We start from the raw sequence: 72,089 nt of genomic DNA, 5'->3' as shown, positions 1-72,089 counted from the left end.
GCGAACAATACCGAAACGACATCAATATAGTCGATTATAAGCCATAATAGTCGAATTCTTGCAATTTCAGCTTCCTAGGTGAACTTCTTGCTTACCTCAGGTTAGAACACCTTCTAAACCAGCTTCCTAGGTCACCAAAAAAAACCCCACGTGGTTCAGAAACCTGCTGCGAAGATTCAAGTCCCAAACTGCATCAATTTGATAGAATAACCCGCATATAGTCCGAAAAACTTCATAAATAGCGAAACATCTCTAATAAGCTTCTAGGTAGCTTATCCCTGATCTACGAAGGTTAGTTCACAGCTAAATTCACTCATCTTTATTGCTGAAACCTCAGTCAAAACAATTGGAAGCAAAACTTTGAAATCTAAGCTCAATTTGTCTAATAGAACGTTGATAACGGAAGAAAATTGAGTCGATTACCTCCTCAGGCTTCTAACCAGCACCCTGCTGGTTCAGGACAGCAAGAAGCCTTCCAACACACTCTCTCACACGTCCTCGGAGGCTCCGCGACGCTCGCAAACAGCGAAGAACAAGCGCGGCGACGAAAACGAGCAAAATCGACGCTTTTTTTGTAGAGAGAGAGAGAAAGAGAGAAGGAAGAGCACTTCTCTGAGCTCAAACATGCATATCTGAACATCCCTGGTCGAGCTGGGGTCTAATAGATAGGGATCAAATGTGAAATTACCAAACTAACCTTGCTGCCCCGAATCTGCCAGCTTGTACCGGTACAAGGTAAGGGCTGTACCGGTACAGCAAGCAGAAAATGCTGATTTTCATCAGTTCAACGCACTTTCTTGCTTTAAGCATTCCAATCACTCTCTAACTTATTCAAAAACTTGTTCTAACCTTTTAGAACATGTTGGATTGATCCACACATCAATCCACACACTCGAACTCCGCAATTTTGCAAAAGTCCAGTGTATTACAGAGGGAAAGTGCTACAAGTGTGGCCAAGCGGGCCCCATATGGCCCGGGAGTGCCCGAGTTGGGCGTCATCTGCAGCGACGAGGGCATCAATTCCTTCTACCCCAAGGCAGCTTGCGGGGTTGCCACCGGCTATGTCGACTGGACGCGCATCAGCACCGCGTCAACCGGAGGGATCTCGAGCACCTAGTGGGCAGGTTTTTGCCACTCAGGTGGAGGAGCCTGCAGTACCAGATGATGTCGTGGCAAGTATTATCTTTATCAATGGCACCCCTAATTTCGGCAGCCCACAAGGAAATGAACGAGTTGAAGGTCTTGGGATGGACAGGGGAGCGATTTGGAGCGTGTATAAGCGATTGAGAGGCGACCTCCTACCAATGGAGAGAGGCGAGAGAGAGCTCTGAGAAGGTTGGAGCAGGATTTTCTATAGAGCACAAGAACGTATGGAACGAAAGCACTGCGGCGTGAGAGGCAAGCTCCTGCCCGATGGAGAGACGCAAGAGCGAGAGAGAGGTGAGAGCGCGAGAGCAAGAGAGCGAGAGAGAGACAAGATCGCGAGAGAGGGGCAAGAGCATGAGAGAGAGGCGAAAGCGCGAGAGGAAGGTGAGTGCGAGAGACAGAGAAAAAGAGACAAAGAGAGATAGAGAGTGCTTGGAACATGAAAAAAAGGGTGAGATTATACCAGTCTTTAGTGAACATTTAATCTCAACCACCCTGTAATATACCGAGAATTCAAAAAATAAATATCGAACTTTAGTCAAATTGACCAAAGTGCGAGGATGGTACACTTCGGAAAGTCCGAGGGTGTTAAAATGATCAAAAGTGCATTGTGGGAGGTTTTCGAGATCTAAAGAATCAAAAATCTGCATTCTACAGGTTTTGTGCTCTCGAGAACCGGTCCCTGAAGGAGAGACCGGTCCCCATACGCGTGAAAGATGATGAGAAAAGGGGGAAATCGGCTAAGTCCCAGAGATCAGGCTCTCGAGAACCGGTCCGTACTGGAGAGACCGGTCCCCGAGAGACCGGTCCCCCAAAGTGAGACCGATCACATTGCGCGCGGGAACCCTGCTGGCCGCGGGGAGAAGTTACGGGAACCGGTCCCTGAAGGAGAGATCGGTCCCCCCAGCCCGAAAATGCCCAGTCTAGGCAGTGTGAATAGAGTCAAAGTTGAGAGGCTTATTTGCATTTTTGCACTTAATAGTGCTACGTATGGGAGAAAGAGGGCTCTTTCTCTCATTTTCTTTCCCTCTCACACTCTTTTCTCTCTTTCTCTCTCTAAACATAAGGAGGAGAAGACAAAGAAGAAAAGAAAGAAAAAAATAAAAGAAAGGAAGGAAAGGAAAAAAGAAGAAGAAGGAGAAAGAGTAGAAGGTGAAGAAGAAGCTAAGGAGTAAAGCCACTTCCTTTTCTTCCTCTTTGGAGCAACCTAGGAGCAAGCTTAGAGGTAAGCTTGAACCCTATTCATGGTAGAACCCAAATTAGGGATTTGATTAACCTAGGAATGGTTTTAATAGAGTCTCTAGAGTGTTTGAAGCTACCGTTTGCTTCCTTAAGAGATCAAAACCATGGATGGGTAAATGTGGTGAAGCTTAGAGGAGTGCTTCAACCTCTCTCATGGTAAAATCCAAACTAGGGTTTGAATTGAGATAAGAATGGTTTTTATGTAACCTTTAGATGATTTGAAGCTTGCTTTTGCTTCTCTAAGAGATCAAAACCCTAGTTTTGATATGCTATGAGATAGGGCATCCAAATTTTGGGCTTTTACTCGGAAGGATTTTAAAGTGAAATTGATCCTCTAGAAACCTAATTCGGGGTATTTTCGATGCGTTGGTGCGCTCGGATTGACGTTACAAAAAGCCAATGTAAAGATATGAGCAAAATGGCCTAATAAGGCTTCGTTTTGCCGCAGGTAGCAAACTAAGAGGCTAAAAATCCCAAGAAAATCACCGTAGCATCCTAGTACGCCTACGAGGTAGGTGGTGCTATCCAAACTTGTTGGAATTTCCTCTATGCCTAATGTGTCATTCAATTAAGCATATATTTATATTGTTGCATGCATTATAGGGTAGATGTGATGATATACATGAGAATGTTGCATGATGTGAGTACACGTGCTATTTGAAATGTTTGAGAGCCTATTTAACCCTATATGTATGCATGAGATATAATGTGAGCACCCAATGAGATGAAAGAACAAAGTCACACAATAAAACATAGATCGAGTGGCATTTGATAATGTAAAGAAAAGTGACACTAGAGTTAGTGTGTGTGGCATCAAAAAGAAATGTGACGCAAAGAACAATGATAATGATTAGAGACAAGTAAAGAAAATTAAAGTGGCATAAAGAACGAGTAAAGTTAAAGAACAATGATTGCTAGAGTTAGCAAAATAAAGTGATGAAAAGAACACTAGAGTTAGTGTAAAGACAATGATTGAACTATATATCCTTAGAGTTAAGGATCGATCATACTTGCTATGAGTTCCGTGCTCGAGGGCGGTCGCTCCCCCTCGAGCGATGCGCTCCGGAGTTTTGCATCACGAGTTGGAGTAAACCCGAGGACGGTCGTAGCGGGAGGCAGCTGAGGGCCGGCGATGATGGACTTAATGTGGGCAAGTTAATGTGGCGAAACCCCCAGGTTAGCCGTGAGATTAAAGAACAAGAACAAAGATTAAAGAATAAAGAGTAAAGTACAAAGAACTTGCATACTTGCATGATTTACGTTGAGCATATTTCTTGCTTTATTGTTCAGGCATATTAGCATCATGATTATAGTTTTGTTACTATTCTGCTTATCCTTTCTATTATGCCTGAGTTAGTTCTAGTGGGAAAGTCGGTGAGATTGGGGCCGAACCCACTGGGAACTTTGTTTTAGTTCTCACCCCACTATTTTCACAGAGCGGGGATCGAGCGAGCCGGCAAGCGACCGCGGTAAAGGTATCGCACCCTAGGCGGTGGCCACAAGAGTCGGGCTTTACATTTGGTTAGTAGTATACCCTTTTATCTTCTTTTGTATTTGATGATTTAAGACGTTGATGTATAAAGGAAAGAAAGAAAATATTGCAAAGTTTATTTTGAAGCATTGTGATGTCAAAAGAAATGATGCAAGTGATGTATGAAAGGTAAAGAATCTTGAATATGAAGGTTAAATGCAATGTATGTGATCAAAAGAGAATCATAATACTTGTGTAGATGTTTAGTTCCCTTTCTTTCACTCATGGCTAATGCTTACCCTCGTGTAAGCCGTTTGTGTATGTGTCCATGTCACGCCCCGGGACCCAGCGGAAGCCCGCCCGGCACGTGCCCAGACCCGCCATACGTCTAAAACATATAAGGCGTCTACTAACAACAATAATAAAAGCAATAACAAAAGACATCTAGAAGTATCAGAGCATAGTAAGTGTCTAAATGCTACAACAAGGGATAAGGATAAAACAGTGAGTTCACTNCGACACACAGATCAAACACTCGAACCTCGCGATTTGCACAGGTCCAGTGTGTTACAGTCCGCTAGTGCTTTTCTCTACTTGAAAATGTACAAGTGATGAGCCTTGGACGGACAGGAAAAACTCTGTCCGTTCGGCATCTGTTTGACGTGCTCGGGCCGGCCCAAATTGGTATCGGTTCTGGGGCGTGACAGATATTGTGGTATCAGAGCCTAGAGTGAAAGAATAGGAATGGACCTAGAGACCCTTAGGATTGGAAGGCCTTAAGGATTTAGGAAACGTGAGTGGCATGGAATCAAAGTTAGCGAAAGCATGTGATTGGGTTAAGTTGGGACGTCTCTAATGTGATTAGAGGGTAAGTTTAATTTTCATTTGTCCTCTACTTTTAGTGTTGTGTCGGGCGGCCGACGACATGACGCTTAAGGCAAGGATGAATGTGTATGTTGCTTTCACCGAATTGGGTATTGATGAGTAATGTTGGTTATGTAGCTAACGTGAGTTGCTTCTTTTCAGGAAGCAATGGCACCTCGTGGACGACCACAGACAAGGTCAATGCCTGAGGAGCCGAGTGCGGAGCCCGAGCGATCCGGAGTGAGTGGCGACGGAGAGCTTAGGGATCAAGTGGCAGCGCTTATTGGAGTAGTGCGGCAGCAAGCAGAGTCTGTATGAAGCCAAGGGGAGCAAATCCAAAGGCTCCAAGAGGCTATTGAGCGACAACAGGCGGCGGCGACACAGGCGGGTGCCGGACCTACTGCGCCCCCTGTCGCGGTCGAGGGTTTAGCGGCGGAGCCGGTTGCGGCTGTGCCAGTTATGGTAGTACCAGCCGGATCGGGAACCTCAAATCCCGATAGTGCGGCAGTAGAGGCAGAGCGGGAGCGCACGTTTGTGGCTCTCATCCAGTTTAAGAAGTTCAACCCACCTACCTTCGAAGGCGGTTTTGGTGGAGCCAGCGGTTGTGGAGTCGTGGATCAACTTAATGGAGACGCTCTTCGAGGATCTCAATACCTTAAAGAAGGATAAAGTGTACCTTGCCATCCATTGTCTTGAGAAGGCGGCGATGGTGTGGTGGAAGCAAGTCAAGCGGGATCGACCTGCCGATCTTCCGCTTATGCTTTGGGAGGAGTTCAAGAGAGCAGTCTTCGCGAACTACTTCCCCGACACGGTGAAGCGGAGGTTGCAAGAAAAGTTCCGCAAGTTGCGACAGGGCGACCGTTCGGTGGGAGAATATGAGCAAGAGTTCTCCCATATTATCGACTGCGTTCCCGATGTTGTTAGAGATGATCGTGATCGGGCTAATTGGTTCTTGCGATGACTTCAGCCGAGGATTTACGAAAAGGTGCAAATTCTGAAGTTGACGATGTGACACACTGGACCTTTGCAAATTGCGAGATTCGAGTGATTGGATGTGTTTTGAGCTTTTCCACACTTGGTGGAGGGTCGTAGAATGTTTTCCGACCTAAAAAGTTCGAAAACCCGAGTTTTGGAAGAGTCCTCAGAGTTTTCACTCTCGGGGACTGGTCCCTGATAGGAGAGACCAGTCCCCCAGTGAGCAGTGTTGCGCTGTCGGTGAGGCAACCGGTCCCTGGCGGGCGAAACCGGTCCCCGAGTGCGTCTTCGCAGTGAGAGACCGGTCCCGCGCAGGGAGAGACCGGTTCCCGAACAATGGTTTCTCGGGTGCGACACGAGAGACCGGTCCCTGCTGGGGAGAGACCGGTCCCTCTGGGCGAAAACTGCCCAGTCCGGGCTGTTGCAATTTTGAGTTTTTGAGGGGCCTCTCTGGATTTTGTTGCTCTCAATGGTCTATTTAGCCATTACACTCTCTTCCCTCCTCATTTCTCACCCTCTCCCCACACCTTTTAGAGAGAGAAGAAGAAGAAGGAGGAGAAGAAGAAGAGAAGCTTGCTTGAGGGAGCTTGGAGCTCAACCCCTTTCTTTCCTTTCCACCCTTGCAAGGCTTGGAGCTTGCTTGTAGGGCTTGGTGGTGGACCAATCTTCAACCCTAGAAGATTTGGAGCTTGTTTGGAGGCATCTTGAGAGGTTAGTACTATGATTCTACCCTTCGATCCTTGTTTTGGTAGATTTTACCATATGGAACCCTAGAATGGGATTTTAGGGTCGATTTTGGGGCTTTTTGATCTAGGGCTTTTGAGGCTAGATTTCTTGGATTAGAACCTCCCTTTTGGTTGGATTGGAATGGATTTAGCCTTCTCTTGGAGCTTGAGAAGGATTTTATACTCTCTAGGTGAGTTTTTGCCCTATTCTTGTGATTGTTAATGTTTGAGCCTAAAGTTGCTCGTAACGCTTGTGTATCTCTTCGCTGATCACTTTTATGGTATTTTGAGACTCGTGGACAATTTTGTTCGGCGAAGCAAAGCACTACGCGACGGTTCGGTGGGTTTGACCTAGCCACACAATGAGAAAATCTCATTTGTGATGTTTTGAGTAACGTTAATTGAAAAAGCATGCATAATCATGTTAGATATATTTATTATGAATTTTAGAATGCTTAACATGCATATATTATGTATAGTGAATTTTTGGACCCCTATGTGGTAGGATGCATGCACGTGGGACATAACATTCTAGTTGGAACTTGGAACCTTGATTCCTATGATGAAAACGAACATTACTTTCATGCATTTAACCTTTAAGCCTAATTGTGATATTAGGGACTTTGGAAGCCTAGAGAGGCTTTGGGACTTAGACCATTTGAGATTTTGGGCCAATGTCATAAAGAGACATTGGGCCCTGGGCTATAATGAACGTTGGTATAATGTCGTATTGAAACATAGAACATGAATTGAGCTTGATTGGGTGTGAAGCTTAAGTGTCATAAAGAGGCACTAAGCAAGTGAGAGTTGAGCTATCACATTGTGACATAGACCTAGACTACTAGTAGCTTTTGCCATATTTGAGACATGAGGGTTGGATACTTGAGCCTTGACTATGATTGCTTGTCATTTGTGCTTTTCGCACATGCTTGTGTGGGTCGCTCCCTACAAGCCGGCACTCCGGAGTTAGCCTACGCGACTTACGTTCGCTCGTGCGGTATTGAGAAGCCTACGGGGTCGAGTGGGACAGACACATTCCAAGAGTAGGGATGTTGGGCTACCACAGGCACTTAGGCGGCACAAGCTGGACTACCTTTGGTAGGTCCTTAATTGGAAATGGAAATCGACACAGTGTTGAGAATGAATAATCACTACTAGATAGGCTTAGTAGTTGGATTACTTGACATGCTCATGACATAGTATTGGAATATATAGTATACTTGCCTGTTTCATTCATTGCATCATAGTATACTGGGTTGCTTTGATAGAGCTTACTCCTTATGTATTGACATATTGCATCATGAGGTTTACTTGTTCCTTATGTTAAGACATATTAGTATGCATTGGACATATTATCTTATAATAGTGTAGATGTACATCACCATGACATCATGCTTACTTGAGACATAGTGGTATAGCATTTCATTTATGCTTTCTTTCAGCAGTTCTTATACTCGCTCTTTATTGTTTATTATTATTGTCGTTACTTACCCTTTTCTTTTGGGGCCTAGTGGTGCATTGAGCTGAGGTCAGTAATTGCCCACTGGGAACTATAAATTATAGTTCTCACGCCCTCTGTTTTATGTTTTCTTTCAGAGCCTTCCACGCCGGGAGAGGCTAGGGACCGAGGGAAGGGCGTGGCTTCGAGCTAGCTCTTCAGCGAGTGATGAGTCGCTAGGTGGTCTACCTCTCGATGTTTTTATTTTGGAGAGGTTGAGAGCTGTACCAGTGTACTAGAGACCACCCCTTTTGTGTACCTTTTTGGACAGATATTGTATATCTTTATGTTTCACTCTTTTGACTTTAGTATACCTCTTTTACCTTGTTATAGACTATAGATCTATCTGTGCTCTGATATCTCTAGATGTAGATTACTTTTAGTTTTATTTTCCGCTGTTGTTGTAGACGCCTTATATGTGCTGACATATGGCGGGTCTGGGCACGCTACCGGGAGGGCCCCTGCCGGTCCCGGGGCGTGACAGATTAATTTGGTATCAGAGCCTAGGGTTGAGTTTTAGAGGACCTAGCAAACCTTAGGCTAGTTGGACTATAGGAAATAGGCTCGTGAGAGACGAGGTCTATTCGACTTGTGAGCGAAAGTATTATAATTGGGTTTTATGACAACTCTAAAAAGTTAGAGCTTGACCGGAGTGTATGGCTTCTAACTTCGCGGAGGGTTACGTTGGCGGCCGACAATGTAACATCGGGAGTTAGTTATGGATAACACTTCCTTACTTTCGCGTGATTTGGGTTTTGTTAATTGAACGGGGATTCGATAGTGCGGGTTACTAACTTGCACTTTTATGTTCTGTAGTGACATGCCGATTACTCGCTCCCAATCTGCCGGAGCGGACGATGCGGCACCCCTCGAGGAGGTCGAAACCTCTGCGACTTCCGGATCCAGTGAGATCCGCGACTTGAGGTCCCAGCTTGCAGTACTCACTGACCTTGTAGCGCAGCAGGCGGCGGCCGCTCAACGACAGGCCGAGATGGCACAGCGGCAGGAGGCGCGGATGAAGCATCTGGAGGATCTCTTGCTACAGCAAGCAACAGCTTCTAGGGAGACTCAGGTCCCCACACCGCCAGCACCCGTAGTGGACGTCGCGCCGAGGGTGCAATCCCCCGCACCCAGTTCTTCGCATGCGGCACCAGCAACCGCACCTCGGGAGGAAGTGGTCGCAGCACCACCGGTTCAGATACCCGCGGCGAGGGCAGCTTTCCCTGTGATGGCCGAGGGAGCCGAGCGGGATCGGCTCATGAATCGCCTCAGTGAGTTCAGGAGGTGCAGCCCGAGGATCTTCGATGGCGAGAACGTCGACCACTGGATTGTTGAGAAGTGGTTGATGCATATGGAGAATGCTACTTCGAGATACCTTCGTTGAGGAGAGGGACAGGGTTTGGCTCGCCACTCACTTTCTGGACGGCGAGGCCTATCGTTGGTGGTTGGATATCCAGGACAACTCCAGCACCGACTTGACAGCGATTACTTAGACGAGGTTCAAGGAGCTCCTTCTGGCGCACTACTTTCCGACCAGCGCCAAGAGGAAGATGGAGCAGGATTTGCGCAGCTTGCACCAGGACAAGCGGTCAATGGCCGAGTACGAGAGAGAGTTTTCTCGGCTACTCCACTGTGTACCTTTTGTGGTCCGGGACGATGAGGACAAGGCCCGCATCTTTGAGCGTGGATTGCGGCCTTCGATCTTCCGGTTGGTGCAGTCCTCCAACCTCTAAACCTACCGGGAGGTTGTGGACCGTGCACTCATTGTGGAGGCTGGAGCGGCAGACCTTCAGGAGCGACGCGAGGCCCTAGACAAGGGCAAGGGCAAGAGGCCAGCGGCTGAGGGTGCGAGTCAGACGCACTCACGGAGGCCGCCAAGGCACCCCCGGAGCCGGAGCCAGTCGCGAGGACGTGGCTCGTCTACTCAGCGAGGAAGACCCGATCATCGCCAGGCTCCCCGCTGCGTGATCTGTGGTGGTCCCTACTACCCGCGACAGTGTTCACGCAGCCGGGGCAGGTGTTTCTTGTGTGACCAGGAGGGCCACTTCCAGTCGGACTGCCCGAGAGGTTCAACGCTAGCGCCATCTTCGGCATCTGCACCAGCATCGCCAAGTCCCAGTCAGGGGACATCTTCTGCGCATCATCAGGCTGGACGGCCACCAGTTCAGCAGCAGGTGGAGGGGTCCCGACAGGCCTCGAGCGGGCGCATGTATGACGCCCAGACGGAAGAGGCGGCGGCAGCCGAGAATGTGGTCGCAGGTATCATTTTACTTTATGGTATTCGAGTTAGAGCATTATTTGATACCGGTGCATCGCATTCATTTATAAACCGGCTGTTTGCCGAGCTGCATGACATCCCATTTGTATCTTTGTTGTATCCGGGACGAGTCATTGTACCCGATCATTCTTTGAACATTCGGGAGTTTTGCCCCAGTTGCCCTGTTCGGGTTGGAGATTGGATCATGCCCGTAAACCTTTTAGTGGTGCATAAACTCGGGGAGTTTGATGTTGTCTTGGGCATGGACTGGTTGACTAAGTACTACGCCACTATCGATTGCAAGGATCGAACGGTGACTTTTAGAGAGCCGGTGTCACGCCCCGCCCCGAATCCACTACCAATTTGGCACGGTTCGGCCGCGGCGGCGGGCCGCCGAACGGACAGCACCACCCCTGTCCGCCCAAGGCTCAACAACAGGAATGTGTACAAGAATCTACCCAGGAAATTAAATTCTAAGTATACACATTTAGGAGGGCGCAAACAATGCCAACAATACAAAGAGCAAGCGATCCACAAGATAAAACTAGTGAAATAAAGAGAGTACTTTACTGACTATTACAATAGTTCCAACATTCTCATTTACATCATTTCCTTTAAATGAATACATTTGTCATCCAAAATACATAGCTCTCCAAATCCTCACCTATAATGAATCTCTCTCTCAATACATAGGTGACTAATGCAAAAAAGGAAAGCTACTATACAATCACGGTCTCACTGGTCGGGCGCGATGCCCTTGCCGCGGTCCTCTCTCTGCAGCCCTGTACCTACCACTGGAAATAGAGTGGGGTGAGAACTATCTTCCATAGTTCCCAGTGGGCTCGGCCGCCGACTCTGCCGATCTCCCCACTAGGTCCAAGTGGGCACAAGCAACAACAGATAGATAGATAGATAGATCTGTATCTGAAAGCTGTAAATACGATAGTAGGAAAACTATGCTACTATGCCCATAATCATGAATATGAATGCATGTATCATATAATAAAGGTTCGCTACCATGCTAACAAATTCGATCCATGTTCGAATAGCTATGTTCAATGACATTGTTAAACCTTTAACCTTTCCATTTACCCAATCTGTGGCGAGGCCCTAGGAGCCCATAACTCACCTTTCAATCCCAAAGTGGGGAGGGAGCTACAAGTGCACCCAAGCCCGGGACCGTCTGCGGACCTCCATGTGGTCCGGACCTCCAAGTGGTCCTAGTCGCACGACACTCCGGAGTACTCGACGACAATCCCCTCCATGTGGGGATTGGATGGCTATACCATCCCAAACGCAGACTGTGAGCTAGATCTATCCTCTCCAAGTGAGGATGCCCTACATCTAGGGTCAATACCCAATCGAATCCTCTCCAAGTGAGGAAGCACTATCACTAGGGTCTACAACCCAATCAAATCCTCTCCATGTGAGGATGCCCTACAAATAGGGTCAACATCTCTCGCGGATCATTGTTCCCGACATTCATGCAATGCTATTTAGCATTTCTAAATTCATTGTTCACAAGGCATTTTCTAAGGGATCCACCTATCCCTAGGTCCATCGACCTCTAGTGTTATTTACACTACATTAATGCCACTCGTTATCATTCAATGTTTGGATGCCACTCGTTTGTTCTTTAACAATAACACTACTTTCTATGTCATCAATACCCCCATCGGGTTCATCTCTATCTTTAGCATCATAGGATCCACGTTCCGACCCAATCCTCACCTATCTAGTTACCAAGCGTTCCAAGTACACTAGGTTATCATTTAGAAAGCATAAGGAATGGAGCTACTATGCAATCCTACAATGCAACATGAAGAGATGAGATTAAATGCAATCTAAGACATAGAAAGGAGTTCGAAAGCTTCGGGATGGCACCCCCCACCTTTAATCGATGTAGAGGCTTGAAAAATGCTCCTCGGCGAACTTTACGAAAAGGCTTCAGCCTTCCTTGCCCAATTCCGCACTATCCCGACCCTATTTTGCCGAGAACTTCACGTCGGTTCGCCAAATGCTAAAACCGACCTCGCCCCCACGTTTTGTGACCTAACAATAGGGTTTCCAAGGCTTCAAATGAGATCAATCTCATACTTTAACAAAAACCCCATTTTGGAGCCCTAGGTTTGCACCTATAGCAAACCACCCAATAAATCCCTAGATTTCTTGGGATTGATCTATTTAGAAGCTTGTTTAGGGTCCATTTGACCCATTCCTAAGCATCAAAACCCAAAACTCCAAGGTTTAGAAGCTAGGGTTCAAGACCCTACCTCTTGTGCTACGCCGAAGAGAAGAGGAGAGGAAGATGAAGTTGCCCAAAGCCTTCTTCTTGATCTCCTTCTTCTTCTCCTTCCTTTCCTTCTCCTTCTTTTCCTTCCTCTCCTTCTTGTTCTTCTCCTTCTCCTTTCCTTTCTAGAGAGAGAGAGCAATGAGAGAGAATGAGAGGGAGAAAATGAGAGTGTGAGGGAGAGAGAGGGCTCAGCCCACTCTAATAAAGGCCATTTTGCATAAAAACCCCTCAACTTTCCATCCACTGCACAGCCCTTACTAGGCAGTTTTCGCGCGGAGGGACCGGTCTCCCCGACTTGGGACCGGTCCCCGAGAGCTTCCCTCGGGCGCATGCGTTCGGGAACCGGTCTCTCCCCAAGAGACCGGTCCTCGGGAGACCGGTCCTCGCCTGAGAAACCGGTCCCCGAGAGCTCGATTTTCAGGACTTAGCCAAATTTCGGCATTTCTCGCTAGGACAACGTTCGGGAACCGGTCCCTCCCTGCCAGGGACCGGTTGCATCATGCAACCCCGCAACACCCAGCCAAGGGAACCGATCTCTCATTCCCAGAGACCGGTCCCCGAGAGCAACATCAGCCCAAAAGTGCAGTTTTCACCATTTACTCCCGCGGACTCAACTCCAAAGCACTTTTTGTGTTTTGGACATTTCCAACTCCCGCCAAGGGTACACTCTCGACAGTTAGTCGATCCTGGATGAAGTACAATCCTCGGATTTCGAGAATTCACTTCCTTACAGCCGGGACAGGCGGAGGTTGTGTACCGAGGATGCCAGAGTTCGCTTTTTGCGATGACGATTAGCTCTTCTCGAGCTCGGCAGTTGATCAGCAGAGGCTGCGTAGCCTATTTGGCTACTATTATGTTGCGGGATGATGCAAGACTTCCCTAGGATGAGGATATCCCCGTAGTGCGGGGTTTGGAGACTATTTCATGCGAGCTACCAGGCATTTGCCACCTGATAGGGAGATTGAGTTGTGTAGATTCGTTCCTGGGACACTCCAATCTCAAAGGCCTACCTAGAGGATGGCCACCAGCCAGGAATGAATGGCTGAAGCAACAGTTGTCAATTGATTCTTCCTGGACAAGGGTTTCGTGGGACGAAAGAGTGTGTCAACCTTGGGGAAGCACCGTTCTGTTTTGTGAAGAAAAAGATGGATCACTTCGTTTGTGCGTGGACTATTTGTAACTTAAAAAGTCAGACGAATTAAGAACAATAACTCCATTATCGAGGATTGATGATCTTTGGATCAGCTTCCGGGATCTTGTTGTGTTTTCCGAGATTGACTTGCCGTGGATAATCACGTTGGGAATCAGACCTGAGGGGGGAACGTATTTTTGGGGAGGACGGCTTATTGACACGGTAATTGGAATTACGAGTTACCGTTTATGCCGTTTGTGCTTATAATGCCCCGGAGCTGTTTATGGATTAACTGAAACCAGTGTTTCAAAGCCTTCCTAGGACAGAGTTGTGTAAGTATTCTCGACGATCATTATTGGTCTATTCCGAAGTGGATGCGAATCATGACGAACACTTGAAATGTACTTCAGAGTGCTTTGGGAAAAGAGCTCTATGCCAAGTTGAAAAAATGTGAAGTTTTGGTTAGAGAGGTGAGCGTTTTTAGGCCCTTTGATCTCCGGATCAGGTATAGCTGTGGACCAAGCGAAAATAGAAGCTATAAGGATGCCAAGGCCGACGAGGGTGACCGAGAATAAGGAGCTCATTGGGTTTGGCAGGCTACTACCGCGGTTTGTTGAGGGTGTTTGCAAATGTTATCTATCCCTCCCGAGGCTCACGCAATAAGGGCGAACTAGTCTTTGGAATGACGCGGTGTGAAAGAACAGATCCAAGAGTTGAAGCCAGGAGGTTGTGACCGCCCCGATCCTACCATGCGCATGCTGGAGGGTGGTATGTGATTATAGTGATACTTGCTTTTAATGCATTGGGTTGTGTCTATGATGCAGGACGGGGGAAGGTGATCGGTATGCTCTCGCCAGTTGAAGGATTATGAGAAGAAACTACCCTACTCATGATTCTAGAGTTGGCGCGCGGTGGTCTTTGCATTTGAAGCTATTGGCGCATCTATTCTGACGGCGAGCGATGCCAGTTATATACAGTCACAAGAGTTTAAAGTATCTATACCACTCAGAAGGAGTTGAATTTGAGGCAGCGCAGATGGTTGGAGCTACTCAAGGATTATGATTTGACTATACTTTACCACCCGGGCAAGGCTAACGTGGTGGCGGATGCGCTAAGTAGGAAATCGACGGAAAACTTAGCGATGCTTATGGTTACTCAACCGCCGTTGATCGAGCAGATGAAGCGGTTAGAGTTGGAGGTGGTGGCTCCTGATACACCTTTAAGACTGATGACTTTGGTGGTGCAACCTACACTTGTGGAAAGGATTAAAGAAAAGCAAGCTTCCTACTCGGAGCTGCAAAGGATTCGAACTAAGATGGTTAATGGTTGCACTGGTGATTTCACTACGGACAGTGATGGATTGATGCGTTTTCACGGACGACTTTGTGTACCGGCGGACTTGGGCGTTAAAGAGGATATTCTTCAAGAAGCGCACCGAGCACCGTATGTTATACATCCGGGAGGCACCAAGATGTACAAGGATTTAAAATTACTTTATTGGTGGCCTGGGATGAAAAAGGATGTTGGTGAGTTTGTTGCTAGATGTTTAACTTGCAAACAGGTGAAGGCTGAGCACCGAGTTCCTGCGGGAAAGCTGCAGAGCCTACCGATTCCAGTGTGGAAGTGGGAGAAGATCACTATGGATTTCGTGATGGGATTGCCTCGCTCACAGGCCGGGCATGATGCTATTTGAGTGATCGTGGATAGATTGCCGAAATCTGCACATTTCATACCTATCCACACTACTTGGACTGGTGAGAGACTCGCACAGGTTTATTTGGATGAGATTGTGCGATTGCACGGGGTACCTACTTCTATAGTATCGGATCGAGACCCCCGTTTTGTATCCCATTTTTGGAGGAGCCTATAGGACGCTTTGGATACGCGCTTGGATTTCAGCGCTGCTTTCCATCTCCAGAGTGATGGGCAGTCAGAGAGTACTATACAGACTCTCGAGGACATGCTTCGAGCTTGTGTGATTGACTTCCAGGGAGGATGGTCGCGGCATCTACCGATGGCAGAGTTTGCTTATAACAACAGTTATCAAGCAAGCATCAAGATGGCACCATTCGAGGCACTATATGGACGAAAATGTAGATCGCCACTTCATTGGAGTGAAGTTGGCAAGAGATTGGCTTTAGACCCAGGTGTGCTCCAGGAAGCAGAAGACAAGGTTCGCATTGCTCGTGAGCGACTGCTGACAGCCCAGAGTAGGCAGAAAAGTTATGCTGATCGGCGTCGACGAGACTTGGAGTTTCAGATTGGAGACCATGTGTTCTTAAAAGTCTCGCCGACTCGGGGGATTAGACGATTTGGAATCCGGGGCAAGTTGAGCCCCCGATACATTGGACCATATGAGGTTTTGGAGCGTGTAGGCCCGGTAACGTAACGACTCGCTCTACCGCCAAACCTATCGAGTGTACACGATGTGTTTCATGTATCGGTCCTTCGAAAGTACATCCACGACCCGGCTCACGTGTTGGATGCTACACCTTTGGAACTGCGGGATGACTTAAGCTTTGAGGAGCAACCATTGAGGATTTTGGCTCGCGAGGTGAAAAGATTGCGGAACCGTGAGATTCCCTACGTGAATGTGCTTTGGAGCAACCACGACGAGCGCGAGGCCACTTGGGAGCTGGAGAGCGCATTGAGGGAGCGCTATCCCCATCTTTTTCAGATGGAGGCTTGAGGTACTTGTCATCTCGAGTTTCGCGGACGAAACTCCTTTTTAGGAGGGGTGAATATAGCACACTGGACCTTTGCAAATTGCGAGGTTCGAGTGATTGGATGTGTTTCGAGCTTTTCCACACTTGGTGGAGGGTCGTAGAATGTTTTCCAACCTAAAAAGTTCGAAAACCCGAGTTTTGGACGAGTCCTGAAAGTTTTCACTCTCGGGGACCGGTCCCTGATATGAGAGACCGGTTCCCAAGTGAGCAGTGTTGCGCTGTCGGCGAGGCAACCGGTGCCTTGCAGGCGAGACCGGTCCCCGAGCGCGTCTTCGCAGTGAGAGACCGGTCCCGCGCGAGGAGAGACCGATTCCCAAACGATGGTTTCTTGGGTGCGACACGAGAGACCGATCCCTGCTGGGGAGAGACCGGTCCCTCTGGGCGAAAACTGCCCAGTCCGGGCTGTTGCAATTTTGAGTTTTTGAGGGCCTCTCTGGATTTTGTTGCTCTCAATGGAATATTTAGCCATTACACTCTCTTCCCTCCTCATTTCTCACGCTCTCCCCACACCTTTTAGAGAGAGAAGAAGAAGAAGGAGGAGAAGAAGAAGAGGAGCTTGCTTGAGGGAGCTTGGAACTCAACTCCTTTCTCTCCTTTCCACCCTTGCAAGGCTTGGAGCTTGCTTGTAGGGCTTGGTGGTGGACCAATCTTCAACCCTAGAAGATTTGGAGCTTGTTTGGAGGCATCTTGAGAGGTTAGTACTATGATTCTACCCTTCGATCCTTGTTTTGGTAGATTTTACCATATGGAACCCTAGAATGGGATTTTAGGGTCGATTTTGGGGCTTTTTAATTTAGGGCTTTTGAGGCTAGATTTCTTGGATTAGAACCTTCCTTGGGCTTGGATTGGAAGGGTTCTAGCTCTCTTTTGGAGCTTTGAAAGAGATTTCTTCTCTTGAGGTGAGTTTTAGCCCTTTTGCCTTGTTTGTTAACGTTTGACCTAATAGTTGATCGTAATGCCCTTGTATCTCTTCGCTGAATACTTTTAGGGTATTTGGAGACTCGTGGACAACTCCGTTCGGCGGATCGAGGCACTACGCGACGGTTCGGTGGGTTTGACCTAGCCACACAATGAGAAAACCTCACTGTTGATGATTTAAGCATTGTAAAATGAAAAAGCATGCATATTCTTGTTATATATATTTATTGTGAATTTTAGAATGTTTAAAATGCCTATGTTACATATAGTGCAATTTTGGACTCCTATATCGTAGAGAGTTGCATATAAAGCTTATGTTGATTGCTTAGCATTCTTATGTTGGGCCATGTTCCTTTTAAAGAAAATGAGTTCGATTCATGCATTTTAAACCTAAGTTTAATTGAGACATGAAAGGTAATAAAATTGCCATGTAGGGGCATCGGACTAGAACATTATGTATGGAATTAAAGTAATAAACTTACATGTATGGCACGACGAGGAATTATAGTGAATTAGAGGTAATGTCATCAGCGGGCGTTGAAGTCTCGGGAATATGATGACCTAGTGGATGGGCCATTGAGGAACGTTGAACATGTTAAATATTGAATGTCTAAGTGTATAAAGGGCACGAGACTAGAGAACATTGGACTTCCTGATGTTGGAATAGACGTAGATCTTCTGAGATAGTAGGCTTACCATGTTAGAAGACAGTAGGATTGGATATGGCTTGACTACGCGTTGATTGCCATTTTGTTGCTCTTCGCACATATTGTGAGAGATCGCTCCTACAGCCGCTACCGGGTTAGCCTACGCGACTTATGTCTCGCGTCGTGCCATGGTATTGAGAGCCTACACGAGGTCGAGTGGACAACAAATTCCAGATTTAGGTTATGTTGGGCTCCACAGGTACTTAGGCGCACAACTGACTCTGTGTAAGTCTTTAATTGAAATGGAAATCGACACAAGTGTTGGAATGACTATCCTCTGTAGGCTTGTAGTTGTTATTGACTGCTCCATGAATAGATTGGAGGATATTAGTATACTTGCTGTTACGTTCATTGCTCATAGGTATACTGGGTGGTTTAAGGTAGAGTTATCTTTTGCATTGACATATTAGATGTAGAGGTTTATTTTATTATGTTATGATTTGGTATGATTGCATTCGAATATTATATTATGATAGTGTTAGATGTTACTTCACCATTGGCATTCATGTTACTTGAGACATAGTAGTATAATGTTGTCGTTACTTACCCTTTTCTTTTGGGGCCTAGTGGTGCACTGAGCTGAGGTCAGTAATTGCCCACTGGAAACTATAAATTATAGTTCTCACGCCCTCTGTTTTATGTTTTCTTTCAGAGCCTTTCACGCCGGGAGAGGCTAGGGACCGAGGGAAGGGCATGGCTTCAAGCTAGCTCTTCAGCGAGTGACGAGTCGCTAGGTGGTCTACCTCTCGATATTTTTATTTTGGAGAGGTTGAGAGCTGTACCAGTGTACTAGAGACCACCCCTTTTGTGTACCTTTTTGGACAGACATTGTATGTCTTTATGTTTCACTCTTTTGACTTTAGTATACCTCTTTTACCTTATTATAGACTATAGATCTATCTGTGCTCTGATATCTCTAGATGTAGATTACTTTTGATTTATTTTTCGCTGTTGTTGTAGACGCCTTATATGTGCTGACATATGGCGGGTCTGGGCACGCTACCGGGAGGGCCCCTGCCGGTCCCGGGGCGTGACAGACGACCTTTGCGAAGGCCTTTGATAGAGCATTGTGGGCGGAGCACGGTAGCGCTCACGATCGAGAGGAACGGGAGGCTATGGCCGAAGGCAAGGATAAGGGCAAGAAGCGAGCGGCGGGTGCTGCCGGGGGCCGGCCAAACTCAAAAAAACCCCCTCGGTATTCCCGACAGCAGTCAAGGAACTGGAGACCGCCTCAGTGCGTCATTTGTGGCCGAGAGCACTGAGTGTCGACGTGCCCGCAGCGCGATGGCAAGTGTTTCAAGTGCGGCCAACCGGGACATCTTATCCGGGAGTGCCCGAGCTGAACGTCATCTGCGCCGACGGCGGCATCAGCACCGTCTACCCCGAGACAGCTTGCGGGGTTGCCACAAGCAATGTCGGCTGGGCGAGCGTCATCACCGCGTTAGCCGGAGGGATCGAGAGCACCTAGCGGCCGAGTCTTTGCCGCTCAGGTGGAGAAGCAGCACTCGACGACGTCGTGGCAGGTATAATTGTGATTAAAGGCACTAGAGCTAGAGCAGTATTTGATACAGGCGCATCTCATTCATTCATTAGCGCATTATTTGCTCAAACTCATGGCATAGAGATGGCATATAACGAGGACTACTGGTGGGTGAACACCCCAGAACATTCGTTCAGTGTCCACAATGAATGTTTGGCGTGTCCAGTGCAAATAGGCGATTGGATTATACCGATAGATCTGCTAGTGCTAAATCAGATGTGGGGATTCGATGTTATCTTGGGGACCAACTGGCTCTCCAAGTACTATGTGGTCATAGATTGTGAAAGCAAGGTGATCATTTTTCGTGAGCCTAATCAAGAAGAATTGGTGTGCTAAGCGTGCAAAAGTAGGCGCTTCGCGGCGACCATATCGTCTGTAAGGGTGAAGAGGATGATCAAAGGAGGGTGTAAGGCCTATTTGGCAACCATGGTGGATGCTCGAAAGGAGTACCCAGAGTTGGGGGATATTCGAGTAGTGTGCGAGTACCCGGATGTATTTCCGATGGAGTTACCGGGACTGCCACCGGACCGGAAAGTTGAGTTCGTCATTGACTTGATTCCCAGGGCGGCGCCAGTTTTGAAGGCTCCGTATAAAATAGCACCGGTGGAGCTAAAGGAGTTGAAAGGTCAACTACAAGACTTGCTCGATAAAGGCTTCGTGAGGCCGAGCGTGTCACCGTGGGGAGCTCCGGTGCTATTTGTGAAGAAAAAGGATGGCACACTTCGACTCTGAGTAGACTATCGCGAGTTGAACAAAATAATGATTAAGAACAAGTACCCGTTGCCAAGGATTGACGATCTATTCGATCAGTTGCAAGGGTCCAAGGTGTATTCAAAGATTGATCTCCAGTTGGGGTATCATCAACTAAAGATTAGGCTGAAGGATATGCACAAAACAGCGTACCGTACGCGGTATGGCCATTATGAGTTCACGGTAATGCCGTTTAAGCTTACTAATGCCCCTGCAGCATTTATGGACTTGATGAACCGAGTCTTCAGGCCGTTGTTCGACCGGTGCGTCGTGGTGTTTATAGAGGACGTATTAGTTTACTCAAAGAATGAGGAGGAGCATGAAGAGCATTTGAGAGCTGTGTTGCAAATACTCAGACAGGAGAAGCTCTATGCAAAGTTAAAGAAGTGTGATTTTTGGCTAAAAGAGGTCACATTCTTGGGTCATGTGGTATCGGGCGACGGAGTGTCTGCAAACCCGAAAAAAGTAGAGGCAATAAAGGATTGGCCTCGCCCGACGAATGTAGTGGAGGTCCGCAGTTTTCTCAGACTCGCGGGCTATTACCGGCGGTTCGTGGAGGGGTTCGCTAAAATAACCACTCCGCTAACGCGCCTTATCCATAAAGGAGTAAAGTACGTGTGGAGCGACGATTGCGATCGAAGCTTCGAAGAGTTGAAGAACAGATTGACGTCGACCCCGTGCTAGCCTTGCCGACCCCGGGGGAGACTTTTGTAGTGTACAGTGATGCCTCGTATGTTGGTCTCGGATGTGTACTAATACAAAATGGGCGGGTCATTGCTTATGCATCGCGCCAATTGAAGAGTTATGAGAGGAACTACCCGATTCACGACCTTGAGTTAGCCGCGGTGATCTTTGTGCTAAAACTATGGAGGCATTACCTATATGGCGAGCATTGTGAAGTCTACACGGATCATAAAAGTTTAAAATACTTGTTCATCCAGAAGGAATTGAACATGCGGCAGCGGCGGTGGTTGGAGTTTGTGAAGGACTATGATGTCACTATACTATACCACCCCGGGAAAGCCAATGTCGTGGCCGATGCTCTAAGTAGAAAATCGGCGGAGAACTTAGCGATGGCAATTACGCCTCAACCGCTATTGCAAAAGGAAATGCAAAGGCTTGGGTTGGAAGTGATAGCGCCGGGAGTGCCGGCTACACTTGCCGCATTAGTTGTGCAACCGACTCTATTGAAAAGGATCAAGAAACTACAAGCTTCGGATCCTTATCTTCAAAAGATATGAGGTGAAGTTGAGAACGGTAGTGCCGAAGATTTTGGCATTGGAGCCGATGGCGCACTCCGATTTCGAAATCGTTGGTGCATGCCCAAAGATGATGATATTCGAAGGGCGATTATGCAAGAAGCGCGGCGGCGCTAAAATGTATCAAGATCTAAAAGTGCTTTATTGGTGGCCTGGCATGAAAAGAGATATTGGGGAGTTCGTGGCGCAATGTCTAACATGCCAACAGGTAAAAGCAGAGCGCCGGTTTACGGTGGGAAAGCTACAAAGTCGATCAATACCCGTTTGGAAATGGGAAGATATAGCGATGGACTTTATTACCGGTTTGTCTCGATCGCAAGGCGGGACACGATGCGATATAGGTGATAGTAGATCGATTGACAAAGTCGGCACACTTCTTGCCGATACATACTATGTGGTCGGGAGACAAGTTAGCTCAAATTTATCTCGACGAGGTTGTGAAACTTCATAGGGTTCCGGTATCAATTGTGTCGGATCGAGACCCTAGGTTCACATCCCACTTTTGGAAGAGCTTGCAAGACGCTCTAGGCACACGGCTCGACTTTAGTACAACGTTTCATCCTCAGAGCGATGGACAGTCGGAGCGGACAATACAGATCCTTGAGGATTTACTTCGAGTGTCTGTACTAGATTACAAAGGAGGATGGCATGATTTCTTGCCGATGGCGGAGTTTGCGTATAATAACAGTTTTCAGGAGAGTATAGCGATGACGCCATTTGAGGCACTATATGGTCGAAAGTGTCGTTCTCCTATTCATTGGAGCGACGTGGGCGAGAGAACGGCTCTTGGCCCGAACGTGGTACGGGAGGCGGAAGCAAAGGTTCGTCTTGCCCGTCAACGGTTAGCGACGGCGCAACCTCGACAAAAGAGTTATGCCGACAAGCGAAGGAAAGACTTAGAGTTCGCGGTTGGAGACCGCGTATTTTTTAGAGTGTCGCCGATGCGTGGAGTAAAGCGATTTGGGGTCCGCGGGAAGCTAAGCCCCCGTTATGTTGGACCATTTGAGATATTGGAGCGCGTGGGTACGGTAGCATACAAGCTCGCACTACCACCGAGACTCGCGGGAGTTCACAATGTTTTTCATGTGTCAAATCTCCGAAAGTATATTCGCAACTTGACACATGTAATGGAGTACGAGCCCGTGGAGCTACGTAAAGATATGTCATATGAGGAGTACCCGGTGTGCATCCTCGATCGAGAAGAAAGGAAGTTGCGGAGTCACAAAATTCCATATGTAAAGGTCCAATGGAGCAACCATACGGCGTGAGAAGCCACTTGGGAGCTTGAGGAAACTGTGCGGAGAGAGTATCCGCATTTATTTGAGTCGACAAGTTAAGGTATGCGTAATTTCGCGGACGAAATTATTTTAAGGGGTGGAGAATGTAATATACCGAGAATTCGGAAAATAAATATCAAACTTTAGTCAAATTGACCAAAGTGCGAGGATAGTACACTTCGGAAAGTCCGAGGGTGTTAAAATAATCAAAAGTGCATTGTGGGAGGTTTTCGAGAGCTAAAGAATCAAAAATCTGCATTCTGCAGGTTTTGTGCGCTCGAGGACCGGTCCCTGAAGGAGAGACTGGTCCCCGTACGTGTGAAAGATGAGAAAATGGGGAAATCGACTAAGTCCCAGAGATCAGGCTCTCGGGAACCGGTCCCTGCTGGAGAGACCGATCCCCGAGAGACCGGTCCCCCAAAGTGAGACCGGTCGCATTGCACGCGGGAGCCCTGCTGGCCGCGGGGAGAAGCTACGAGAACCGATCCCTGAAGGGAGACCGGTCCCCCCAGCCCGAAAATGCCCAGTCTGGGCAGTATGAATAGAGTCAAAGTTGAGGGGCTTATTTGCATTTTTGCACTTAATAGTGCTATGTATGGGAGAAAGAGGACTCTTTCTCTCATTTCCTCTCCCTCTCACACTCTTTTCTCTCTTTCTCTCTCTAAACATAAGGAGGAGAAGACAAAGAAGAAAAGAAAGAAAAGAAGAAAAGAAAGGAAGGAAAGGAAAAAGAAGAAAAAGGAGAAGGAGTAGAAGGTGAAGAAGAAGCCAAAGAGTAAAGCTGCTTCCTCTTCTTCCTCTTTGGAGCAACCTAGGAACAAGCTTATAGGTAAGCTTGAACCCTATTCAAGTAGAACCCAAATTAGGGATTTGATTAACCTAGGAATGTTTTAATGGAGTCTCTAGAGTGTTTGAAGCTACCTTTTGCTTCCTTAAGAGATCAAAATCATGGATGGGTAAATGTGGTGAAGCTTAGAGAAGAGCTTCAACCTCTCTCATGGTAAAATCCAAACTAGGGTTTGGATTGAGTTAAGAATGATTTTTATGGAACCTTTAGATGATTTGAAGCTTGCTTTTGCTTCTCTAAGAGATCAAAACCCTAGTTTTGATATGCTATGAGCTAGGGCACCCAAATTTGGGGCTTTTGCTCGGGAGGATTTCAAAGTGAAATTGACCCTCTAAAAACCTAATTGGGGGTATTTCCGACGCGTTGGTGCGCTCGGATTAACGTTATGAAAAGCCATTGTAAAAATATGAGCAAAATGGCCTAATAGGCCTTCGTTTTGCCGCAGGTAGCAAACTAAGAGGCTAAAAATCCCAAGAAAATCACCGTAGTATCCTAGTACGCCTACGAGGTGGGTGGTGCTATCCAAACTTGTTGGAATTCCCTCTATGCCTAATGTGTCATTCAATTGAGCATATATTTATATTGTTGCATACATTATAGGGTAGATGTGATGATATACATGAGAATGTTGCATGATGTGAGTACACGTGCTATTTGAAATGTTTGAGAGCCTATTTAACCCTATATGTATGCATGAGATATAATGTGAGCACCCAATGAGATGAAAGAACAAAGTGACACAATAAAACCTAGATCGAGTGGCATTCGATAATGTAAAGAAAAGTGACACTAGAGTTAGTGTGTGTGGCATCAAAGAGAAATGTGACGCAAAGAACAATGATAATGATTAGAGACAAGTAAAGAAAATCAAAGTGGCATAAAGAACGAGTAAAGTTAAAGAACAATGATTGCTAGAGTTAGCAAAATAAAGTGATGAAAAGAACACTAGAGTTAGTGTAAAGACAATAATTAAACTATATATCCTTAGAGTTAAGGATCGATCATACTTGCTATGAGTTCCGTGCTCGAGGGCGGTCGCTTCCCCTCGAGCGATGCGCTCCGGAGTTTTGCATCACGGGTTGGAGTAAACCCGAGGACGGTCTTAGCGGGAGGCAGCTGAGGGCCCGCGATGATGGACTTAATGTAGGCAAGTTAATGTGGCGAAACCGCCGAGTTAGCCGTGAGATTAAAGAACAAGAACAAAGATTAAAGAATAAAGAGTAAAGTACAAAGAACTTGCATACTTGCATGATTTACGTTGAGCATATTTCTTGCTTTATTGTTCAGGCATATTAGCATCATGATTACAGTTTAGTTACTATTCTGCTTATCCTTTCTATTATGTCTGAGTTAGTCCTAGTGGGAAAGTCGGTGAGATTGAGGCCGAACCCACTGGAAACTTTGTTGTAATTCTCACCCCACTATTTCCACAGAGCGGGGACCGAGCGAGCCGGCGAGCGACCGTGGTAAAGGTATCACACCCTAGGTAGTGGCCACCCGAGTCAGGCTTTACATTTTGTTAGTAGCATACCCTTTTATCATCTTTTGTTTTAATGATTTAAGACGTTGATGTATAAAGCAAAGAAAGAAAAGATTGCAAAGTTTATTTTAAAGCATTGTGATGTAAAAAGAAATGATGCAAGTGATGTAATGAAATGTAAAGAATCTTGAATATGAAGGTTAAATGCAATGTATGTGATCAAAAGAGAATCATAGTACTTGTGTAGATGTTTAGTTCCCTTTCTTTCACTCATGGCTATTGCTTACCCTCGTGTAACCCGTTTGTGTATGTTTCCGCTAGTGCTTTTCTCTACTTGAAAATGTACAGGTGATGAGCCTTGGGCGAACAAGAAAAACTCTGTCCATTCGGCGTCTGTTTGACGTGCTCGGGCTGGCCCAAATTGGTATCAGTCCCGGGGCATGACACACCCGATCGGTAGTTGTAGGATATACACCCCAAACATGGGTGTACAGGTAGCATTTTCCTTTATCTTATTCTAAAAAGGGAAATTGAAGATCAGATATGGTATACTATTCTAACCAGTTGATCACACATCTTATCTATCAAAAATTGCAAGCTTCTTCTGTACAATTCTTTTTAGCTATATAAATATATTGTTTAGTGCAATTTTATTTAAACATTGGAATGAGTTATCTTGTAGTAACTTGTTCAGTACGAAAAATATGATGAGAAATAAAGAGTTTGATTTTTTTGCTTCTTGAAAGATTTTGACATTTATGATTTAATTAGTAGGATAGCAAAGTTAATCTATAAGGTAATTTTTCTTACTCTAAAAGAATAATTTGAAAGTTGAATATAGATGTCATTGTAAACATTTGAACACACTCATCGTCAACCAAATACTACTAGTTTCTTTAGTAACCAAGAAGATATGGCAAATAAGATATTCATGAATTCAAAATTCAACCTTTTTGCTTACTTCTAATAGAATTATAGTTGTATGAAATACATGAAATATACTAATTGAGGCAATAAAAGTAAGCAACACATTAAAATTTTATACTCTAAGAGTTAATTATTAAATGACTCAAATTAAATAAATTAAAAGACTAGATAACTAAATTAAAATTTTAAAAAATTATATAGTTAAATCAAAGTAGGTCATAGGTCAAACAAGTTTCACAAGTTTTTACCTACTTGGAATAGGTAAGGAGTAGACTAGCCTCAAACGTACACCCTACCCATCCAAAGGTTCTTTCCTCTTTAGCCTTAACTAAAATTCGTTTGAATTTTTGTAAATTCTAAAAATTAAAATGGTATAAGATTTACATCCATGTATAGATTTACCTACAGCATTTTTTATAGGTCAGTGATATCTTTCATCTTCAAAAATAATAATTCTTTTATCTAATATTGAGCAGAAATTGATGGCTAATTCTATTGCATATATAAGGAATACATAGTTAGTACAAAATATCTCCAACTATTCTACATTTCCCAACCAGATAGCACCTTTTAGAGATGTACCAGACCAGATAAGCCTACACGCCGATCCTCAACTCATGCTTTCGGACCAACGATTAAATCCAATTAATTCCACTCCAAATCATAAAGAAAGGGGCCCAAATACCAAACCATTCGTGCAGGAGTTGGATGCCCAACCTTTTCCTTTTCAACTGAAAACTACATCTCTCTCTCTCTCTCTCTCTCTCTCTCTCTCTCTCTCTCTCTCTCTGGAGACCTCATATTTAAGAAGCCAAGTCAAATTTGATCTCTCTCTCTCGCATCTCTCTCTCTCTCGTCTCTCTCCTCTCATCTCTCTCTCCTCTATATATATATATATATATAATATATATATATAATATATATATATATATAATATATATATATACTATATAATATTGAGTGGAGCCTGAAATTAATTTTTAGAAGTACCAATGTGGGGCTGGTGCTTTAGAGTTTTTATCGCCTTTTGAATGGTGAGATTGTGACGGTGGTGATGCTGATAGTAGTAGTGAATAGTGTTTTGCTCCAAAAAAATATTAGTAATATAAGAGTGATTCGAGGGTTAGTACAACTTTAAGAGTACCAATCGGTAGTGCTTCTAAAAATATCTAGCTCAACTCTATATATATATATATATCATATCATATACATATATATATCTATAATATTGTGTACTCTTTTCTAGACTAAAAACATCCAACGCCAATCGAGAACTGTATTTCCAGCATTTGTTTTTCCGCGTAAAGCCGTCAACATCGATGTTGTTATCACAAACCTTGACTAACCATTCTCTACGTAATGCTCTTTATCTCCACAAAGAAAACTTCATATATTGTTAATATATTAGTTAATTTTAGGGAAAACTTTAAATACCCCACGGTAGTTTCGCACTTTCTCACTTTAGTACCATGTGGTTTAAAATGTATCAAATTCGTACCCTGTCGTTTCGCACTTTCTCACTTTAGTACCCTGTGGCTTCGAGTGTATCAAGTTAGTACCATGTGGTTTCGCACTTTCTCACTTTAGTACCATGTGGTTTAATATTTCGTTAAATTATATACTCCGAAATGGATAATAAAAGAGAAAATTGAAACCACATGGTACTAACTTGATACAAAAATGAAACCATATGGTACTAACTTAATACAAAAATAAAACCACAGTGTACTAACTTGATACACTTGAAAACACAGGATACTAAACTGAGAAAGTGTGAAATCATAGGGTACTAACTTGATACATTTTAAACCACAGGGTACTAAAGTGAGAAGAAACCACAGGGGGGTATTTGAAGTTTTCCCTTAATTTTATATAACACTCAAAATATGTGTTACAATTAAATATCTCTACATTATCTATCCGCAGCATTACTCACTAATTTATAAAAATAAGACTGAAAAAAAAAAAATACAAACATCATGAGAGAGTGAATCTTTGCAATACTAAAACAAGGCATTACTAATGTCCAAAGGGATTATGTCAGGTCATTAATACCTTATCTAGGTGGGGATAATAGTCTTCCAATTTATTGCTCTGACTATTTTAGGAAAAAAAAAATTAACCCTAAAACATTAACAAATAGATCCCTGAACTTCTGATTTTGGTAACTAGATTCTTACACTTTATCAAATAATTAATAGCTCCTCCTTAAAAAGACAATGTCAATAAATATTTTGCATTTGATCTCGTGAAGCTTGAAGACATATTAAAACCAGTCATTTCTATTCTAAAGCTTGAAAAACAAAAAAAAAAAAAAAAAAAAAAAGAAAAGAAATCGATTCTTTAATCCTTACGCTTTATTCGTATTCATGAAAAGAGAGAACTTTTTTTTTTTTGGCGTGTGTGTAAGGTCTACAAAATCATTTGTAAAACATGTCACCAACACAACTATTTAATTATAAATTTGCTCAAAGAAAGGGATAACTTTGCTTGCAGGAAAGAAACAATTAAATTATATTTAATAAAGTTTAGAGGTCTACTTGACAAGATTAAAAGTTCAGATACTACGCTACCTACCAAAGCAAAGCTGCAGGAAGAAAATCCAAAGAGTCAAAAGCCATTAAAGGAGTAGAATGAATCACTTAAAACTCTATTCAAGTCTGATATCCCTTGCGCCAATCAGCAACTTGGACATCCTTTCAGCACAGTTCATCCCTGATAATAACACGTACAGGTCGAGAGCACCACATATATATATACAACAAATATTTGACATTTGGAAGAAAAATCAGCAATGAAACCCGCCAAAAAAATTCCATTTCCCAGTTTACCGTCACCATATTAAATTCCAAGACTATATTGAGAAGCACCCTATTACTCTATAACGACTTTGTGCTATCCCGGGTTCACACTAATAGCCCGTCGAATGTTTGTTCTCAGCAACAAAAACTCACGATTACAAAATAGCTATCCCAGATAACAGTTTAAAGACCCATAAAACAATAAATCATACCCAACTACAAGCCAGCTTGATCAATGCAAACTGATCGCAAATTTTATTAAACAAACCAAATTCGTGAGACCCACAACAAATAAATTGATCATCTTATTGTACATCGTCAAAAATAGTAAAAGCTATAAAGAAAACAATATTGAAGCATCGATATTTAAACCAACCGTCTAACACAAGGTGCTAACAAAACTTTCAGGACACCTCCAAAACAAGGAGAAACTAAAGCTTGTTGATGATGGAGCAAATTGAGTGTCTGATTTAACTATATTGTGACACCGCTGAGAGGCCAGGATCTGTCGTAGACGATGTTCTGGTGCACTACCATTTGTCTCCAAATCACGCATCTAGGGCCGGATGCACAAATGTCTAAGACGATATCTTTGAGAGCTAGGAAGACATGGCTTTCATGTATTACTGCTTTTTCGTACGTGCCTACTGGAATAACTTATTTAGTCTATTGACAGCAAGATTTGCAGTCTTGTTGGTTGGTTCTAGCACAAGGGCATATTTGAAATCTGCAAACCAGTAGAGAGAACAACTTTCAGCTTAACTATTTGAAATTGAAAAAAAACTTTTCTTCTTTTCGGTGCGTGGCAAGGGTGGGGGGAGGGGGAGAAGAGGGGGGGAGAGAGAGACCAGACCTTCTACTGCCTCTTTGTAATAACCAAGCATCTCACGTGCAGTTCCCCTTCGTAAATAAGCTTTGACATTCTGAATGTAGAAGAAAAAAAAGGCAAGACAATTATCAGAGAGCATTTCATGCCTTCTTGAATGAAAAATGCAATACCTAAGATTTGTTTACTTGAGAGAATTACAGTGTATCTATCTCCATCGGTGATTTTTTAGGATGTACAAAAACCGAGAAAAACTCTCGCTAATGAAGATGCTGACATAAAAATGAGAAGACTAGTACATAATGTTGTGTAGCAGATAAAACATACGGCAAGTACTCATTTTAAAAACTTGTTTTTGAATAAATTAAAGAAACACTAGTTCAGACTGTAATTAGTAGAAGCACTAGTGCTACTTCCACTACCTAAAGGCTTTCCATCAAATCCACTAGCTCACTACCTAAAGCTCTTGAAGGCCAATGATGGATCAAGTGCTGCTTTTGTGGAGATAGGAGTCAAACAGATCAGAGTTGTCGTTATTGCAAAGGCGAATCAGAACCATCTCCTGAAAAATCAAATTTGAAAAAGAACATGCTAGCAGCTTGTTTTTGTTCTACTCCCTGCTTTATGCTCAAGAATGAAAGAGGAAGGTAATAGAGGAAAAACAATGTCTACAAAATCAGGGCTATGTTTGAGGAGAAGATTTGTCAGCTGCTTATTCTTGGAAGCAGCACTGACTATATCTATAAAGCTAGTAGAGAACCTTGTACTGAAATGGGAGTGCACGAAGTATCCCTATTTGCTAGCGTGGCTTAACTATGAATGTGTCAGTGGTGAAGGATATTTATTTATTTGTTTATTTACTTCTGGGAAGGGAATACCTCAAAGAAATCCTGTCATGAGGTGGTGCCTATGTGAGCAGCTAACTTATATACCCTTTGATGCAGAAAAGGCTTGAACCTATGTTGATCGGATTAAACCAATTTAGTTCATCGTTTTTTTTAAATTAGATTAGATTAATTTGAAGCCCTCTAAAACGTAGGATCCTATATCCCATCCTACATCACTGTTGCCTTGCCTTGGCTATATTATTCTAAGGTCAAGCATGGCAATTTTTGAAAGACACACTCTTTCAATCACAACAATAGAAACATCCTACAATCTGTATCCAAAACTATTACTAGAAGATCATTGACACAATGAATCAACAAGATTGAAAATTTTGAATATATTCAAGGTGGAAGCTAAACAGAGTGCATCAATGGCATCAAAGATAAGTCGATGCACAGTAAAGGTGAACGTGACTGAAATCCTCTGTTTGAGGCCCAATCAAAGTTTGATGCAGTAACTAGGTTATTTTATTGTTTCAGGTTGTGTAATTTGAGGCTCACACTTGTTTCAGGTTGTGTAATTTGAGGCCCAATACTCAGTGTGAGCCCAGTACAGTGCTTTTCGTTGTTGGTGTGGAAAAGATACAATTCGTGAGATTTTGAAAAAATGTTTTATTGATTAGAGAGTTAGAATCAAGATAAAATTTACTTAGGGGGTCTTCGGTGCAGCGTAAAATGAACTGAAAAATTATTTTTCGGAATGAAAAATGCTTTTCCACTTGTTTGGTTCAACATAAAATGATTTTCCCGTAAAACTATTTTTACGGATTTAGGGAAAATTTGAAGTTTTCCTTTTCCGTTGTATTTCGGCGGAAAACGAAAACTCTCTCGAGGATAATCACTTACCCTCTCTTTCTCTTTATGCTAATATATATATATATATATATATATATATATATATATATATATATATATATATATATATATATATATGTCTAAGGCTACTATACTCTTATAAGTATATACCCCCTTTGTATTCATAAATTTTCGGCCGTTAGACCGCACATCCCTTGATCTAACAGCCGAAATACAAAGGGGTCTATACTCATAAGAGTATAGTAGCCAGACTCTTTATATATTATATTATTATATTACATATGTGTTATTATATATTATGTTAAATATATAAATTATTATATATTACATTATATATACTATGTAATATAATTTTGAATATATTTAAATTACAAATGATGATGATGATGATAATAAATATAGATATAAAGTTTAATTATATAATATATAATATGGTAGTTATTTATATAAATAATACATAATATGTAACAGAAGAGAATTTTATAAAATTATTTTCATTCGAACGTTCCCTTTCAACCAAACAGGCATGGCTAGAAAAAACTAATTTTCTTTTCCTACAAACCAAACGTTAAAGAGTATAAAATTTGTTTTCGACGGAAAACTCTTTTCCACCGAGAATTATTTTTCATAGTTTTACGTTGAACCAAACAGACCCTTACCATAGTTTGGAGAAAGAAAACAACAATAGAGTAAATTCGAAGATACTTTCTGTAAGCGGAGATTTTCTTGGTGGAAATTCTCTCTATTTCTAGGAAAAAAATCCACTAGTTCTCTCCCTTTTTCTCTTGAGAAACCTAAGTAACTTGAATCTATTTCATCATACTAATGTTGTAGCAGAAACTTTTACTTACAAAAGCATACAACCATCTAGGCTAGTTCTTTTTCCACAACTACACTGACTAACGCAACCTAGATGAAGTACCGGGCTACCACTTTGGCATGATTGATTCCAAACAAGATAAAATACTTGAATTCACATAGCAGGACACTAACCTTCTTTTCAAGGTTGATTGCACTGGTGCAATCTGCTTCAGCTTGACGGTAACTGGAGGAGAGGAAACAGAGTCAAATATGTAGTTAATACCAGAATCCTGAGAACATTAGTTAGCGCGGTACCTCCCCAGCTCTAGATATGCAGCTGCTCGGTTGCTGTAATATGTTGCATTCTTTCCATTTAGTTTGATTGCTTCAGTATATAGATTAATTGCTTTTTGCCACTGTTTCTCTTTATAAGCCAGGTTTCCCTGCATTAGAAAATACATATATGAATTTTGAGAACAAGATTTTTAAATTCCAAGAAGTTACTAGTACACTCATAAAAACAGAGAGTAGCATTTAGGTCATAATAAAGAAAAAATTAAAAGAAGGGAAAGAAAAAAAAAAAAAAAAAAAAAAAAAAAAAAGAAAACCCGACTTTCTCTTTAGCAATTTCTGCAGATTCTTCCTTGCTGGCACTAGTACTCGAAACACTGGATTTCTGAACGACATCTATTTGTTCTTGAAGAGTGCTGTACATGGTTTGGATGGTATCTAGTAAGAAACGATCTCCTCCATTCCTTGCAATAAAGGAAACTGACACTGGACATTTTTCATATAATCCTAATGGTACAGTCACCTGCATTGAGACAGATTAAAGACTATAACTACATGAAGCCAAAAGACTGCCAGAATGTATACTGCACATTTGCTGTAATTAGCAAACAATTCTACCTGGCAACAGCCAGACATGCTAGCTGCAGCCGTGAGACACAATGTATGGAGGTTGTAGCCTTCGGATGAGATTTCTCTTGAATTAAGCTTTGGGGGAAGTCCTAAAACAGTAGGAAGGACGAGAATTCCATCATCCTGCAACCAGAAGAATTAGCAAGAGAATTATAGAGTAGCAGGAGGATTGGTCTGATTCCTCACTGATGTGAAATAACTACAGATTTTTATAAACGTACAGGAAAAAACATTTATAAAAGAGCTTGAGCTGCAATTCAGCAGATCCACAGGGCATACTTATCTACTTGACTGAGCTATTATCTTTGGCATGCACAGTATTAATCAACATCAAACCCGAATTTAATGCACATTATAATCAGGGCACTCAAACTTTACTTTGTGGTCTCTGCAGTGCCGAAATGAGAAAAATTTCATTATTTTTTGCCTTGAAACGTGATCCAGAGACCAGGATTTTTCCCCAAGAAACAAATAGAGAAATCCAAACTATGCCGAAAGAGAGGTGAGAAACCAAGTTCTATGTGAGCTCGGAAGCAACAAAGGAGCCAAATTATCGAAAATCGTTGCAATAGCACTGCAAGGTTCACTACCTAGCTTCCTAAATGAAACAGGGTGAGAATAACTGGCAAGTTCGGTGAAAACCTTAGTAACTGATGCAAAATTAGGAGAACATGTATTGGTGGGAATTTCACAAATACTGTGTGAGCATTATCATAACACGTATCCTACAAGCTTTCAAAAGATGAGCAATTATAAGAGTAACCATTCAAGATAAAACAAAACACAAGAAAACAAAAATTTGGGTGGTTTGACTATCCCTAATCCACAAGAGAACAACACAAAAGAAGCTTTTACAATAAACCTAGAGACTACAAGAAATCTATAATGGCAAAGACTAGTTAAGAAATTGCACGATGACGCAGATGTAACATTTTTTAATAATAAAATTTTCTTAATTGTATATATTTTTCTATATAATTTTATTATTCTGATTACTGTCTAAATTAATTTAAATAAAAATAATTTAAATTAATAAATGTGTGCTATAAATTTTCATAAGAGTAACTAATCAACTATGTGTATAAGTAAATGGCTATATAGGTATTAAATGATAAAAAGAATTAAACCACCATATACATATTTTAAAACATTTTATATTAAAACACTATATATAAATATAAGAGTCTGGCTACTATACTCTTATGAGTATGATCGCTTTCGTACTCATAAGTTGTTTTCGATGATGGAGCTTCCGAATCGATAATCCATACCATTAAATATTATCTAGAGCATTTCAAACTTCTACAAGTCAAATTTTATAATTTTTTGACATCATTTACCTTATGATCTAAAGATCTCAAAATTTACAATTTTAATAGCCTGTATGGAATACTTGCTAGTTTAACGGTGTGAAAGAATTGGAATTAGTTGAATTTTTAATAGAATTACTATTCACTATCTAGATAAAGATCAATAACTCCGATCCTAAATTGAAGGATCCAATTAAGGATTTAAGTATCGTGGCATGTGGTCGTGCCGGAAACTTGCCGGCACAGTACGGCACGGTGCATGTCGGGTCGTGCTGATGCGTGCCGATCACAAAAAAATATACGTGCCGACACATAATGACATGAAATATTTATTTTCTTTAGCAACAAAATATGTCAATTATTTATTATGTATTTTTATCAAATCTTTTGAACTTTATTAAGAAAATTACTTACTAATTTAAAGAATAGAGGGTTTTGAGTTGTGCCATCGGCACGGGAGCTATATCGTGCCGATACCTTGCTGGCACGATACGGCACGGTGGATACGACTCGTGCCGATGGGCACTTAAACCCTTGAATCCAATCATCCATTTTTAGGACATCTTTTGATTTTGACCGTTCATTTTATGCCCGCTTGATGGACTTTATTATGATTTCGAAATATTGCGAAATTTATTTTTTAGAAGTTTCAAATACTCTAGATCATATTTAACGAAGTGGATCATCGATTCGGAAGCTCCATCATCAAAAACAATTTATAAGTACGAAGGGCTCTATACTCCTAAGAGTATAATAGCCCTACTCTAAATATAATACATATAATATATAGGCTAGGGCTACTATCCTATTAATAGGATAGTAGCATTTGTCCTATCAAATTGTTCCTGATGATAGAGATTCCGAATCGATGATCGGAGCCGTTGAAGTTGATCTAGAGTATTTGAAATATCTAGAAACTAAATTTCATAAATTTTAAAAATTATTTACATGGTGATCAAAATGTCGTAAAATCGACAATTTTTGACGGCCTATATGAGCCGTTTGCTTGTTTAACGGTGTAGAGTAATCCAAATTACTTGAATTTTTGATAGAAAATTCTTTATACTATTTATATAATGTTTGATAACTCTAATTATGAATTGAGAAAGTCTAACCTCTATTTTAAGAAGGTTATTCATTTATACCGTTCATTTTAACTCTTAAGTATGAACTTGAAAATGATTTTTAAAATATTACAAAATTGGTTTTCTAAACATTTCTAATTGTGTAAATCAAATTTCAACGGTCGATTATCATTGAAAGTTCGATCATTCAATCCGACTTGAGTAGGACAATGTCCTCAATTCCTATTAATAGAGATAGCATATGGATCTAAATATACGTTATATATAGAGGCATGGAGGCACTCGTGCTCCTGAGCCGTTTTCGATTATGCGAATTTTCAAATCGACGATCGGCTCCGTTAGACGTTGATCTAGCGTATTTGAAGTTTCTATACAAATAACTTTTTTGCGAATTTTTTTGATATCATTTACCTTAGTGATCGAAAGCGTTCAAAATCAATAATATTTAATGGTTGAGTTATTGCCGTTTTCAACGTTTAACGGATATAGAAAGTGTTCAAATCAGAATGAAATTTTAGATAAAAATTCTTATACTCTATCTACACAAGTCTCACATAATCTGATTCGAAAATTTTAGCGCTATGTATCACCATTTTTATAGAATTTTATTTTCGCGCTTAAAAATTATTGATATTTTGAATCCTTTTGATTGAGGTAAATAGTATCGAAAAATCGCAAATTATTTCTAAAAACTTCAAATAGGCTAGATCAAGTCTAACGGAGCCGATCGCTAGTTCGAAAAATTCATCATCGAAAACGGCTCAGTGAGCACAGCAGGCTCCATGCTGCCTAAGATCACCAAAAGTCCAGCCATCTCTCTCTCTCTCTCTCTCTCTTACTAGTATATATAGTTTGACTGTGGTCTATCGGTTGTAACTGGCTCATTTTACTACCGATTTGTTTTTATGATAGGCTTCAAATCGACGATCGGCAACCGTTGAACTATGATCTAGACAATTTTTTAAATTATCTAGGAAATCAAATTTCAATGATGGTTATGGCATCACTTACTAGACGATCAAAGGGTCACAAAATCTTATAATTTAATGGCCAATATGGTGAGTGTTTGCTCGTGTTTAACGTAGTTGAAGAGTTCAAATCGAACTAAATTTTTTGTTAAAAAATTCTTTGAAACTATTTCAAAATTAAGATCTAGACTCTAGATCTCAAATATAAAAATTTGTACATCCACTTTATTGAAGGATATTGCATTCCAAGCCATTCATTTTCTGTTCCTTGAATGACAAAGAAACAATATCCGAAAATGTGTGAAATTTGATTTCCATATAGTTTAAATAGTTCTAGATCATGTTTAACGGTAGCTACGATCATCAATTTGGAAGCATCTTAATCACGAAAACAAATCGGTAGTTAAACCGAGCGTTTACTACCCGTATAGTTTCTAGCAAAACTCTATATACTATATATATATATATATATATATTAGATATATATAGTATTCTAGCAATACCGATAGTATTCTAGGCAAAACTCTTATGTATATTATATAATTATATATATATATATATATATATAGAATTAGACTGGAATACTATTAATTAGTAAAACCTCTTTTTGCGATATAAGTTTTAACCCTTTGGATGAAAAATTGTATAGGGTTAGGTGATATTAGTTAAGTTAGAGATTGAGTGGTCCCCCAGGGTGGAGTGTCCCACTGGTTATACGTGATTTAATTCCAATGGTTTTAGAAGATGAATGAAAGAGTTGATCCAAAAGCTAAAAAAACTGGTAGCAAACAATAGGATTTTGCTTCACTAATAGCAGCCCAGTCCACTACTATATACTATAATATATATATGTATATATACTATATATAGTAGGGCTGCTTGTGCCTGCTCAGGAGCACGGAGCGCCTCCGTGCTCCTGAGCCTATTTTCGATGAGTGGAATTTTTTGAATTGACGATGGCTCTATTAGATTAATCTAGGGTATTTGAAGTTTCTAGAAAAATAATTATTGCGATTTTTGATATCACTGTTACCTAGTGATCGAAAGGTTCATAAATTCATAATTTTTAATAGTTGATATCTGCGGTTTTCAAGGTTTAACGGGTGTAAGAGTAATTCAAATCAGATGAAAGTTTGATACAAAATTCTTGTAACTATCGATATAACAGATCAATATTTCATGATCGAAATTTAGTGCTATATCGCCAGTATTTTATAGGATTTTTTATTTCACCGTTAAAAATTATTGATTTTGAATCCTTTCGATTGCTACGTAAATGAATATCAAAGAAATCGCAAAAATTATTTTCTAGAAACTTCAGAATACGCTAGATCAAGCTAAACGGCAGCGATCGTCGATTCGGAAATTCCATCATCGAAAACGGCTCAGGAGCACGGAGGCCTCCGTGCTCCTGAGAGTACAGCAGCCCTACTATATATATATATATATATATATATATATATATATATATATATATGTGTGTGTGTGTGTGTGTGTGTGTATGAAGAAAATTTTGTAAAGGACTAATTAATAATTAGATAATTTTATAGGACTATAAATATAAAAATACGAAATAACAAAATTTTAAAAATTTAAACAATGTTGGCTGAAAAAATTGAAGAAGCAAACGAATGTAAGGAAAATATAAGAGTTATCAATAATCAGTAATTAAAATTATTTTCTAAGGGCATATGTGAAAAAAAAAAGAAAAAACCATTATAATAATGTAAATTAATTTTAAAAACAAATAATGATCATAGGATAGTAAGGGAGAAATTGTCCTATTCACCAGGTGTATAACTACTTTTTTTTGCACTGCATTTATAAAACCAGCAATTTTTTAAATCTCGACTTTTCATATATTGTAGATTGCATTTATCATATTAGATTTTTGTTATTTTGCTATATTAATTATTAAAAAATAGGTTTGGTTCATGCAATGAATTGCTAGACCTAGTGCAGTCAATATTTTTTTTTCTATAGTTGGAAAGGGTATTGAGAGAGAGAAGAAAGGAGCAAAGAGTGACATGTGTACCAAAAGAATCACATTTCATATATAGATATAGATATAGATATCATCTTCACACCAAGACACAAAGAGAAGCTCCCATAACCTCTAGCTCTACCTAAATGGTGTAAACCACACTCCACGAGGAAGGTCAACTTCCTCAATAGAACTAGGATTAAACAAAGCTCTCCACAAGGAAGATCAACTTCCTTGATAGAACTAGGATAAAATAAAGCTCTCCACAAGGAAGATCAACTTCCTCGATAAAACTAGGATTAAACAAAGCTTCAGGGGTTTCATCTCTTTTCTCCCACTTCTCTTCTTACTCTCTACTATATTAACTGCATTAATTCTAAGCACCCCACTTCAGCCCTAATCAAAATGTTAAGGAATATGAGCCCTTGGATCAAAAGAACTGTGATCTAAAGTCTTTACAAATGGGAATCCAAAATGCATAGGCTAGGTAATACATGAAAATGGGAGTTTTGGCCTCACCGAGCCAAATAACAAACTAGGCTGGAAAGGACCAAATAAAATATGAGCCCAAATGTAGCTAACTCAGCCGTCAGAATAGCTCGCAAGTATTTGATCATGATCATGATACAAAAAAAGGTGACAACAATATAGGTATAGCAGGGATTTTCTTTATACAGTTGTTATATTTAAAAATACATATACATTGACCTTGCATATAGGGATATTTAAGAATTTCTTGAATGCCAGGAGTGGGAGGCATGCCTCCCTTGCCCTAACATTGTTTAACCTCTAGGCTTCTTTTGTAGGCTGGCATTGATATTGCCTCATACAACATCATCTACTCAACATGAAAAAGGACAAAAAAGGGTTGAACTGCTGAAAGAAATAGAGGCTAGGAACATCTACAAACTTTAAAAGATATAGGACAAGAACAACACTTCTAATTAAAAGTTAAGCCATCATTATTTAGGCAAAAAAAGAGAGATTATCGTTATATATGTATGGTAATTTTTATAGCCCTAAATAAGAGCTAACTGACACAACCTTAGGGTTTTTGTTCGCAGAGCCCGTGCTGTCACGGGGTTAGCTTTTTCGCCTCAAAAATCCCCGCGCGGCGCTCAAGTGTCGCACACCCGAGCCAGCCTTCTCGAGTCCCTTACGCGGACAAGTCTCCCAGACTTAACAGCGGAATACCAATCCAAGCATTTTGCCAAGCTTGCTCCTCCCCGAGACTTACAGCCCGACCCTTCGCCTGTAATCGAACCCCTCGTCGGACTCCTCGAGTTCCCAACGAGCAACCCCAATACCGAGGTTGGCCACCAAGCTAGGTGTCTCCCGTCTTGCCAACCGATCTCTCCTCGAGAGTACCTCATAACCGAATGCCTTGCTGCCTTCGTCGCCAGCCCAAGGACATTACAAGTTCTTCCCCAACTTGTACAATATGAGTATAGCCGAGCGTCTCGCCTCCCACGCGTTTCGCCCCCGCGACTCAATCCGCACGCCTCTAGCGTCGAGGTCCGGGCTTCGCGACATCGCATGCCACGAAGGGCACTCATAACCATAAGTTCCTCACCATCGTGTCTCATGCGCCTGACAACGCCCATGGCCATACCGCATCCGCGGCCTGCTCGCTCGGTCCAACGGCTTACCTCCGAAAAGCCACCCAAGTGTGCGCCACAAGCTCGCTTGCCCCCGACATCAGCACCTCAGCGTGACACCTCGCACGTCCATGCTTCGCACCTTCGTGCTTCGCATTCGACCCGTGCGGCCCTCGTGTCCCATCGCTCCTAAATAGGGAACCAACAAGTCCACACCGTGCTTCTCGACCGTCTTAACGACCCTCGCTTTGCCACGGCGCTCCGCGCCCTCGACTCCCATAGGTTCGCCTCATAAGGCCCCATACAAACGAACCGGCCTCGCTCCGCATCGCTAGCCACTGGCCCCTCCTTGGCTCGACCACGCCTGGCCGCTTACACCATTGGTCCAGTCTCTCAAGGTTCACTATACGGATACCGATACCGCTTGCCTCCTTGGGTTCCGCCCCTCGAGTCTCGTAGGCCACCCACCTTACGAATTCTCCCTCGGCGTGCCTCCCTTTAGCGTTCCTATCGAGTCCCGCCTCCTTGGCCTTCGTGGGCGCCGCGCCCCACGAATCCCCGCTCGGCACACTTGCCTTCGCGAGCCTTGTCCTTTACGGAGGACCGTCCGTCGCTAGACTATCCCTCATCCGCTCGTACGCTCCACTACAGAGATCCAAGCCGGCATAAGGTAGTGCAAGCGAACCTAGGGAGGAAGCCTCCCGGTATTCCCCGCTCCGTAATGTCGTCGACCCCTCTCGTCTCCGACATTACCCTAGGCCCGTGTCCCTTCAACCGTCCATTAACCGGCTACACGGAACGCTAGGCTTGGCTACTCCGCTAGCCAAGGGACGACCCATGTCCTATGGGTCGACGGGGGAGTTGGGGCCACTTACGAAGTGTCCACCCCTCCTCTAATACCCTTACGAGGCATCCACTCCTTTGGCACCCCGGGGGTACAAAGGTGCCCACCGAGGGGTACGTTTTCCAACCCCGCATGCGGCACCTATTTCCATGTCATGGCACGGGCCATTGCTAGGGAATTGCCTCCGTTGACTTGACAGCGACTCCTACCTGACGGAACGCCTCAACTCCGCAACTCCATAACTTCGTCAACCCAAGTGCCTACCAAATATGGCCCTCAAAGGTGTCACGGTCGAGACCCAACGATCGACCCGTGACAGTGCGGCACCAACCTTCTTACTCGAAGATGGACAAGCCTAGCTCCTTGTTGCTAGCCTAAACCTCCGCACCTTACAACTAAGTATGCAAAAAGAAGAGAAGAGAGATGCAGAGGTTCTCACAAAACTAAGTACTCCATTACTTAGAAAAACAGGATTACAATACACAACTCCTCTTGTGTCTCTTCCACTCTCTACCTACCTCCTTTGGCTTAGCCAACCCTCCTACTTATAGGCTCCTAGATACAGTGAATCTAGCCTACACTAATTCACCACTAAGCACACATTAAAGCACACATTAACTCACCCACTATCACATAGTAATGAGCCCTCATGAATGTCTCATGAATGCCTAGTGATCCCAAGAGTTGCCCATGACCCTTGGATTTTCTCTGGCAGTTATGGAGGCATTAATTGCAGCAGTTACATAACCCTTCATCTCCCGTGAAAAGCTACTTGGTTTACTGTCCCTTTGGCTAACCACTTAGCAAAGTTGGGCCGGGGACTTGGCCACACTAAAAAATCGCCAAGGGTGTATTTGATTCCACGTAAAACTACAAAAAAAAAAAATTGGTGGAAAAAAAAATTTTCTGAGGAAAATAAATTTTACGCTCTCTAATATTTGATTTGTAGAAAAAAAAAAGTTTTTCGTTACGGTTGTTTGGTTGAAAGGAAAAGATATAAATAGAAAACTATTATATGTATTTTTTTTATTCTATATATTATATATTATTAATATATAATACTTATCATACTATATATATATTATTATTATAATTTATATTTAAAAATAAAATATATTTTAAATATATTATACAATAAATACGTAATATAATATATATCAGTATATATTTAATACTATAAAATAAATTACTATAAATATAAGTAAAATATTCTATAACAACACATTTTTTATATATATAAATATTTTACAATAATATATATATATATATGTCATTATAAAACATTTATATATATAAATATATATGTGTATAAAATGAAAGAGAGAGCGGGATCCACAAGCTCTGTGGACTCACCCTCACACGGTCCACGAGGTGAAGGGGACCCCGTGGACCGCGTGCAGGAGAAGCCCTTGAGCCTCAATTTTTGCTGCGGAAGTTTTCGTTTTCCTCTCTCTACAAGCAGAAAAACTTCCAATTTTCTTAGAATCTGTAAATGTATTTTCTGTGAAAAAAATTTTACGACCAACCAAACATCATAAAGTAATTTTTCAAGTGGAAAAAAAAAATTCGGATGGTTTTACAGGATACCAAGCACACCCTAAGTTCCTGACATAATGCTCATAAAGAATTTTGTTTTCCCATCATACTCAACGACTAGCTAGAACAACGTATGTGGAAAGTTAACAAGAAACATAAACCTTTGAGAATAATCCAAAAGAATGATAATTTTAACTCTTTGGTTCATAAAAGAAAACAAAGTCACTAATTTGTATATGTTGTATGTCTCAGTCATAAACAGTAACCAATGTAATGGCCAAGAAAACATAAATTAAAACAGTAAATCATATCACCACCCCTGAACAAGAAAGAGAACCAGCAAAAACGTTGATTATTTAATATTCCAATGCATCTTCAAAGAAACAATACCTTCAGTAAAGCATTGAGAGCTAAACGTGCTTCATTTCTTGCAGAATGGCAAACGCCAATACGCTCACTGCTAACACTCGACAAACTACTCAATATGTTGGAATCAAGGGCGGATTTAACTGAGTTGATCCACTCCATATGATTATCCTTAAACTCATGCCTGCGCACAAACAACCATTGAAGCTGTTTGATCGTTGGACATATTAGATAAAAAATTAGGGCTTCAGGAGCCTATCAATGACTTGAAAACAGGATTTCACAATGGGTTAGATGCCAACTGAACATATTCATATAATAATTTACTGTCTACAAGTACAAGAACACAAATGTAAATGCTGTATAAAAATAAGCATGTAAAATAAATTCAAATGTATGAAACATCACTGTGCACGAGATCCTTATAAGCCAGATAAGCAATAAAGCTAAGAAACTGTGAAGTTCACCAACTGTTGGATTGCGAACCAAACAACAATAAAAGAAAACAAAAAAAGAGCACTAAGAGGAAAAGCCGAAACCCGGGCATAACAAACAATCCTCCCTTCTATCAAGAGAATTATTTTTTGTTTGATACAAGATGGGTGTGACTGTAAATTACACAGATGCATTTCCTGAGAAAATACAAAATTATAAGAATAACTATAAAGCAACTTTAAAAGAAACATCCACCTGAAACCCTCAAACTTAATTATGGGCTCAAAAGTAATTTCAATGAAGGTCCTAAAAATAGGTTTAGTTTCATTTCGGCCCAGGCTTTTCAATAATCTGTTTCAGCAATGTCTGGACCTGGCTTTCATACAGCCTAACCAACCCATTAGCCTTGCGCTTAGCTAAGTTGAGGACAGATAACTTAAAGCAGATTAATATAAAACCCAAAAGTTAATCCAGAGTAGGAAGAACTTACGTGTAAAGTACTCGCATGGCATTTGCAAGTGATACTAATGAAGAAAGTTTAGATTCTCCATTTTTACTCCCACTTTGAAGCTCTCTCAGGCTGCATACTTTAGAAGCCAAATAATTCCCAAGATTTACATGCTTTAAGACTTGCCCTGACAGAAACAATAAAAAATGTAAGTAAAAGCAACTAAGTAACAGAAATAATTTGACCAAAGAATAATTTATAAATAAGATTGTTAAAATCCTTAAAAATAAACTATACATGACCTAGAAGTAAAAACATACTTCCAAGTAGCTTCTCGACAGATTTTATCACCACCTGAGTCAACCTGCTTGCTGGTATTTTTGATAATTCGAAACAATCATCTGCAATCATAATGTTTCTAGGCTGGCGAGAATCAGCATATGGAAGTTGCAGCAGTATATGACCAACACGACGCAGGATACTAGGATCTTTTGCAAACCATCCTATGAAAAAAAAAATGACATTATAAGAATGCACAGTATTATTTTCCTAAGTCCTGTCATGTCTGTGCATGTACAACTGTATGTTCACAGCAATAACTTACTAAACCAAGAAGATAATTGACAGAATTAAACTATAAGATCAACCGCTAACAATTTTAACCATATAGTTCAGAAAATTCCAAGTTACTAGAAGAATGCTTATAATTAGGTTAATAGGCTATTCCCTGAGATTTATAAAAGAACAGAGCTTTTTTTTCTCAGTTTCTTAATTTCAGGAAAGTTGTCCCCTCTTAATCAATAAAGACCCAAGTACTTAATTGTTTTCCTAAGCCTATCCCCCTTTTGCCCAAAATGATTAGTTAAGAAGCCAATTAAGGAGAAATTTAATCATTTCCCCAGATAGATTAAGTGCATACTGGTGCTCCAGCTTTGGGTATAATACTTCCCCATTACCAAACCTGATTGCCTATTACCTCTCAAGCTTCAGTGGTTCGGACTTCAAATATCACGAATTTGAATTTTAATGAATGTTGTCATAAATTTTAGCAAAAGATTGACCTCCAACTAAGGACCGCTTGTTTTGTTGCAACTGATTTCACCTCCAAGTCCAATTATATTGTAACTCGAGTTTTCTTTAAAGTAGCTTTAAACACCGGTTGTTTGTTTTGATGCAAGTCAAGAGCACGAAAGTGGGTTCCATTGTTTGTTTTGATGGAATTCAGTTTAATTTTATTTTTACTGGCAGAAATCCATCTCCACATCCAAATCCTCCCCAGTCAACCTCCACCAACCTTTCCATCCCCAACATCACCCCTCCCAACTCATCACTCTCTTTTCCGCCCCCAACCTTAACCCTCCCAACCACCAATATCACCCTACTCTGCCGCCAATCTCATCTCTTCTGCCTCCAACACCGCCCCCACTCAAACCACTTCCCCCACATGCCTGGTTAGGCCACCTATGTTGCCGATCCCTTCCATCACCCTCTTCCACCGCTCGTCGATCACAAAGGAAGGGGGCTCGGATGAGAGGGAGAGGTGGCCCAAGCTCGCCACAGGGATGGAGGTGACTGGGCCGTGAGGACGAAGGTCGAACATGAATCAACCTCACGGACGAGGGAAGGCTGGACCATTTTTAGGATTTGCTAAAATTATATATTAGTTCTTGTGAGTATAATTACTAAATAATTAGTATAAACTAACGAATCAGACTATTAACCAATTGTTTTAATATTGGTATAAGTAACTTCACTCCATCCCAAGCCCAGTGAGTTTCACCTATTTCGGAGGTTCAAGTACCGCTTGAGTTACATTCTATTTTCACTTCCAACAAACCAAACAATGGAATTATCCACTTACACTGAAAATCTAGTTAAATCCTCATCACTTAAAGTGAAACAAACGACCCTTGAAAGAAGAAAGCTAATATATTTGAGGCAAAAGTTTGCAATGTAATTTGATTGTATAATTCGTATGCTAATGACGCAACATCATGTACAAATATTTGTATTTCACTGGAGTGTTATTATTACAGAAAGAAGCATGTTAAAAAAGGAAATATTTGAAACAAATATATTATTAAATAGCATGTTCTAAGACTACTACAATATAAATACTTGAACAATGATGCAAATACCATGATTGTACTACCTGCAGTAAATTCTTTAACTGGTACGAGCAATTCATTTACACATAAGGAGTTGAGTTCTATTGTTGTGCCACAAGTGACATATAATCAACATGAAGCGGAAGTGATGCAAACTGAGAGGTTGCCAAATCGAATTTTCAACATTGTTTTCATTTATAGTATTTCTTAAAATAAACTAGGTTCAATTTATCGATTCTGGTAAACTTTACTAATATTAAAGCAAGAAAGCAAGAGAAAAAAAATTCAGCGAGACGAAAAATTAAAATCAAATAGAAGCAATACTAAGATGGTGACTAGCCTTCAATATACAAGATAATAACAACCAATTGAAAATACATATAATAGTTCCAATAAAGAAAATTCGGTTTTATCAAAATTAAAACGTTTTGATTTGGTTGTTTTGGCAAAGATGGTTGATAATGGTGAGGCTAAATTGAAAGGGATAATAGAATATCAAGAGATGAGAGAGAAGATAAGATACAAGAAGTGCACCAATTACTCAATTGCGGAGGAGTCACGATCAATGAGAACTATACACCACGTGTAGAATTTCAACAACGGGTAAGAAAATGAGATGGTAGGGACCCGGAAGAAGAGGGGTAGGAGCAGAAATCGATCTTGCCACGAGGAAGAAGCGACAACAATCAAGTTGAGGAAAAAGACGATCTTGGGACGAGGAAGAAGCGTCGATGATCGCACCAAGAAGAATAACACCACGGCAAGGATAAAGAACAAGAATAGAAATTTCTATTCATCAAATCTACCGTTCAAAGCATCAAGAATTAAGTGTTTATAGTGTTAAAAGCCTATCCTGTAATAAATTCTTGTCCTTTCATCTTCAACCCAACACAATCACCCAAGGGTCAGGCATAGAAGACGAGGCGATTTGGAAAGTCGAAAGGTCTTTTTGGGTTTGTTTCCATGTTTATTAGAGAAAAGAGGTTTGGATTAGCCGAACCAATTAAAACTCAACGACTTAAGCTCGAATCAAACATGAACTTACAAAATAAAAGAAAATTGCATTCTTAAATTAAAAAAAATATATGCATCAGGAAGCATGATGTGCCACAAGTTTCATGTCATGCAAACGTGTGCATGAAGTGGAGGTATGAAAGAAAAGAGAGTAACGTGTATTTTCTGCACACCTGCAATTCACAGATGTTTATGTCTGAAATTGCCCAATTAAACTATACCATGCTTCGGCAAAGGAGAAACAAGTAGCTTGCAGTCTGGCACACAATTTCTTCAATCAGATTCTTACACAAAACCTAGAATGCGACTACTGTCTAGACTACAAGACAATCAATATGCACATCGTATACATCAAGTGGAAAGCATATTATGCTTAATTCCCAAGACGACAACTGAAGTTAATCGAACAATTCATAAAAGTCCATCATATCAAGCTTCGCTCTCCACTGAACAGCTCTTGTTAATGAAAGGGTAGTCAAACATGTTTCTTATTGCCCTAAACCAAGTGATGCAGAACAGACTTGAACCTATGTTGATCGGATTAAACCGATTTAGTTCATCAAGTTGTTAGGAAAGTTGTTAATTTGGTAGAGATTTTATATAAAAGTTGTTGATTTTATTGTTAGGATTTTATCTAAAAGTTGTTAGGAANAAAGTTGTTAATTTGGTAGAGGTTTTATCTAAAAGTTGTTGATTTTATTGTTAGGATTTTATCTAAAAGTTGTTAGGAAAGTTGTTAATTTGGTAGAGGTTTTATCTAAAAGTTGTTGATTTTATTGTTAGGATTTTATCTAAAAGTTGTTAGGAAAGTTGTTAATTTTGGTAGAGATTTTATTGTTAGAATTTTTGTTTTGAGCTTATCACTGTCGGGAAAAGCTCTTTAAATATTCTCTGCATTGGACGATAAAGAATGAATGAAGAAGAATGTTATTTTTTAAAAATGAGATGTGTTCTCTAATATTCCTTCGCATTTATGCGTCGACCGGAGCGAGTCCGTAGGGACCGAGTCCCTTTATATTATCTTTTCCTTTTTGCAATTTCTTCTCCAACCTGAAGTCCACGCACCTGCTGCCAGCACCTTCGACGTGCCTGCTGCCAGAACATCAACAACATCTGCTGATAGTAGCGCCGGCTCTATCCGCACTTCCTTCACCTCCCATTATTGTTGCCGTCGCCAAGTGTGTCCACCGTCGTTGTCTTCTACCTTTTCTTTAATTTTTATTTACGAAATTTTTTTTTTAAAAAAAAGTATTTCAAATCTTTCAAATTTTCAAAACGCTTTTAAAATCATAAATAATATTTTAGAGCCCTCTAAAAATGTAGGACCCTATATCCCGTCCTGCATCAGATTAGGTATCAGAGCTTAGGCTATTTGACGGTTCTATTTCGTCAAAAGTTTTGGGCTTGTGGACGAAAANATACATATATAATTATATTAATTTTTATTTATTATAATTTATTATAAACTATAAGTTACAAAATAGACAATAATTTCACTTCGGAGGTAACTATACCAGGGGTGGAAATATACACTTTTTACGTCATCTACTTCCTACCAAACAAACAACAGAACTCACAGAACTGCACTTCCACAGTTAGAAACAAACAGCAAAAGTGAACTAATTTTCACCCCAACTCCACTTCAACTCCAAATCCACTTCCACCCCAAGTCTACTTACGTCGAAACAAACATGCCCTAAAAGAAATATGCGAGATGACGGGAGTAGAGTTTGATGAATGGTTGTACGATCAGAGGTCATATTTTGAGAGAAAAAGAAATGATATTCGAATGGAAAAACTAGATGACTTGAGATGGTGGTATAGACAAAGGCAAATATCTCATCTTAATTTTAACATAATATTTTCGGAGGAAGAAGAAAGAAGGTTACAAGATATTGAAAATGGTGCTAAAATTGCTGAAGATGATTTTCGATGGATGGGTAAGGTTAGAGATGAGTATCGGTGGATTCAACTAAAAGTTAAACTGGAAACCCTAGTTGCTCAACAGAGTACACGACCTATAGCACAGTTGGAAGTCGACAATTCTGATCCAGTTTCATCCACAACATTCGATTGCCAAGAAGTTCCAGATGTGGCCGAGCCCCAGTTAGATTTAGAAAATCTAAGAGTTGATTCATGAAGATAAGGTAAATCAGTGTGTTGAGGAGGTAAGATTACAGATCGAGTTACCCTTATTGCCCTAGCAATATGAATCGACCATACTAGAGCTTCAGATTGCATTGAAAGCATATTCCTTATTGGTATCAAACCTTACGAAATCTCATAAACTTGTCAGTTGTTCTTCCAACTTCAATACCAAACCGGAAGCTCAGATGACACAAGTGGTTCGACATGCAAGCATTGGGCTGCATCACTTTATTCTACACACTTGGTTGTTTCCTATCTGTTTACAAATCCAACTAATCTCGAGGACGAGATCCTGCGCAGCAGAAGCGAATGATGCAGAACAGACTTGAACCTATGTTGATCGGATTAAACCGATTTAGTTCATCAAGTTGTTAGGAAAGTTGTTAATTTGGTAGAGATATTATATAAAAGTTGTTGATTTTATTGTTAGGATTTTATCTACAAATTGTTAGGAAAGTTGTTAATTTGGTAGAGATTTTATTGTTAGAATTTTTGTTTTGAGCTTATCACTGTCGGGAAAAGCTCTTTAAATATTCTCTGCATTGGACGATAAAGAATGAATGAAGAAGAATGGTTTTTTTAAATGAGATATGTTCTCTAATTTTCCTTCGCATTTATGCGTCGACCGGAGCGAGTCCTTAGGGAGCGAGTCCTTTTATCTTTATCTTTATCTTTTCCTTTTGCAATTTCTTCTCCGAAATTGACGTCCAACACCATCAACGCGCCTGCTGCCAGCTCTATCCGCACTTCCTTCAGTTTTGAATTCTTTATGTTTTCTATTGTTTTTCTTTTTTTTGAATTCTTCTATTTTTTTAAAAAAAAATTTATTTTTTAATTACGAAAATTTCTAAAAAAAAATTATTTCAAAAACTTTCAAATTTTCAAAAAGCTTTCAAAATCATAAATTACATTTTGGAACTCTCTAAAAACGTAGGACCCTATATCCCGTCCTACATCACCAAGTCTTTTTAGTATTCCGCTCCTTTTTAGAATGACCTCTAACCATCTGATTAGGCCACTTCTCTAAGCATGCTCAGAAATTGGTCCTTTCATTGTCTATTGGCGTCAATCGTCCATCTCAATATCCTCATATAAGTTACACTCATTTTTTGTGAGATATTATTTCATGATTTCTCAAAATCCAAATCCTTCAAGCATCATTTACATTATGGATATGATGTAACCACTTTAATCATCTTGTTTTCAATCTATTAATGGCATATGTAACCACTTTGATCATCTTGTTTTCAATCTATTAATGGCATATGTAACCACTTTGATCATCTTGTTTTCAATCTATCAATGGCATGGCTTTGGCTTACAATAAAGTGATCATTGATCAACAGTCGGCAATTAGTTTTCTTGTCTCTTGGCTATCAAACTTTTATTTGATCTCCTTTTAACAGTATACGTTTAGTCAGACTCCACATTCTGAGTTTTAGATCTAATTTCTCCAAAATAAATTTTATTCTCCTGGCTAACTCTAATTTCTAGGCTTACTGATTAAAAGGAGAATATCTCCAAACTATAAACCCCATAGTACTACTTCATGAATATGCTTATTAATTTCATCAATAACTAAAGCAGGTAACAAAGACTTGATGTCGTATTTAGTGTAATTTTAATTACTAACTAGTCAATCCTCTTATATCCCTAATATTTGCCTTGTTATATATTTTGCTCATTTGCATCAATAGAGATGCTTCATGCATCTCTCTTCTAAGACACCAGCTAATTCTTCCACAAGAATCCTATAGAGAGCTCAATGTCAACAAAACCCATGCATAGTCGTTTATCAAAACATTCACATCAAATGACAACTCATCAAATAGATAGTTTAGTAGCTTTTTATAATGGCCCAACCCTAAAAAGTTTCAAATTTTGAGTTTAAGTTTTAAATAGTTAAGTAGCTTACTGTAATGACCTGACTCGAAAAGATTTTAAATTTCAACTTTAAGTTTTAAATTTGATGTTGTTTTCGAATTTTGAGTCCATCAGTTTTCATTTGGTGAAGCTTCAATCGACCCAATGGTCAACTGCACAACCTTCCTCCGTCGACCGTCCACAAGTATCCACTCCCAATTACCCTAGCCTACTTATTCTCTCTGTCTCGCACATTACCCCATCTCATCAACCACATGCATAAGAAGGGAAGCACAAGTGTGCCCCCACCCTCTCTCTTTCCCACTATAAAATAATAATAATAATAATAATAATAATAATAATATGTTATATATATATATATATATATATATATATATATAAATATATATATATATATATATATATATATATATATATATATATATCCCACTTATGGAAACTCCCACTCCTATCCTCTTCTATTTCCTTCCCTTCACCTCTCTCCTCCTATTTTCACTCCTCTCTCTTAGTCCTTTACACTCTCTCCTACTGTCTCTCCCACCTCTCCCTTACTCTCTTCCTCCCTCTCCATTTTCTTTATTTTCTTCCCCTTTCTACTTCTACTTAGCTAGGCTGCCTCATTGTATTCTTGAGGCCTTCACCACATTTTGAGCTCATTGCAGAGAAGTGGCCGAGGCTCTCCATCTATGAGAGTTCCATCTACTTTTGGAGCCGAGCTCGAGAGCTCAGAGTTGAAGAACCGAGACCATTTCGATCAAATTTCAATTTGGAATAAGATCCAATCCCATGCCTAAACTCTATGTTGTTAATGTTATTTTGGTGCTTTTATGAAAGACTTGAGTGTGTATTAATTGTTTTTAATGAAATTTATCTTAAATTCTTATTTAGTTCAAATTTTAGTTCAATTATTTGAGAAAGTTCAGGTAAAAGTAGTTGAAGATATCAATGAAATGGTCGACAGCCCTTAAGATGTAAGTCAACTGGCTGTGCAACCACGTCAACCGCCCCTGAAATGATGGTCAACAATTGGCGGCCATAGCAAAAGAGAAATTTTAATTTTTTTTCTCTTTTTAGGGTTTTTTCTATAGCAGTTTGCTTTGAAATTTTTGAGAAGCCTTAAGATTTAACTCTAATTAGTTTTGATGGCTTTTATTAAGTTTTAACTTGTATTTTTACTTGGATTCACATTTGCTTTATTTTGGCTTTGGTTTGGTGAAATTCGAGCAGAAATAGCAATTACAGTTCATTAAATGGTTGACCGCTTGCGTGGTCACGGTCGACCATCAGTGCAACCCCGTTGGACCAACTGTGAAGTGAGGATCGACCGTAGACTCGTAAGCCCAAGCACCTAGTTTCTTTCATGGCATTTCTAGGTTTGCTTCTTTGGGAGTCGTCTGGAGTCTTCCTAACTGATTTAGTTGTAGCATTAATTTTCTTCTAGTATTGACCTAGAATCCTTCAGTTTGCTTTTTTGCTTAGGACCCTGTCATTTGGGTGAGTACAAGCAATCTCTCTAAATTACGCCAGTAAACTAAAATAAACATTTCTTGCTAAATTATTGTAATCAATCACTCATGCATTTATATTTAATTACAAGGAAGTTGTACTTCGATAAATTGCATGTAGCTTCATAATCATGTCTTATTCACCATTATCGCTCTTGCATGGACTATTATTTAGCTGCATGCCGTTAGGAACACTTGGATTTATTAAAGACATGGCCAGAATATATGTATACCCAATTGATGTATGTATCTATATTTGTTGGTTTCATATTGGTTAAAGACATGACCAGACTATATGCATGCCCAATTGATGTATGTATATTTGAATAGTTCATATTGGCCATGACATGCTTTCTTTCAATCTCCCTGAACTTATCTTAATATTGATAAATAGGTGAATTTGGACGATAGTTATTTACTATTGAGCATAATTGTTGGCCAACATCACCACCCTTAAAGAACTTTTTAATGACATTAGATGAACCACTACAATAATACTTTCTTTTGGTAAGAATCCTCTTTATTCATGTTGACTAGTATAGGTCCCCTGTATTGTGTTATTGAAATAGGTTAGGAGACAGGACTCTTGTTTGCTCAGGTCTAGTGGATATTGTGGTCTGTGGGTAGAGTTTTAGATAGGATGCTTGAGTAAATGCACACTCAGTTTAGTAGGTCGAAACATGATGACCTAATGCTAGTACAAGAAAGGGTTAGATTGGATCCTAAAAGTTGTACACTTGGTTGGCCAAATATGAACAAGGTATGGAGGAGCTAGCATGCCTCGGATGGGGATATTAAACTAGAATTTGCTCAGATTGTATCAGTAATGATGAATAATATATGCCTGGTTGCCCAAATATGTGATGACGAGCTATTTTGGAATCTCATGCAGTATAGAGATGGAACATATGGATTTGTAGTAGTAGGATAGTGGTGTGTTTTCTCATCAATTATTGTTAACATAGGCATAAGACCATTTTGCATATTATTTTCGGTAGTATGTTTATCACTTAATATTAGACGATTAATTAATTTTTAACTACTTAAGATAGTATCCTAATCATCTAGGACTTGTGCCCAGACTTAGTTTTTTCTTCTTTTTTTTTTTGTTGGGGTGGGGTGGGGTGGGGGGTGTATGAGTTACTACTTTTCGATTCCTTTCTGAAGGACCTATGTTTGGAGAGCTCCAAGACGAACGAGACATCAAGGTTACACTACTACTCATCTTTCATCTTTTCTTTATGCATGCATGCGGATGCAAATTTTGGCTTGTATCTATCCTTTCTACAGTTTGATGTACATGTATCTAGACATTATCTTCGACTCATTTTTGTACATATAAACACATCAGTTGGCTCATATTAGTGATATTAGCTTTCTTGTAAGCTCCTACTTAGTTGGGGTGACCTTCTTTTCTCTTGTAGATCTTCTATACTACTGGTTACCCTATATAGAGTTCATTGTTGTCGGTTAAGTTGTAATACTAAAAACCTTGCACGCCTATAAGTTTCGAATTTAAATAAAATTTGATTCTTGTAGAGCTGCGGCGGTCTCGTCTCAGAAAGTGGGTTTTACGTCATAACACTTATCTTGCTGATCAACAAATCATGAAATCAAATGCGCTGCCAATTTTCCTAATTTTATCACTTGAATTTGTTTAGTCATTTTCCCTGTAACTTCATAGTCATGTCTCAAGTTTGGTTTCAAGATGATAGAGCAGCTTTCCATAGCCTACTAATCTTGAAATATTGTTGCTCCATTTATTATCTTTAACAGTTCTCAAGATATCATTAAGGAATAATGTTACGCTTACTAAATTTGACAAATGTCTATAACTTTGCATAGATTGCTGCTATTTAATTGGCAGGTAGGCTCTAATCATGAAGTCAAGGAAAAAATATCCATCCCATCATGTTAGAGTTTGAAAAGAGTCATAGAGCGTAGTTCTAAGCGTAGCATTGCTCCACTAAACAATCAATCAGCTATTTTAATTTTCTCCTACACACTGCAACATGAATCAGAAAACAACAAGGTCCTTCAGCATGCCCCACTCAAATTAAGCATCACCATCATAGTCTTTCCAACATACTTATCAGATTCACACGGGCTACTTATTTCTCTCAAGTATCATCACAAACTACTAAAGCAAATTCTGCATTTCCCCCCTTCCGTCAAAATTGTCTATCTAGTATAGAAACAGCCGGAGACACAAATTTACTCTAAATGAACAATTTCAATCAACCAAATTCTGCATCACGCAAGTTATGATATGGATGCTACCTACGGGCTTCTTCTCAAAAAAAAAAAAAAAAAAAAAAAAAAAAAAAAAAAAAGAGTTATGATATGTTTTCAGAATTAATGATAAAATACATCAATTAAATTATAAAATTTACTCTCAGGTCACTAAGTTGAAAATACAAGACAAAAATTAGGCAAATAATGCACACACAACCATGATGATATACAAAATACTGCAATAAGTGATCAGTAAACAGCACATAGTTAGAAAGCCTTGTTCTTATATATTAGTATAGTCATGAAACATTGTAAAGTGGGTATGCTTCAATGTAACATTAAGTTGTATGAGAGTACAAGCTTCCAGCGCATACCTACAGTGTCGAGGCTTGGTGAAACAGGAATAATACCAACGTTAGAGACAGCTGCATGCGAAGGCCGGAAACCTAAGATACCACAAAAGCCACCAGGTACCCTTACTCCACCAATGGTGTCAACCCCTTCACATGTTCACAAGGCAACAATTAATTAGTTAGTAGCAGAGGTGAATAAAGTTACTAGAACTATGTGAGAGTGCTGAATAAAGTGACCAGAACTATGTGAGAGTTCTCATTCAATTAGTATAAACTATGCCTAACATTCCATGAATCAGGCATTGACGTAAAATATTAAGATGTCTGCAAGGAATAACCTCGTAATATGATCAGATGTAATATAAACAATCAAGAACAAGTACTTCAGCCAGCTAATCTTCATCTCTTCAGAGTTCAGACTTGTAATTAGTTGAAAATATTTACAGTCAAAGGTTACTTTAACGCTGCTGAGACAAGATTATACAGCATTAATAGAGGCAATACACGATATTATTGGCTTTGCAGGTGAAGGGCCTGGTTTTGTTTATTATGACAAAAAGTGCTTACCTTATATTGCAACAATAGACTTAAAGTGCAAAGTAAATTACGAAGGCATCAAAGAAATTAAATACAAGTGCCAATTATAGAGATAGAACCTTATGGACACATAACGAATATTTTATGGACACAATAATGGAGAAGATTGCTTTTATATATAGACAGTATAAAGATGAGAAAGCTTTTCTCTGGGTAGTTCACACATTACCAGAATTTAATATGTGTTTGGACCGTGTTAACGGTTGTTGTGGACCTTGTGAAGGATGAGGAAGCTACCATGAGGTGGGACTATGAGAAATCAAGTTAGGGTGGAGAGATGTTATTCTTTTTTAAGATACCAGTTACATATAAGAGCACCAAGTATTTCATATGACAAAGGCTGTCTGCATATGTACATCTATGATAGACGTAGTAGTGCCTTTATGTTTCATAGTGCATCCAAAATTTGGGATTCCTATGAGCAGCAGCTTGGAAGGTTTAGTGGTAGTTTCAAGTCAGTTAAAAATGTTCTCTTTTCCCAGGAAAAAAAAAAAAAGGTGATAGGTATAAACAATAAATATTGCTCAATGGCATGCATGACTGTAGCACAGCTAAGTCTTATTAGCAAGGATTTAAGTGCCCATCGGCAAGGGTCGTATCTACCGTACTGTATCGTGCAAACAAGATATCGACACGATATAACCCCCGTACCAATGGCACAACTTAGAACCCTCTATTCTTTAAATTAGTAAGTAATTTTCTCAATAAAGTTCAAAAGATTTGATAAAAATACATAATAAATAGTTGGAATATTTTTTTGCTAAAGAAAATAAATATTTCATGCTGTTATGTGTTGGCACACATGAATTTTTTGTGACCAACAAGCATCAGCACGGCCCGGCACACACCGTATCGTACCATGCAAGCAAGTTTCCGGCACGACCTTGTGCCATGGCACTTAAATCCTTGCTTATTAGTGACAAAAAACATAAGCAACACAAACCTCATTAAGTCTAATTGCATAATCAGTATGGAACCATTTGTATTAAAAAAGGAACACCTTTCAGATTTTTGAAAATAATCTAGTTCCATTATAGTAACAATTTTGGAAAAAGTTGAGCTCACCCAAGGAGAAATCTACTATGCCGCCAGCAACAGCTACAGCTGACCCGCTCGAGCATCCCCCAGGGATTCTTTCAGGAGCTGCAGGGTTTGTTGGTGTATCAAAATGTTTGTTAACGCCAGTTATGCTGAAAAGATAGTGCTCTTCAGTTAGCATAGGTGTTACAAAGTAAAATGGAAACGCTACTGCTACACAAAGGCATTTCAGGAGCATGTTTTCATCCACATCGATCATCCTGGCAAAGAAGAACTGGATGCTGTAGAAAGTGAACAGCTATAGTTTAATCTGAAGCAGCTTCTCTACTCCGTAAAGCAAAAGCTTCCAAAGATCATATATTTGGGAAACAAAGAGTCCGGGAGCTTTTGTTTAGCTAGAAATTGAACTTAGTTTTTGGGTCTCAAATGAAAAAACTCCGATTTGAACATTTTGCTTCCACCTCGGAAGGAAGCAATCGAGGAGAATTTTTATTAGAAAAAAAGTTGTGTTTCTTTGAACAGCTATAGTCAAGAAAGCACTTTTGCATCTCTAGCCAGGCAAAATAGATCCATAGTGGATTATTCTTTTATTTAGTAAAAAAATGCGTATTACAATTTGAAAAGCAAAAGTTTAGATAGGAGATTGATATCTGACCTAAATGCCATCTCATCAATGACTGTTTTTCCAACACAAGTAGCGCCCCCCTCTACAAGTGCTAAAACCACTGGAGAGGTTTGTGTTGCACAATCATGTGTTCTTGTCCATTCTGGAGTGCCAAAACCAGCTACATATCCATAGATATCAAATCTGTGAATCACCAGAGTTGTTAAAAATTTCTACCGCCTCAAAAGGTGAAATTCAAAATCACTACAAAGAAAATTAGCACAATTAAGCAATTTTGCAACAAAGATTATCTACTCTTTTTCACATTCACAACCGTCAAATAACAAATGAAAGGCATCAACAATTCAAATAACGAGATAGATAAAGACCAACCAAACGACGTTCACTCACACCACTGAAATTTTCAATTTTAATCCTTTTTTTACTTTGTTCATAAAATATGGGTCAGAAAATTCATGCTCAGGAAGGGGGGAAAAAAAGACGAAACAAACAATTGGATAATGAATACTATAAATGTAGATGTTCCTATGACCACTGATCAAGGATTTAAGTGCACACTAATGTGCCCATAATTCTGTACCATGACAAAAAGGTATCTTTGGGATGCGCCCTCCGTGCCGATGACATAACTCAAAACTCTCTTTCCTTAAAGTAATTACATCAATAAATACAAAGATTTGATAAAGAAATAAATTAAAAGCAAAAAGACTACACTGGAGCCAAAAAAAATTTAAAATTTTCTCATGCCAAAGTGTGTCAACACACTGGTATAAGATTTGATAAAAAATAAATTAAGAGCAACCGGCGGAACAAATCAAAACAGCAAGGCATGCACCATCCCCTACAGCACCGGCAAGTGCTCAACACAACTTGAATCCTTGCAACATATTTGAAGAAGCTAAGCACTTGAATCCTTGCAACATATTGAAGAAGCTAAGTTAACGAAAACAAATATATTCATTCACCCAACTATCCATTTATCTAACAAGTTGCCGAAGCCCAATTTTGGCCAATAACAACAAACAAAAGACCCAACCGTAAACATCTTCATGAGCCAAATTTTAGTCCAATACCAACAAGTAAAACCCAATCAGACATCAAAAGCAATACAAATTGGCCGCTAGAACAAAGACGATAGATCAGGGTAAAGGATAAAGATGATTGGTGAAGTTTACATGTCGGCGACCGCGAAGGTGAGGCCGGTCAAGGGGTGGGGGGCCTTGGGAGGGGGCGGGGGAGGCGGCGGGAGGAGCTCGAGCCGCTCTACGAAGGCGCCGAGGTCAACCTTCACCACCCGCCGCAGCTTGCGCGTGACAAGGAGCACCCCGGCGAGGCCCAGCCCCAGCAGAACCCACAGGTTGGTGGAGCCCGACATGGACGACAGGGGCAACCTTCCCCTCCCAGGATTTCGAAATTTCTAGGGTTTCAACTGACTAAGAAGGACGAGGAGCGAGAAGAAGAGGGCGGAGAAGGGGTTTTGGCTGGCGTACGTGGGAGAAAGAGGGAGAAAGGAGGTGTGGATAATACCGGGGAAGGGGGCTACAGGCTTTTAACCTAAATCCGCGGGGCCTTGTGTTTACTTGGTATCAATCCCCATGCACAAGCGCAAAAGAGATTAGGCCAATTTGCATAAAAAAAATCCACTAGTTTTGCACTTTTGTAAAAATGAGCTATTTTTTTTATTTTGTAGATTGGGACCAGATTTTCAGCAAATCAAAATATTCTTATTACTTTTTCTCTCTCCTCTTTCTCTCTCCTTTTTTTTTTTCTCGTTCATTTTTTTTCTCTCGCCGAAAAGGCAACGGAAGCAGAGGCAGAGGCAGAAGCGGAAACGACCCGTCTCGCCTCTCACCCTCATGCTCTCGCCCTCGCCCTCACCCTCGCCCGCGCACCCGCCACCTTCCTCGCCTCCGACCCCGCCAAGGCCGCGTCGCGACTCTTTTTTTTTTTTCCCTCTCCGACTCTCCTCCACCGTTTCCGACGACGACGCCTCTCTCGCCCTTCCCTGCCCTTCTCATCCTCTCCCTCTCCTTCCTCCTCTGCCGCCTCCGACGACGACGCATCTTCGCCGACGNTCTGACGACGACGCCTCTCTCGCCCTTCCCTGCCCTTCTCATCCTCTCCCTCTCCTTCCTCCTCTGCCGCCTCCGACGACGACGCATCTTCGCCGACGCAGTGGAGGTCGCTGCTGCGTTGCAGCCTCGGAGCGGCGGGTCCTTAGCGGCATTGTCGCCGGCGCCGTGGCCGTTAGCAGAGAGGGGTGACAAAAAAAATTATAGAATAAGCAAGAAAAAAAAATAAAGATAAAAAATTATAGAAAAAAAAAGATGAAAATAAAATTGTACCGTTAAAATAAAGTTGTATTATTTTAAAAGAACGTTGCACTATTATGAACATAAGTTACACTACTGAAGATGTAAACTGCAGCTTTAAGATAAAAATTACACTCTTTAAATAAAAATTGCACTTATTGGGAGATATTTACACTATTTCTCCTCTTATTGCACTCTTTTAAATATAAACTATATCCATTAAGATAAAAGTTATACTCTTTAAACGAAAGTTGCACTCTTTGAGAGATATTTACACTATTTTTTTCCTTTTTGCACCCTTTGAGATGTAAACTGCATCTCTTTAAGAGATATTTGTACTGTTTCTCCTCTTGTTGCACTGTTTCTGTCACACCCCGAGCCCGCCTATTTGGTCAGTTCAGGCACGTCGAACAGACGCCGAACGGACTGCACCTCCCATGTCCGCCCAAGGCTCAACAAGACATCAAACATGTATATAGTTTGCACAAGCGGAAACATAAACATACATGGCTTGCACGAGGGCAAACAATAGCCAAAAGTGAAAGATTCTAAACTAAACATTCATACAAGTACTATGTTAACTTTTAATCACATACATACATTCAACATTTACATTCTTTTCTTTATACATCATATGATCTCCAAAAACTATAAACTCTTTTACAATCATGCTTCATTTATACAATTTGCATCATCAAATACAAAAGATGATATATAACTGATATGAAACTAAGCAGGTATGAAACTATACACAGGTAGTCACTAGCTAGGGTGCGATACCCTTGCCACGGTCCTCGACCGCCTCGGTCGGACCTGGATCTGTGGAAAATAGGGGGGTGAGAACTACAACAAAGTTCCCAATGGGTTTGGCCGCCGACCTCATCGATTTTCCCACTAGGTCTAAATCAGACATAATAAAAGAAATAAGCAGATAGATAAGTAACCAAGCTATACAAATGCAGCTAACATGCCTGAACGAAAATACAACAATAAGAATGCTCATCGTGCATGCAAGATTCATTTTCCAATACCCAATCCTCTTGGCTAAGCCGTAGGTTTCGCCTACAACGACTCACCAACTCAAATCCCTAATATCGGGGAAACTCCTACAACCCGACGAGACCGTCCTCTGGGGAGACTACTACAACCCAGTGATGACTACTCCGGAGCGCATCGCTCAAGGGGGTGCGACCGTTCTCAAGCCAAGACTTACAGGTGAGTATGATCCAATTTAGCTATAAGGATGTCAAGTTCAATCTGATCCTTAACTATAAGGATATTATGCTCACTCAAATCCTTAACTATAAGGATGCCTCAACTATGAGGATATCATATTCACATATGCCACAATGCCAAATATCTCATTCTCTTGTATTTATTATTCTCATTGATGCCACACACTAGTGTTTCATGCTCTAGCATTCTTTATACTCATTAATGCCACACACACTATTTATCTCATTTCTAGCATTCATGACTCATTAATGCCACATTCTATGTGTTAAACTCTAGCATTCTTTAGACTCATTAATGCCACAACACATTATGTGTCTCACATGTCATAATGTCACTATGTTCTTCACTTCACTGAGTTCTTGTCAATATTCACACATTCATAGAGTCCATGAGTTCTCAATAGTTCACTAACATTACATATGCATCTTGTACTCACAATATGCAAGCAACATGTTCTCAACACAACCCTACAATGCATGAAGTTCATATACATACATATACTCAAGAAGTGACACTTTAGATATAAAAGAAAATTCAAGGATTTCGGATAGCACCACCACCTCGTAGGGTTGTAAGGTGCTACAATTCAATTTTCGTGATTTTTGATCACCTGTTCTCTCGATTGCGGCAAAATGAAGCCAAAATGGGCTTTTTCCCCAATTTCTTTGTGTAGACTCATCGGATCTTCGAATCGAGTCTCCCAACGCGTCGATTTTACCATCAATTAGGTTTACAAAGGTTCAATTTAACCATAAACCCTAATTCCACAAAAACCCTAATTTCAACCCTAGGGTTTCATGCCATGAACACCATGGGTTCATCATGGGATTTCTAGAGTTATCTAGGTTTCTAATCTCGCAAGAAGCTCAAAACCAAGTGTTCTAGGGCATAAAACCAAACCCTAACATGGATCTTGCAAGAAACCTTACTTTAGCCCAAAAGCTCTCGAAGCTCCTCCTTGTAGGTGAGCTCTTAATCCTCCAAAGCCTCTAATCCACCTTCAAATCTCCTCCAATCTCCTCCAATCCACCTTGGGGGAGAGCTCTTAGAGAGAGAGAGGAAGAAAAATAGAGTAGAGAGGGGTTCTTTGGCTGTGAATGAGAGAGGAGAGGGTGTGGGGTTTATATAAGCCGCCATAATTGCATTTAAGCCCTCCAACATTTCATATTTGCAGCAGACCAAAGTCTGTTGTTCGCAGCACTGGGTACTGGTACGCGGGCTTGAGTACCGGTACCCCCGGGTGACCAACCAAACCCGAGAGCAGCAAACTCTGCGCAGACCGCCGAGTACTGGTACACGGGCTCGAGTACCGGTACGCGAGTGCCCTAGTACCAGTATGCCTTATTTAGTACCGCTACGCCGCTTCACGATAGCCAAACCCGAGAGCAACGTTCTCGGTTGGCTTGCCTGGTACCGGTATCTCTTCCTCAATACCGGTACGCAGTGCCCAGACTGCAGTTTTGGCAGTGCTTATGCTCTATTTCGCGCCAAAACCCTTCCATCTCACTTGGAACTTAACTTTAACCCTTCCAACACTGTTCGAGTGTCGTATGAACTTTGTCCAACGATCTCTCTCACCACACTTTGGTCAATTTGACTAAAGTTCGATATAACCTATCGAGATTTCAGTATATTACAGTTTCTTCGCCAATTTGGCCCATTCGGGCACGTCAAACAGATGCCGAATGAACAACACCTCCCTTGTCCGCCCAAGGCTAACAACAAAGTCATGTGCATCAAAGTTGCCCAGGAATAACTTCAACGACATACATGAACCAATGCAAGCGAGTAATTTCATAAGCATACAAAAGAGTAAGTAAGTAATACCGTAAGTAAACAAATAAGAGAGAGTTCTATCTATTACATCACATTCAACATTTACATCAATTTCTTTACATTTTCATCTCCCAAAATGAATATAAGTTCATCTCAACATCTAGATACATATCCATCACACATGCATGAGTACTCTCCAAAATACATCCATATCACCTATGTACACGAAGGTACTCTAATGCAAATAGAAAAAGATACTAGCTAACTAGGGCGCTATGCCCTTACCGCGATCCTCCCCCGGAACGCTCGAACTCGGCCCTGCAACAAAGTGGGGTGAGAACTATATAAATATAGTTCCCAATGGGTTCTGCCGCCAACTCCGCTGATCTTCCCACTAGGTCTAAGCAGGCATAAGCAGATAGATAGATAGATAGATATTTGGAAATGAACTGATACAAAATGAAGAAATTGCAACATGCTACTATGCCTTGAGAAACAAGAAATGAATAAACATAGCCATGTATCCAACTAACATGCTACTATATCTCTACATCAAGCATGAATGCAATATATACTATACTCAAAATGCATATCTCTCATGAGTTCATTACCCAATCCTTTGGCTAACCCGAAGGTTTGCCCTCGACTCAAATCTCAAATCTCATAGGTGAGGAGCTACCCCGCTCTTCACCCTGACTCAGATCTCGAATGCCATAGGTGAAGAGCTAACCCGCCCTTCGCCCCGACTTAGATCCCAAATCTCATAGGTGAAGATCTACCCCGCTCTTCGCCCCTAATCATATCTCAAGTCTTATAGGTGAGGAGCTACCCTGCTCGTGTCCCACCCGATGAGGAGCTACCCCGCTCGTGTGACAACTCCGGAGTGCATTGCTTGTGTGGAGCGACCACCCCAAGCTCAAAACAGACTATGTGAGTATGATCCAATCCTCGCCAACTGAGGATGCCCTGTCAACTAGGGTTAACAAACACTCGGGAATCCACCTATCCCTATGTTCAATGCCACATTGTCTCAACTACACTAAGTTCTCATGCGATTTGTCGTAACTAGGGAAACTCACCTATTCTCTAAGTTCGCTGTGTCATAAGTGTTTCTTTTATACTAAGTTCCAATGCTACTCATTTACATTATTATGTTGTAAGTGTCTCAACCACAGTAATTTACATACCACTCGTCCAAGTTATAAGTATTTCCACTATACTAGTTCACAAGTCATTGGTTTTCATCATCAAGTTTAAGTTCACCATTTTCTTATCACTATAGGATCTCATGTCACACGACCTAATCCTCATGCACCCTAGATTCGCGTGTCAAGCCCACAATGCTACACTACTAAGGACGCATGCAAGAAAATAGAATGCAACTCATCCTATGCATAAGAACAATATGTGAAACATGATCAATAATCTAACTCGGACATAGAAGGAAGCCCAGTTGCTTCGGGATGACACCCCCCACCTCTAGGTGATGCCACGAGTCTATGAATCCGATTTCGTGATTTTTGGATGCCGCCTCGGCCTTCCAGGTGAAAACGAAGCCGAAAACGTCCTTTTCGCCAATATCTTCGCATAGGCTTGACGGATCGCCGAATTGACTTCACCAGCGTGTTCGTATATCTAGCAATTAGATTTAGATGGGTCCAATTTAGATCAAACTCTAACATTTACAAAAATCCCATTTTGGAGCCCTAATATGCTACTATTGCAAAAATCATCAAATAGCCTCGTGATTCAAGCAATAACGCTCTATTTAGCATCCTAGGATTCATCTAAATCCATTTTTAAAGCATAAAATCCATTCCTTAGCAATCTACCATGAGAGGGGCTTGAGCTTACCTCAACTAGCTTTTCCTCTCCAAGCTAAGGAAGACGAAGAAGAAGATGATCCACCTTCTTGCTCCAAATCTCCACCAATCCCTCCTCTTGTTCCACTTCTAGAGAGAGAGGGAGAGCTCCTAGAGAGAGAGAGAGCTCATTTAGGATTGGGTTGTGAGGGAAAGTAAGAGAGAAATGAGAAAAAACTCATCTCATATAACCTCACTTGGCAGTTTTGCAAGAAAGCCCCTCAACTTCTTTATTCATGCATTGCCCGAACTCGGCGTTTTTCGCTCTCGGGGTCCGAACTTTGGAGTCAGGGTTCGGACCCCGTAGGTTTCGAAAAACTGCAAATTTCAGCATTTGCTGATTTTGCTCTGTTTTGCTCCGTTTTGCTCCGTTTTCGCTCCGTGGGTCTCCGATTCACTTCTAATCGTACCGAGACCCCCAACACATGTTTTCGAGCACGTTTAGATCACCGTTTCATTTTGCCGGATTTCGGCCAACGTCCAATATAGCTCTTCGGGTTTCGTTTTCGCGCCTATCGCGCACCGAATATGCCCGAATGCACCCCAACTTCACCGGAACCATTCTAATGGCTTTCCTAACTAACATACACCGTAACTTCATAACTTTAGAAGTTCAGTATATTACACCAACTGAACCCGAGAGCAGCAAACTCTGCGCAGACCGCCGAGTACCAGTACACGGGCTCGAGTACCAATACATGCGTGCCCTAGTACCGGTACGCCTTATTCAGTACCGGTACGCCGCTTTGCGATAGCCAAACCCGAGAGCAACATTCTCGGTTGGCTGGCCTGGTACCGGTACCTCTTCCTCAATACCGGTACGCAGTGCCCAAACTGCAGTTTTGGCAGTGCTTAGGCTCAATTTTGCGCCGAGCAATGCCAAAACCCTTCCATCTCACTTGGAACTTAACTTTAACCCTTCCAACACTGTTGGAGTGTCGTATGGATTTTGTCCAACGATCTCTCTCGCTACACTTTGGTCAATTTGACTAAAGTTCGATATAACCTACCGAGATTTCGGTATATTACAGTTTCTCCTCTTGTTGCACTATTTCTCCCCTTGTTACACTGTTTCTCCTCTTAAACTGCACCCTTTAAGAGGAGAAACAGTGTAACAAGAGAAGAAATAGTGTAACAAGAGGAGAAACGGTATAAATATCTCTTAAAGGGATGTAGTTTATATCTTAAAGGGTGCAAGAAGAGAAAAAATAGTATAAATATCTCTCAAAGAGTGCAACTTTCGTTTAAAGAGTGTAACTTTTATCTTAATTAATGCAGTTTACATCTGAAAGAGTGCAATAAGAGGAGAAACGGTGTAAATATCTCCCAAAGAGTGCAATTTTGTTTAAAGAGTGTAATTTTCATCTTAAAGTTACAGTTTACATCTTAAGTAGTACAACTTATGTTCATAATAGTGCAACGTTCTTTTAAAACAATACAATATTATTTTAACGATGTATTTCATCTTCATCTTTCTTTTTCTATAATTTTTTATCTTTATTTTTTTTCTTGCTTCTTCTATAATTTTTTTTGGTCACCCCTCTCTGCCAACGGCCACGGCGCCGGTACGACGACGCCGCTAAGGACCTGCCGCTCCGAGGCTGCAGCGCCGCAGCGGCCTCTACGGCGTCGACGTCGGCGTCGGCGTCGACGTCGGCGTCGGCGTCGACATCGGCGTCGACGTCGGCGAAGATGCATCATCGTCGGATGCGGCAGAGGAGGAGGGAGAGGGAGAGGACGAGAAGGGCAGGGAAGGGCGAGAGAGGCGTCATTGTCGGAGACGGTAAAGGAGAGTCGGAGAGGAAAAAAAAAAAATCGCGGCGAGGCCTCGGCGGGGTCGGAGGCGAGGAAGGTGGAGGAGGGTGTGCGGGCGAGGGAAAGGGCGAGAGCGAGAGCATGAGGGTGGGAGGCGAAGCGGGCCGTTTCCGCCTTCACCTCTGCCTCCGCTGCTTTCTTCGACGAGAGATAAAAAAATAAGCAAGAGAAAAAAAGAGGAGAGAGAAAGAGGTGAGAGAAAGATGAGAGAGAAAAACATAATTTAAGCGGCATTTTTCGTTAGTTTGCTAAGAAATTCGGACCGAATCTGCAAATCAAAAAGGCGATCCAGCTTTTGCAAAAGCCTCAAAATTTTATGGATTTTTTATGCAAATGGCCAGCAGCATTAACTATACACGAATTATACTAGATATTATATAGTATTATATATACTATATATACTATATATATATATATATATATATATAATATATATATCTAATATATATATATAATATATAAATTGAGCCTAGGAATACTTCTTTAGAAACACCAACCTCTTGTTTGCTTGAAAGTATTCTAGTTCAACTCATATTATAGGTATATATATATAGAGTCCGACTACTATACTTTATGAGTATTGATTCTCTTATATCTCATAAGTTTTTGGCCTTAAATTTATTTCATTAATCATTCTCATTCGTGTAGATCAATACTATTTAACCAATACGCACTCCAATACTACCCGGGGCCACCACTATCATTTTTAAGGTGGGGACCACATCATCCTAACTACACATCCATCAATCAACGGTTAAAAATTTATGAGTATTAAGGGGGTCTATACTTATAAGATATAGTAGCTGCAGCCTATAATTATATAATATACATATATATATATAATATAATGTTATGTATATATGTATCACTATATTATAATGTATATTATATACTATGTATATTCATATATACATGTATATATATACATATATACATGTATATATTATATACATGTATGGGTATATATGTATATATATATATACATAATATATCATTATACATGTATATATATATACATATATACATACATGTATATATATTATTAACATATTTATACTATACATGTATATATTATATAATATTATATATACATGTATATATATATTATATGTATATATATATATACAGTCCGGGCGCTACTATTCTATAATAGCACGAGCACTTGGTGCTTCCCAAGTTTTCGCGTTGATCTACCCTTTTGATCGATTTTCAATCGCGTTAGCGATCATATATTCAACCAACCACCCACTCAACCCTAGGGCGGCCCATATGCATCCTAACCGCCAATCTCTTAATCCAATGGCCAAAAATTTGTTAGACCAATGGACTTGGTGCTATTAATGCCCCATCAGTAGCTAGTTCATATATATACATATCTATACTATACTATATATATTATACTATATATATATATACTATATATATATATATATATATACACATATTATTAATATTACATATATATATAATATACACACACACAGTATATATTATAGTATATATATACACACACATACACACACACACACAGCTATATATATATATATATTGTATATCATATATATATATAATATGTATGTATATATAGTATATATTATTATATATGTATATATATATATTATTATATGTATATATATTATAATATATATAAAATTGAGCTCCTATGCTTTTTAAAAGTACAAAGATATGCCGTTCCTTGCTAGTTTTTAGCCTTTAGATTAAAAAATATGTGGTTAGGATGATGTGGGCCCCCTAGGGTTGAGTGGGTGGTTGGTTGAATAGTATAATCTAACGGGTGTAAATGATCAACAGTGCTGATCTAACGGTTAAAAACCTACAAGCACAAAGTGATTGGTGCTTTTACAAGCACCATAGCCGGACTCTCTCTCTCTCTCTATATATATATAGAACTAGAGATGTCAACTTGTCGGATTCGGGCGGATTTTTAAAAACCCGAACCGAAACCCGACGGATTTTAAAAATCCATATCCAAACCCAAACCCGGCCAAAAATCCAAAATCAGAACCCAAACCCGAACCCGAACTCGAAAATTTTAACCCGAAATAATTATTTCTTTCTTCAATATTTCAAAATATATTATATTAAATCTAAATTTTTAAAATACAAATTCAAATATAACATCAATTTTATATATATATATATATTATATATAATACAAAATAAATTCAGGTTCGGGTTGGGTTCGGGTACAGTCAAAATTCATATCCGAATCCATATCCGTCGGATTTCTATTTTTGATATCCATATCCGAATCCATATCCATTTAGCATCGGATATATTCATTTCATTGGGGTTCGAGTTAGAATAAAATTTCAGATATCCATACCCATTGACATCTGTAATATACCGAAACCTCGGTAGAGTATATAGGACTTTAGCCAAATTGACTAAAGTGTCCGAAAGAAATAGTTGGACAAAATTCATTTAACATTCCAACAAGGTTGGAAGGGTTAAAGTTGAGTTCCAAAGGAGTTAGAAAGGTTTTAACATTGCTCGGCGCGAATTGGAGTCGAAACAATGCGAGATTGAAAATCTGGAGCTTTTGTTACCGGTAATGCGTTGACCTTGTACCGGTACCATGCATCAGATCGAGAGAAATAGCTCTCGGGTTTGAGAAAATTTGGCTGTTGAGCCGGTGACAACATTGGCTTGTACCGGTACCAGCCCTGTGACCCGAGAGAAGTAGCTCTCGGGTTAGCCTCTGCGTAATCGTGTAACCGGTGACAGATTCACCTTGTACCGGTACTAAATGGGCCTCGCAGCAGACTTTGGTCTGCTGCAAATATGAAAGGAGGAAGAGTCTTTTTGCAATTTTGGCAGCCTATATAAGACCCCACACACCCTCTCTCTCTCTTTCACAGCCAAACACCATCTCCAACTCATTTCTCTCCCTCTCTCTCTCTGGAAATCTCTCCAAGAGCTCAAGTGGAGGAGATGTAAAGGTGGATTTGGAGGGATTTTGGAGTTTGAAGGCTTTAGGGGCTCTCCTACAAGGTGGAGCTTGGTGGGCATCTAAGCTAAGGTGAGGTTTCTTGTAAGAATGAGATTAGGGTTTGGTTTTATACCCTAGGAAGCTAGGTTTTGATCTTCTTACAAGTGTGAAACCTTGTAGAGGCCATGAACACATGAAAATCCATGTTTCCTTCATGAGCTCTCATGGTAGATTTCTAGGGTTTGGTTTGTATGCCATAGAAATGGTTTGAATGACCTAGAAATGGTTTTAGATGAGTTCCTAGAGGTTCAACAAGCTTGCATTTGCTTATTTTAGAGATCAAACCAAGGTATTAGGCAAATGACATTTTTAGGGCACCAAAATTTGGGGCTTTTGCCCTAGGTTGGTTTTGAGGCAAATTGACCTTGTAGAAACCACATTGGGGGTATTTCTAACTAGAATATGAACTCGGTTCGGCGATTCGACGAGTGTACGCTAAGAAATTGACGAAAAAGACGGTTTTGGTATAGATTGCCGCAGCATGCAGAATTGGCACCCAAAAATTGTGAGAATTGAACTGTAGCACCTTTACAACCATACGAGGTGGGTGGTGCTTTCCGAATTCGATGAATTTCCTTTTATGTCTAAAGTGTCATTTCTTGAGCATGGGTTATATATGATCATTATGCATTGTAGGGTGAAATGTGAGTATGTGTTGCATGTTGTGAGTACAAATGCATGTGAGATGATGATAATTTAGTGAGAACTTGTGGAACCCTATGAATGCATGAATGATGACAAGAACCTAGAAAGGCAAAGAACATAGTTGAGAACAAAATGACATTACGACATATGAATTGTGTGGCATTAGTAAACATATTGAATGCTAGAGATGAGCAACTAATGTGTGTCATTAGTAATTGAGTATAAAGAATATGTAGTGCATGTGACACTAATGAGTAAAATGAATGCATGAAAAGAGTTAAAGAACACTTAGTGTGTGTGGCATCATGAATGTTAAAGAAAATGCAAGTAAGATTGATGACTTAATGACATAGCAACTTTATAGTTAAGGGTCATATGAGCATTGCTTCCTTATAGTTAAGGAGATTGAACTTGGAATCCTTATAGTTAAGGATTGGATCATATTCACCTATAAGTCCTTGCTCGGAGGGTGGTAGCTCCCCCTCGAGCGATGAACTCCGGAGTTGTCATCTCTGGGTCGTAGTAGTCTCCCCAGAAGATGGTCCCATCGGGTCGTAGTAGTCTCCCCGATATTTGGGATTATGAGTTGGTGAGTCTATTGAGAGCGAAACCTACGGGTTAGCCACGAGAGAATTGGAAAGCGACCTTGCATTCATCATGAGCATTCTATTTGAGCATAATCATTGATTATATTGTTCAAGCATATTAGCTGCATTTGTTAGTTAGTTACTATCTATCTATCTTTCTATTATGCCTGATTTAGACCTAGTGGGTAAGTCGGCGAGGTCGGCGGCCGAACCCACTGGAAACTTCGTTGTAGTTCTCACCCCACTATTTCCACAGAGCCGGGACCGAGCGAGTCGGCCGACGATCGCGGTAAAAGTATCGCGCCATAGACAGAGACCACCCGAGCGGGTTCTATTTTGAGTAGTTACATACCCTTTTATATATATTATCTTTTGTATTTTGATGATTAGAGTTATATGAATGATGTTAAATGTAAAGGCCTATTTTGGGAATATGTGATGTAAAAGAAATGATGAAAGGTAAATGTAACTTGTGGTTGAATGCTTGTATGTGGTTAAAAATTAATCATTGTACTTATATATGGTTTAGTTTAGTACCTTCACTTTTGGCTATTGCTTGCCCTCGTGCAAGTCAAGTATATATTTACGTTTCCGCTATGTATTTTATATACTTGCTCTGTACTTATTGTTGAGCCTTAGGCGGGCAGGGGAGGTGCTGTCCGTTCGGCATCTGTTCGTCATGCTCGAACCGGCCAAATAGGACCGGGCTCGGGGCGTGACAACATCCCTATATAGACTAGGCTGGAATACTATTAATAGAACCAATGACTTTGTGCTATTAAATTTTCTACCATTGGATTAAGGGATGTGTGGTTAGGATGATGTGAGCCTCCTAGGATTGAGTGGGTGGTTGGTTGAATAGTATAATCGAACGGATGAAAATGATAAAAGAGGTAAATCAAATGGCAGAAAACTTGATAGCACCAAATGCTTTGTGCTGTTGATAGTATTCCAGTCGGACTCATATATATATATATATATATATATATATATATATATAGAATTATGCTACTATACTATCAATAGTACCAAGCCCTTGATACTATTGAGTTTTCGGCCGTTGGATGAATAGATGAGGGGTTAGGATTGTAGTGGTCCCTGGTTAAATTGATAGTGGTCCCCTAGGGTTGAGTGGGTGGTTGGTTTAAAAGTATAATCTAATGGGTAGAAATGATCAAAGAGTAGATCTAACGGTAGAAAACTCAATAGTCAAGCTTGCACTAATCAGGAGTAGTATTATGTAACGGCCGCGTTGATCTCCTTTCTCTCCCGGGTGGGTGCTCGGCGGGGCAAGCCGGAACGGCCGTGGCCAAGGAGGGGGGAGATTCTCGAATCTCTTGCCGGCGGGTCCTCTTTGTTGGTGCAGGCCTTCTGCTCTTCGTAACCATGTTTTTAGTAACCCACCGATGGGGGGGACTAGCACCGCCCCGCCAACGGCTCATGCTTTGGTATTATTGTCTGAGGCCGCTCCGATCTCCATGATGCAGTTGTTAGCGTAACTGATCTCTCTACTCTCTCTCTTCCGCTGCAAACCTCCTTGTCATTTGGTTCACATCCGCTCGTATGCCTCTCTCCCACAATCCGGCGTCCCCGTGGGCGGAGGCATCTCATTCTCGTCAAAGGCTAGGATCTCTCGCTCTATATAATAAGTACTATATATATATATATATATATAA

At 40.7% G+C, this 72,089-nt stretch overlaps 1 protein-coding gene across 3 annotated transcripts; it reads right to left on the bottom strand.

Moving 5' to 3' along the window:
* On the bottom strand, positions 29,045-58,749 carry LOC109712177 (outer envelope protein 64, chloroplastic). 3 transcript variants are annotated; one of them, XM_020235602.1, is made up of 13 exons: positions 58,343-58,741; positions 57,198-57,350; positions 56,570-56,694; positions 54,929-55,054; positions 43,981-44,163; positions 43,703-43,847; positions 42,802-42,961; positions 33,075-33,209; positions 32,779-32,979; positions 32,481-32,608; positions 32,358-32,409; positions 29,689-29,758; positions 29,045-29,562 (listed from the first exon to the last, which is right to left on the bottom strand). In XM_020235602.1, exons 1-13 carry the CDS (start codon positions 58,540-58,542, stop codon positions 29,480-29,482), a joined length of 1,761 nt encoding a protein of 586 aa, XP_020091191.1. In that variant the 5' UTR covers positions 58,543-58,741; the 3' UTR covers positions 29,045-29,479. The 3 variants fall into 3 exon arrangements, with proteins under 3 accessions (XP_020091191.1, XP_020091199.1, XP_020091208.1); XM_020235610.1 differs by lacking the exon at positions 43,981-44,163 and having other exon boundaries at positions 58,343-58,744; XM_020235619.1 differs by lacking the exons at positions 32,779-32,979; positions 33,075-33,209 and having other exon boundaries at positions 58,343-58,749.

Source organism: Ananas comosus, linkage group 1 (assembly GCF_001540865.1).
Source record: "Ananas comosus cultivar F153 linkage group 1, ASM154086v1, whole genome shotgun sequence".
Classification (NCBI taxonomy): Eukaryota; Viridiplantae; Streptophyta; class Magnoliopsida; order Poales; family Bromeliaceae; genus Ananas; species Ananas comosus.
This window is presented reverse-complemented; position numbering and strand designations above follow the sequence as displayed.

Bases quoted from the DNA above. Each gene is read 5' to 3' on its own strand.
- LOC109712177 (XM_020235602.1), bottom strand. From the start codon at position 58,542: ATGTCGGGCTCCACCAACCTGTGGGTTCTGCTGGGGCTGGGCCTCGCC. The intron at 56,695-57,197 runs GTCAGATATCAA...CTATCTTTTCAG, and splicing joins ATTGATGAGATGGCATTTAG to CATAACTGGCGTTAACAAAC. The intron at 55,055-56,569 runs GTGAGCTCAACT...GAACATGTGAAG, and splicing joins CATAGTAGATTTCTCCTTGG to GGGTTGACACCATTGGTGGA.